Here is a 72,089-nt window from a genome sequence, read left to right as displayed (position 1 = left end):
TTACTTTCTGTTAACTTGCAGTTAAAGCCTAACGGAGCTACATGAAAATGGCCGTTAAAGAAATAATTTTTAAATAAACTGAAATATTGTATATTTGGATTAAAGACAAAAAAGCTTCAAAAAAGCTAATTGAGTATTTTACATCTTTGGTTTAGTTTTTTTATACCCACCACCATAGAATGGTGACGGGGGTATAATAAGTTTGTCATTCCGTTTATAAGACATCGTAATATCGATTTCCGACTATATAAATTATGTATATTCTTGATCAGGGAGAAATTCTAAGACGATATACACCCAAAGAAATTTGTTAGTAGAGACAGCAGAAAAGTCTGCTAAAACAGCAGAAAGTCTGATGAAAAAGGGACAGCAGTCACTGTTTGCTGAAATAGCAAACATTTCCTGCTATTTTTTAAGCTCGATTACACTAAAACATGTTTTATTTTGGCTAAAACAAATAAAAATGGAGCTACCCTAACATAATTAACACAATATTTTATGAATATCTATAGTATTTGACTGAAATCTGAATATTTATCGACTTGAGGCATAACAGCAAACAAAATGTTTGCTGATCGTATTTAGGAGCTTGTAAGTATATTACAGTACAAAAATATACCAAAAACTACTTTTGGTTCTTAAATATGCTTTGGGGAAAATTTTATAACCTAAAAATTTTATAAATTGTTGTTCATTAGGCCCTGAAGTACAAAAATATAACAGCAGACATCGACTGCTGTTTTTAGCAGACTTTTTTCTATGAGTGTATGAATGTCCGTCTGGCCGTCTGTTTTAATCACGCTACAGTCTTCAATAATGGAGCTTCTTTTGTCTGCACGCAGGTTAAGTTCGAAAATGGGCTATATCGGTCCAGGTTTTGATTTAGCTCCCATATAAACCGATCGCCCGATTTGGGGTCTTGGGCTTATAGAAACCGTAGTTTTTATCCAATTGTATAAATTGGATAATTGTATATCTAGAGGTATTTTAGGACTATAAAGAGGTGTGCCGAAAATGGTAAGTATCGGACCATGTTTTAATATAGCCCCCATATAGAACGTCCTCCCGATTTTACTTCTTGGGCTTCTAGAATCCGTAGTTTTTACCAAATTTGCCTGAAATTGGATATCAAGAGGTATTCTTGGACTATAAAGAGGTGTGCCGAAAATGGTGATTATCGGACCATGTTTTGGTATAGCCCCCATATAGGCCGTAGTTTTTATCTAATTTCAATTTCAATTTATTTCAATTTCTATTTATTGAGACAAGACATAATAATTTGCCTGAAGTTGCCTCCTTATAAACCGGCCCTCCGATTTGGGGTCTAGATTCTAGAACTACAATTGGATGTGCTGAATATTGTGTGTATCCCTCGATATTTTTGGTATAGACCCCATTAGACCGATCTTCAAATTTTTAGCTCCTAGGGTTTCTAGAAATTGTAGTTTTTATCCGATTTGTCACAAATTGAATATTTACTCGCAAAAAAGTGTATATGATTTAGTTTTTATGGGTCCATTTGGTAAGGCCTCCATATAGACCGATTTCAGATATTGAGGGTACAGATGTACGTACACTGATCATGAAAATTGCTTGAAACTGAATGTAAAATTTCCAGATTTTACTTCTCGTAATCATTTAAATTTTTTTTTGGGGGGGGATGTACAGATTTTAGATTTCAAATCAAGGCGTTAGTTCATCAATTTCTTGCACACTTACAAGAGATGGTAATTATTCCTCTAAAACTCAAACAAAAATGGTTCTTATAAATCCAGAATCTGATATAATCTTTCATGGGGACGGTGTATATGGAGAAGATTTAGAACACTCAAAAATTAGAAAAATATAGGACTTTTTTAAGCCTTTTTTTGCAAATATCTATTCTATTTTCTCAAAAATATATGGAAATAACAAAAAAAAAATAATAAATAAATGGGTATCGAAAAACTTATTGTATAGTTTGGCAATCTTGAGTGCACCCCTTATCACCTTCACCATCACTTGAGGAATTTTCTTTAATATAATTGACCATTTCTAAATTTTCTAATTTTTCATAATTGATTTCTGGATCTTCATCCTCTTCATCGTTATTTTCAACAATTAGTTCCCCACTTAAACAAATGTTTGGATATTTTTTCAACTTTCTTTTCAATATCCGTTGATGGTATATCGTAAATGGTTTTACCACATTACAAAGTTCTTCCATAGCTTCGATTATATCCCGTTGTGTTACTTGTGTTCCCATGTTGTATTTCTTGATATTTTTCACCATCCTCGATTTAGATCTGGTCCTCTGTATCGTCCTTCTTAATGTGGGCATCTTTCAGGAGATAATTTAAAATTTACATATAATGAAATACAAAATTTATAAAACAAAATGTTTTGAATTGAAATTAATTGAATTGAAATTTTTAAATAAAATTGACTGATAAACCCCAGAAAGTTTGCTAAACTTTGACTATATTACATTACAGTCATTGAAAAGTCTGCATTATTTGGCCTTGTGAACAATGTCAGAAAAACTCAGAAACTAAGGACAAATACAATAGCCAACACTCATAGAAAACAAGTAAGGAAAGTCTAAAGTCGGGCGGGCCGACTATATTATACCCTGCACCACTTTGTAGATCTAAATTTTCGATACCATATCACATCCGTGTTGGGGGCTATATATAAAGGTTTGTCCCAAATACATACATTTAAATATCACTCGATCTGGACAGAATTTGATAGACTTCTACAAAATCTATAGACTCAACATTTAAGTCGGCTAATGCACTAGGGTGGAACACAATGTTAGTAAAAAAATATGGGAATTTTTTAATTCTGAAGCAATTTTAAGGAAACTTCGCAAAAGTTTATTTGTGATTTATCGCTCCATTTTGTATATGTATTAGAAGTTTATGAAAATTAGTCATTTTTAAAACTTTTCGACAAAGCAGGGGCGATTTTACAAGGAAAATGTTGGCATTTTGTCGAAATCAGAAAAACATATATATGGGAGCTATATCTAAATCTGAACCGATTTCAACCAAATTTGCACGCATAGCTACAATGCTAATTCTACTCCCTGTGCAAAATTTCAACTAAATCGGAGCAAAAAATTCGCCTCTGTGGCAGAGAATGAAGCCGCCGAGTCGCGCTTCCGATTTCAGTCGCTGTCGGCCATTTTTTGCCAGTCGACGCCGTCGCCGAATATGTCGGCTCATCTCGACTCAAATTTAGCCACCAATTAATCAAAAATATTAGTTTAAATCAAAAAACTTTATTAATAATTGTAGTACTTTTAGTCAAAATTTTGAGCCTTTCACCCCCAATCAATCTATTTCAAAGTGTTATAATAATTTTGCAAAAATTTACCTCAGAAATTTTGAATGAAATGTAAATTTGATTGTAAGATTGGTTGCACAACTAATCTCATTACCATTCGAATAACTTCAAATTGATTTTATAATGGATAATTGTCCGCCGCCGAAGAGACTTATTTATATCGGCTTAGCCGTCAAGCCGCCGCCACCGGATGCAAAACTTTAATGTCAGCCGCCGCCGACCAAAATGGGTCGGCTTCATTCTCTGCTCTGTTGTCATATGAGTGTAAATCGGGCGAAAGCTATGTGTGGGAGCTACATCTAAATCTGAACCGATTTCAACCAAATTTGGCACGCATAGCTACAATGCTAATTCTACTCCCTGTGCAAAATTTCAATTAAATCGGAGTAAAAAATTGGCCACTGTGGTCATATGAGTGTAAATCGGGCGAACGATATATATGGGAGATATATCTAAATCTGAACCGATTTCAATAAAATTTGGCACACTTGACTACACTACTAATTGTACTCCTAATGCAAAATTTCAACCAAATTGGGGTAAAACTCTGGCTTCTGGGACCGTATTAGTCCATATCGGGCGAAAGATAAATCTAAATCTGAACCGATTTCTTCCAAAATCAATAGGGTTCTATTCTGAGCCAAAACACATACTTGTGCCAAATTTGTAGTCGATTGGGCTAAAACTGCGACCTAGACTTTGATTACAAAAATGTATTTACGGACAGACGGACGTAGCTATATTGACTCAGGAGCCCGCCCTGAGCATTTTTGCCAAAGACACCATGTGTCTATCTCGTCTCCTTCTGGGTGTTGCAAACATATGCCCTAACTTATAATACCCTGTTCCACAGTGTGGCGCAGGATATAAAAATCTGCTAAAACCAACAGTCGTTGTATGCTATAATATTTTCGTTCTTCATAGTCTAGCGTACAATAAATCGTAACATTTTTAGAATATAAAAAGTTACCCAAAGCATTTTTAGGAACTATTAAAGCTCGAATACCCACAAAAATTTCTAAAAGAGATCAACAAACATTTTCTTTGCTGTTATACCTTAATTTGAAAAACAAAAATTACGATCAGTCCTTTTTATTCGTTTCAGCCAAAGCACCTTCAAAATTGTCCTCCCAAAGATGTTCTTTATTTTAACTACACAGGATGTTATTTTAATTTTCATATTTTTAATGGGTAATTTTAACTTTTTTGTTTCAAATGGGTTAAAAATTTTGTCGGAAAAAAATGCAAAATCAATCGTTGCATTAAAAATCATAAAAAATTATAAAAATTATTTATTTGGCAAAATATCACAACATTTTTAATTCACATCCAAAACACTGAATTCGAATCACACCTTAAGAAGTGATGCAAATTAAGTGCAACGGCTATTGAAATAGTGGACATCCGACCTATGACAAGCCCATGTTAAATGCATCGCTTCTGCGCTAATTCTACACCACCTACACCACTTCCTGATCCAAAAAGTACATTTTCTCTACTTTTTGTGGCGACGCTTTTTTTGCTGGGAATACTATCACCCACAACCGAATTACTTGGGCGTTTTCTCATTAGCTCTTGATTGGTTTATGGAGAGGAGTCTATAAAATATTATGAACCAATATGCACCAATTTGTCGCATGATAATTAGAGGACCAAATTTCACAGCATTAGCATTACGTACCAAATTTTAAATTTATTCCTTCAAGAGGATGGGTTTATATGGGGGCTATATAATCATGGACCGATATAGACCAATTTTGCATGGTTGTTAGATGGCATATACTTACATCAAGCTGCAAATTTCAACCAAAACGAACGGAATCAACACCTCCAAATGGCTCCGGAAGACAAATGTGGGGATTGTTTTATGTGGGCAATATATCGATGTCTACATTCCAAAGTACGCTAAGTCTAAAAAGTGATTTTTAAGGAAACAAGTTCAAAGTTTTGTTTTTTGAAATTTCTCAAATCCCGTATAAGATAGAAATTCCTTTATTTGCGGTCTTAAAATCATATTTTTTATATTTTTTTTTTTTTTGTATGTACGAACTTAAAATAGTGATAATAGAACATTGCTAAAAATTACTTAGACCACTTTAGACCGAACAAAGCTTTTTACCCTTTTTGGATTGAACATTTGTTAAAACTTTAGTGACAGACTAAGTACAATATTAACCATAACTTTTGATAGAAATGTCCAATAAATTCGAACTTTTGACAGGATGCAATTCACATCAATCCGAATAAAAAACAGCGAACTCCATCAAAACATGCTAAGTCGACTTAGCGTACTCTGGAATGAGGGCATCGATATATATAATTATGAAACGATATATAGGTAAATGGCAACAGTGGATGATCAATTTTCGAAGAAAATCATCTTCAGTGATGAGGCACATATTCACCTCAGTGGATTCGCCAATAAACAGAATTACCGCATTTGGGCGAATGAGAATCCAAGAGTGATTGTCGAAAAACCAATGTACCCACAAAGAGTGACTGTTTGGTGCGGTTTATGGGCTGGCGGCATCATCGGACCGTATTTTTTCCAAAATGAGGCCGGTCAGGCAGTTACTGTGAATGGTGTTCGCTATCGTGAGATGATAACGAACATTTTATGGCCCGAATTGGAAGATATGGATGTGGAGATATGTGGTTTCAGCAGGACGGTGCCACTTGCCACACAGCTAACGAAACAGTGGCTCTTTTGCAACAACAACAACAACAACAAATTCAATGGCCGTGTTATCTCACGTAATGGCGATGTCAATTGGCCGCCAAGATCATGTGATTTGACACCGTTGGACTTTTTTCTTTGGGGTTATTTGAAAGAAAAGGTGTACGTCGATAAGCGAGCAACAATGCAAGAGCTAAAGGATGAGTTAATTCGGCACATTAACGGCATAGAACCTCCATTATGCCTCAGCGTCATCGAAAATTTGGACCATCGGATGAAGGTGTGCCACCGAGGTCGCGACGCCCATTTGGCCGATATTTTGTTCCATACATAATTGAGTAATACCAATATATCATAGTTTGAACGTTATTCTCCCGCTTCCTGTGAAACGAATGCTGGCGCATTCACTACTTATGCCACATATTTTATACGGTGTAGAGGTTTATATGGGGTCAAGTAGATCAAGTTTGTCTAAACTTACTTCATGTTTCCATTCCCTGCTTCGTTTTGTATTCGGTAAAAACTGTAGACACAACTATTCACGCTTTGCTAATGAATTTCTGTGATGCTCGTTTGAGCGTTATCTTGATATTCGATGTCTTTGTTTTCTTTATGGTGTTTTGAAATCAGGTAAACCAGCATATCTTATATCTTATTTCCGGTTCTTGAGTACAACAAGGACCACTCAAATACGCATTGAACATTTCAACCATAATATTCTGGAGCGCTCGTTTGCAATTCGAGTTACCAGACTGTGGAACTCCTTACCTCAAAACATAAAGCAATTATCGAATAGTGTTCATGTTTTCAAAAAAAAGTTAATATCCCATTTTTCTCACGAAGCTTAGCAGTTTAGTCATTGACAATCTCCGTCTCACACTTATTCATTATTTTTTTAGAAATGTGCATTGAGGATTTTGTTAGATTTTTAGATTTTTAAGTTTTTTTATAGTTTTAGAATTTTTCGTGTTAGTGCCTTAGCAATTTTTGATGTATGTAATCAATATTTTAAATCTCATTATTGTTCTACTTTATATATCTATCAACATATGGCCCATGGGGGCTCAGTTTGATTAAATAAATAAATAATAATAATAATAAAATAAAATTACAATAACTTCCTAAATAGTTTGTGTTTTATTCAAAATCAACATCGGCCCTTGAAATTTTAACCACCCTTTATATCAATTTTTGCAAACCTGGGGATCGGTTTATATGGAGGTTATGGACCGATATGAACCAATTTTTGCATGATTGTTAGATCCAGATTATATATACTTTGTGGGGTCTCAGACTATTATTTCGTTGTGCTACAAATGGACCATAGGGTTACTATGGTGGAGGGTATTAAAATTACAGCAAACTCTGGTATCCTGTCCCATTTTCAGCACACTCTTCAATCGAAACGGTACCCGTATTTCCATGAGTAGTGCTTTGAGAGCAAATATTTTATAGCCACTGATTTTCGTTATTCATAATTGCAATAAAGTTTGCAAAATAGCGGTCTTCCTTCTGAAAAGGGGATTACAATTTAATTCTGCAAAATTTTATTTTTTGCCCAAATGGCAAACAAATACTGCTAAATATAAACCAAATCGGACACAAGTCTTTGGATTGTAGCAAAATCAGATCAAAATTGCGATATTTAAAGACCAATAAATAAATTCGAGAGATCGGTCTATATAGGGTCTATATCTAATAGCCTATAGAGGACCTATAGAGCCCATCTAGAAAACTTTGTCAAAATTTTATTTCTATTGAAACTTTTGCAAAATTTTATTTCTATAGAAAATTTTGTCAAAATTTTATTTCTATCGAAAATTTTGTCAAAATTTTATTTCTATCGAAAATTTTACCAAAATGTTATTTCTATATAAAATTTTGTCAACATTTTATTTCTATAGAACATTTTGTTAACATTTTACTTCTATAGAAACATTTGTCAAAATTTTATTTCTATAGAAAATTTTGTCAACATTTTATTTCTATAGATTTTGTGAGAGCAATATTTTGCAATATTTACCAAAACATCATGAATTCTAGCAAACAGTAAAAAATCTACCATTTTTGGTAGAATTCTCCCAATTGAGGCAACAGTGATCCAGACACTATTTGCAGAATGCGGACATGCTAATCATTGCACTACGGTGGATCCCCCTAATATATCCAAAAACCAATACATTATCAATATTATTGTTTTTTAATATATATTCACATTTATTAAATTTATATCCGCCAAAAAATAAAAATAACTCAAATAATTAACCATAATATCCAACGGACAGGTTAGTAGTATATATTATATAATAATATAAATGTATATAACATATATGTATGTATCTACGTGAGTATGGGTGTGTGTTTGTGTGTTTGAGAGAAATATAGGAGAATGAATATAAATATTACATTAGAACAAATTTGGAAGATTAGATCTTACAATATTTAGTATGAATCTCACTGTTTTCTTCACAATTAGGCAACTGTTTATTATAAGAAAATATTGAATTTAAAGGAAGAAACCTTATAAATAGATGAAACGGGAGAAAATCAGAAAATAAGGGAAATTTTGAAAATAAAGAAAAAAATTTAATCATTTTTACTCTGTTTTCGAAATCTTCCAAAATCTGTGGAATAAATTACAAAGTTTTTATAATTCTTGTTTTAATATAAACAAGTTTGTGTGGAAATCATTAAACAAAAATAATATGTCCAAAACAACATAAAAAATGTTAAAAGTTCATAGGAAGAATTTTCAAACTTTTATTCTGATTCCAATTTCTAGCTCAAAACTATTGTTAAGATCTTTTATGTCCAATTATTGAATTATTCACAGGTGTATTGAAGGGTCATGATTGTAGAAGATTAAAAACAAAAAGAAAAATAACACAAATCAGTTATTCTAGAGTTTCGGTATACATACAAAAACGACAATTTAATTTTTTTTGTTGGGTATACATTTCCATGTGTGTGTGTGGGTTTGTGTGTTGGGGTGTATTTTGTTTTGTTGTTTTTTAGAGCCTATTCAGCTTCACTACTATCTAACAATGCGTTTAATGGAAATCGAACCTCCCAGGCAGCTTCCCATAAACGACTCCACATTCATCCTACATTCTCATATGACATTGCAGGACGATCGGTACTCATACCACCCGTAGCCGATGCTGCCGAATTGCCAAATATGGTAGAGGGAGGATGATGGCTCTGATGATGATTTTGCAAATTTTGCGTTTGTTGATGGGCATGATGTTGTGGCGCCTGTTCATTACGTATTTGGGGCAGGGGAAACATTATACCATGTGGCATTTGGGGATGATGCAAATGTTGTTGTTCAGGCGGTGGTGGTGGCGGCTGTTGATGGGCACTCTGATGTTGCTCCACATGTTGCTTGCGTTGTTCATTCTGTTGCTGATGTACCTTCTCGGCTGTACTTTCTTCGTATTTCTTTTGCAATTGAAATAGCGTATGGGGTATTTGCTGAGGAGCATGTAGAGCCACAGCCCCCGACGCAGCGGCCCGATCAACTTGCGATTGTGGTGAAGGTTCTTTTTCATTTTTATCATATTTCTTTTGCAATTGATACATACTATGCGACAACTGGGTATGTTGTGGAAGCTGGATTTTATCATTGGGTGTTGTATTACCCGAAGATTTTCCCGAACTTGAGGACGATTGGGCGGTATGAGAATGATGGGATTTCTCTTGTTTTATGGGAGACTTCTTTTGATATCTTTTCAATACCTGAATCAATTCACTTTTAACATCCAGGCGTATATCTTCCGGTACCCGTTTGATCTCTTCGTATAGGGAGAGTAGAAAAAGTTTATCTGGATCACGGCTTTTTCGTTTTTTACTCTTTTTGGGAAATGCATCCTGCATGAATTGCAAAAGTTTCTCCTCAAAGGCTGCCTCACGATGGAATGCAGCAGAAGCATGTTGTTGCCTACGCATTAGATGTGGATGTAGACCACTGGAAAAGGCCGGATGATTAGGCATAATATTGTGTTGTTGTTGTTGTTGTTGCAATGTGCCCGTTGAATTTGAATGATCGCCATTGTGACCAGACATTTGGGGGACATTGCCTTGGCCAAAACCACCGCCACCTTGGGTGTCTGTGTGATTAGATGATCCTGGGGCATCATTTGTTTCACCATCATTTGTGTTATGATGATCTTGTTGCTGGGCATGTTGTTGAGAGTGTTGCTGTTGTTGTTGTTGCTCTTTATTCATATGTTGGCCACTGGATGCTGCGGCTGCCGTTAGTATGGCATCACAAAAATGTTCAGGGACATAATCGAAGCCGGACATAAAATTTTCGGGTTTAAGTTCACCATTCATTTCCTCATAGAAATATTCTGTGCCCACAATATCAATGATATCATTATCTTCTTGACTAAGCTCTATACCAGGGGGAGGTGAACCGCCTGCCATTTGACATCGTTTCATTTCGGCCAGTTTTTTGCGTGTAGTCAAACGCATATCCCGCCAACACTAAATATAAATAAATAGACCATTAAAGAAAAGATGTGTGTTGTACATAATTCCAGTACCTACCTTCTTCCATTGTATGATGGTCTTTTTTGGTCCAATTTTATTCAAGGCCTCCTGTATTTTTTCCCAATACCATTCCTTTTCTTTTTTACCCTCCATGTATTTGGTCTCTCTCAACAGCGTTATAAGCATTTTCTTCTGTGGCTTTGTCACACGATCCTTGAATAAAATATTGAAAACCTTGAAATTAAGAAACGAAAGAAATTTGGCAACAATTCGAAAATTCACACAAAAATACAAGAATAATAATTATTATATAGAAAGGTTGAGGAAATGATTGGGATGGGGTTGTATTTTGGATTTTATGCAAATAAATAAATGAATTAAACAAATAAAGTCAGAACATGGGCAGGAACAACAGGGAGCCACCGTGGTGCAATGGTTAGCATGCCCGCCTTGCATACACAAGGTCGTGGATTCGATTCCTGCTTCGACCGAACACCAAAAAAGTTTTCCAGCGGTGGATTATCCCACCTCAGTAATGCTGGTGACATTTCTGAGGGTTTCAAAGCTTCTCTAAGTGATTTCACTGCAAGGTGGAACGCCGTTCGGACTCGGCTATGAAAAGGAGGTCCCTTGTCATTGAGCTTAACATGGAATCGGGCAGCACTCAGTGATAAGAGAGAAGTTCACCAATGTGGTATCACAATGGACTGAATAGTCTAAGTGAGCCTGATACATCGGGCTGCCACCTAACCTAACCTAACCTGGGCAGGAACAAGGCATTGCCTTTTTGGAATAATTTATTAGTTTTTCATTTCGATCAAAATCAAAAAACAGCCGAATACGGTGGGAGCATATGCAGGGTACACGAAGAAGATGTATTAGGCTTGTCCAGTGCATAAAAGTTTTTCGCAAAGTTTGAAAAGCTCACGACCTGCAGAATTCGACGAAGACCATTTGAAGGAACTATTGAAGGAAGATTGTGAAGATCGCGAATTGGGCGGAAAATTAACATCAATGAAGTGGAGGAAGTTTAATCAGTTACTTTTACACAAAAACTTGGAGACTTAGTGGCTCACGAACTCAACAAAAAATGGAACACGCCTTAAAATTGCTACTCATTATTCCGACCGCCACCGAGCGTCCAGAAAGAGCTCTTTGTTTCAAATCCTCACGGGAGATGGGAAATTCTGTCTGAAGGCGCTATGCCGCACGAAAATTACCCCCAAAACCAAAATGAAGCATAAGCCCAAAAACTTATATGGAAAACAAAAACGCAAAATTTTAATGTTTTTTTGGAGTGTAACTTTATCTTACTTTTGAAGCCCATTTGCATTGTGAAATAAAATCCCAATATTTCAACAACATTTTTTGTTCCGAATAGCATTGCATTGCTAAAACAAACACATTTGATATGTATGGCAAGGTTTAAGTTGTTTGAATCTATAGATAGATCCAAACGATAAGGATGGACGGACCTAGGTCATGGTTAAAATTTTTGGTTTTGGTTTTGGTTTTTGGACATAGTCCATAAAGGGCGGGCTAGCGCGATTCCAAATTAGTATAAGTGGCCGACCTTCAGTCGTGGTTTTAAAATTTCTCCTATGGGCAGAATCCATAGTAGGGTTGTTTAGGTTTATAGCGGGGTCTCTACATTGCCCATATGAACCCATATGAATAAGTGAAGACATCTTGCTACACGATAAAGCCAGGCCCATAAGTCGTGAAAACAGCACTCCAAAAGCTTGAATGGGAGATTCTACAGCCCTCGCCGTACTCTTCGGATTTTGCAACTAATCTTTTCCACTCTCAGTCAAACCAAATTAGAGGTATTACCTTCGATGGCGAATCTGGGGGCTAATCACGGCATTCGATATCGAATTCATAATCGTATCGAAAAAATTTTCGATACGATTAGGATCACGGCATTCGATAGAAATTTGATGCAATTTCTCTAGCATTGCCAACAGCAAAAAACGAAGCAGACAAAATGAAATGACAAAATTAAGTTAGCGGCACAAAATAGAATGAAGATTTCAATGTAAAAAGTAAATTGTATTGCATTATATCTTATGGACCCATATCTCTTATTACATTCCTCCGAATTCTTTCCTAATTGGAGGATGGGATAAGTACAAAATAATTCGGCGACAAATAAGAAATAAAAGTGCGCATTGTTATTGGTATAAGTACATGGGTTTGAAATGGTGTGCACTGTTAGAAAGTCACCTTTTGCAGGCTCAATGGACGATTTCGGCTGACGAAGGAGGCGTTCAAATTGAAAATATTTTTTGGTGGCACGTCAACGTCAATTATATCGATTTACAATTGTCTGCCGTCTTAAAACTTTTTGCCAGTGGAAGCCTTCATCATTCACTATTCTTACAAGGTGGTCCAGAAGCGTTATGTTGTCACGGAATGGTACGGTAATTGGTTGATCACAATATTGGATATCGATCCTAGCTTGGCAAAGAACCATACATATTCTTTGCCAAGCTAGGATGATCGCTCCCGAACTCAATTCGAACCAAAAACTAATATATTTTACTATTCCTATATGGCGAAAACAATGTAAAAAACATGTGAAAAATGTTGTACGATTGCAATTTACCAATCGAATGTCGATCAAAAAAAAACTCGATATCGACTCCCGTGATGCGAAAAATTTAGATTAAGATCAAAAGTTCTCGATATCGAATGCCGTGATTAACCCCCTGGCTCAACAATAACACCAGACCTGTCGATTTGGTGGGAAGATGTCTTAAACAGATACAGGGTATACGACATTTAATTTATTATTATAATTCCTTATTTTGTCCACATATTATTGAAAATAAATTACAAGTCAATAGGCTGTGTTGTTATATTAACGTCTTTTTTTCTACAAATGGTTTTATTTTGTTCTCTATGTTGCATGAAGAAGCTTCAAATTTGTCTTCCATTAAATTATCTTGCATGGAAACGAATGCGAAACTGAATTCCTACACTCAGTCCTCATTGCCTAATTTAAAGAAATCAACTTTTGGTTCAATTTCCACAAAACGAAATTTAACGGTTACAATTGCAAGCATTCACAATAATTCGCATGTCATTGACGTAGATAGCTAGCACCATCTATCAGCTTATATAAAAAACTATGTAAACACACACACACACACAAACTCACTCACTGTTGTGAATGAAATATATTACTACTGTCACATAAATATGCAATCAGATTTACATTGTTCTTAAATATAAATTTAATGCAGAGAAGAAATCACACAAATCTACAATCTACTATTGTCTTCGTGTTTCACAAAATTTATTCGTCCGATTTCTTTGATATGAATATTGCTGGCAACAACACTGCTGGAGCTTTTAGATGATGGTGGGAGGGAGTAGGAATTCAAAGGGGGGAAACATCATCGAAAAAAGAACGTCGGAACCTTCTTGGCAGGCATTCATTTTTCACTGAATTCAATCCAAATAGAAACAGTACTATTCTCCCCATATTTACTTACCATTTTGATAAATTATTAACAATATTCTAACGGGGAGCACACTTTTCGGCTGTAATTTTACTTCGTAGCCTTGCGTTTTCTTTAACCAAATTGCTGCTGCTGATTTTTTCTTCTTTTTGTCATTTTCCGACTGACTGTCGTTCTTCTTTGTCGTCGTCGTCGTTGTTGTTGTTGTAGGCCGCCATCTCACTCACAGTCAAACCCGCCGTCTCACTCACACACTAACGATGGCATTAAGCAAATGTCAAAATCAAGCATCGGAGCTGTTTCAAATTTCAACGGCGTACAGCTTTTAAATTTTTGCTAACCCCCCTCCCCAACACGTCAACTAATCAACAGCCCTTGATGCGCTTTACAGACTATCAGTTATTCCGGACGACAGTGCTCGTGTCGAACATATCCCATATGTTGTGCACATTATAAGTTAAGTCCGAAGGCATAATCTATACTTCTACATGTTTATGGGATCGATAACACATTTACCGATTATTTAGTCATCGCCGACAAGTCGCATCGATCCGACACACTGTAAGATTCCTTACAAACACCGACATTCCGTCCGGAATAACTGATAGTCTGTAAAGCGCATGAGTGACGATGATCTTCGTTTGGTCAGACGTATTCGAGATGCGAGGAGGGGGACGATGGAACGCTTTTGAATTAGGATAGAGAAAATAAAAAGCAGAGATGTTTCATGTTTCGGATGTGGACTCTGCAGAATGGAAATTACAACATGGCAGTTAATAATTTTTTAATTCAAGGCCGGTATTATAGTGAAGTTTTTCAAGGCTATATATTAAGTTATTGCAACTGGGTAGATTTACGCCCCGCCAAATAAATTGATGTTTATCAATGTCTGGGTTTGAACCTTTGATTTCACTGTATACAGTGCATGACTTTGGCTTAAATCTACTTTAGTACAAGTGGTCCGATTGGTCAAATTTTTGGCCAGCGTGTAGACTTTTCGATTCTAAACACAAAATGTAATATACCACTTTTTGGCGGAAAGATCTATTTTCGGAGTTACGGGCCCCTAAAGTTTTCATTGCCACGTATATTGGATTTAGTATCCAACACACATAATCATCCTAAAAGTAATATATTTAGAATAACATGGACCCGGAGAGGTCCTGGGTTCGCGTTAGCCAATTTTGGACCCTGTCCATAGGAGAAAGTCTCAAACCCCGGCCGAAGGCCGCCTACCTATCCTCTTTGGGCCCTGTCCATGGGAGGAAGAGTCAAATCCCGGCCGAAGGCCCGCCACCTATACCCAATTTTTAAGGGTCGGTATCTCGAAAACTACGCTCTTTCGAGAACATTTTTACTTAATATTTTCTGCGTACTATTTTTACCAAATACGCAAAAAACGGAATTTTATTCATTTCAGGAAAAACTGCTGTCAGAATTAAGAAAAATATAAAGGCAAATAACGATTTTCAGATGTCGATATCTCGGAAACTATGCTTTTCCGCAAAATCTTTTACAAAATTGCAATCAAGATCCTCTCGGGAGCCAGTGCAAATTTTATACATCGGTTTCAGCCAAAACGGCAATATTCGCAACTAAAGGTGGGTAGTACGGGGTACTATGTACGGGTTTCGAGTTAAAAATTTCTGAAATAATCAAAATTATAAATGAAAACAATCATATTCCTGTAAATCTTGCCGAAATCTAGAGGAACAAGAAAATGTGCATCAACTGAGTTCATATATCTGTTTTATACTGAACTCTTTTAATAAAGTAACCATTTCAACGCTAAAAGCGAACATTGTACCGCGGTGAAATGGTTGCCATGCCCGCCTTGACTATAAAAGATTATGGGTTCAGTCCCAGTTTCGATCAAACATAAAAATGCTGCTGACATTTCAGAATGTTTCAAAACTTCTCTAAGTTGACTCGAATAGAAAAAGAAGGTCCCTTGTCATTGAGCTAAACTTAACATCGAGCAGTACCCACGAACTGAATAGTCTAAGTGAGCCTAAAATACCGAGCTCTTACTACACCTAACCTAAAAGTCAATATTATTTGCATTAGGTTCAGTTAAAGTGTGACTACGGAAAGTGGTCCTTTCTAATGTTTAAAATTTCAGGATATGTCAGTTTGGGGTGTATGGATGTGATTTTCGTAACAACTTTGAATGTCGTCATCGATTTAGAAATTAGATTACAGTAACCCCTCGATTTTTGTCGTCTCGGTTTACGTTGTTTCGATTTTCGTGGTCAATTTTTTTGCCCACTTTATCAGAAACGCCTTCCGTATCAACGATGATGACATCGAAACATTTTTTTTCTGAAATTCTTACCGAAATTACTGAATTACCTTCATGTTTGAAGTTTTTTATTAAGTACACGCACATACATACATGGATTAGGAGTAAGTATGAGCAATTTTTAATTCGGTTTACGTCGTTTCGATTAACGTCGTCAAATCCCGAAACCAATCACGACGTAAATCGAGGGATTACTGTAGTCGACAATATATGTGATGAAAAACAATCTGTAAAATTTGCTCATCAATAAAAGTTGATTAGTCAATTTTGCAAATCACTACAAATGTGAAGGCAATGAATATCCGACATTTTTTTTGTCAAAAAACGGATTTCGACTTTAAAAAACAAACACCAGATAATATAACCCAAATCCATTCAACGGTTTACAAATTAAGTGTAAAATAATATTTGAGTTTTTTTATATTAACTTCATTGTCTTCAAATTTGCCATAGGGTAAATTTTCTGATACTTTGAGTCTGCTAAGCTAATAGGGTTCAAATTTAGAAACGTTCCCTCAATTTGACATTACGATAAAAACCCTGAAACTAGTTTTTTTTTTTTAAATTAGGTTTCCGTTAAGTACATATCCCAAAATGGCAAATATCTGTATATTTGCATAATCTGTCCTATTTACCTTTTTTTTTCTTTCTTCAAACTTGCATACAAAATAGTACACCCTTTATACAAAATCCGACTTATTCATTAAATGTAGAGGTATCAAAGAATCGACTCTTCTATCCTATTTTAACTTATCCCACAAATTTATGAGGAAAACTATATTAATTTTTCTGCAGAGAACCACAGAATATCTTCTCTGTATATATTGTTTTCAAATAATAAAATTCAACATTATTTTCAGTGTCATTTTCTTAAACAAAAATTTCCTTTATTACACCATTTTGCAATAAGCAAAAATAATATGGGAATTGTAGTAGTAAGCCATAATCTTAACGGTAAGATTTTTGGTAGCGGGCACGAGCACCTGGACCACCGAATTTCTTGGGTTCGCAACGACGTGGATCACCAACCAACAAGGTTCTGTCGTATTGAATCAAAATGTCTTTGATTTCCTTTTTGGAGGCTTCATCGACATCTGTAAAAAAAAGAAAATCAGGTAAAATAATATTAGAAACTGTAAACCGATACAATTAAAATTATTTTTAATCTTATAAGCAATGTTATTGTCATAATTAATAGAAAATTATTTTGTGGTTGGAAACATCACCCAAATTGGTTGAAAGAATTAACAAAATTTGGTTGGTAAATGTTTAACCCATCTTTTGGAAATTGATCTGTCTTTGTTTCTATCTTTCATTGGACACTAAATATTCTTTTTCAAATGACATCCAACAAAAATCTGGTATGAACAAGACCTAAACTTGTGTTTACACATTTCTAATTCTTCCGAAAATGTCCTTGGTGCATTTCAATGGAATCAACTAGTTTAAAGGTAATTCCAAACAAAAATACCCAGCACTATTAGTCTCGCCCCTTGGTATATGATACTCGTTTATAAGGAATGATTTTATATTTTCCAAACAAACATCTGGCTTGGGCTTAAATATTTTATCATATATGACTTAAAAACTGTGGTTCGAACATCACCCAAATTGGTTGGTATCGTATAACAAAATTTGGTTGGTAAATGTTCAACCTATATGAATTTAATCTATCTTTGTTTCTATCTTTCATTGGACACTAAATTCTTAAAAATGTTGACATCCAACAAAAATCTGGTATGAACAAGAAAAACAACACTTTAATGAACCTTATCTATAGCGTCATGTGGCTAAAGCAACACCCAAATAATGTTGGAATAAAAATAAACATTTTTGGTTGGTAAAATGTTTAGCCTACATTTTTATCTACCTGATAGTTATCTTTCAAGGGAAATTCTATTTATATTTCAATGAAAATCTGGAACAACAGGCTTGGAATTCTAAAGATATATTCCTTAACTTCTATATATACTTCCACTTACATTTTTGATAGAAGGCAATCAAAGCCTTGGAGATAGCCTGACGGATAGCATAGATTTGGGCAACATGACCACCGCCGTTAACGCGTACACGGATATCTACACCGGCGAACTTTTCCTAAAAACACACAAAAAAATATGGGTTAGCATCTCAAGGGCCATAAAATGATTATACACAACATGCTTTTGCAATATATATCAGTAAGATGTAAAATTATTTTCATTTTGAAATCAATTTCGGGATAAGTTATAATCATCATTGAGAAATAATAGAAATTACTAATAATTATCGGCTATAGCCATAAAAACTTACCTTACCGAGCAACAACAAAGGTTCTTGCAATTTGTATTGCAAAACTTTGGGTTCAATTTGTTCCAAAGGACGGCCATTGACACGGAGGAGACCACGACCACGCTTGCAGTATGCTACAGCGGTGGCAGTTTTCTATAAACAAACCCGAGAAACAGGAAACATATTAGTTACCAATTAAGAGCACAGAATTTTAGAAAAATAAAACAACCAAGCCATATATACACATGCGAGCCAATATACACACATTGCTCCATAAATTTTTCACTATCCTCCCTGTTTAGTCACAAAATTAGCACGTGTAGTTTTTGTCTGGCTTTATTGTTGTTTCTTCCTCATTTTTGGCACTTACCTTGCGTCCGAAGACTTGAACAGCATGAATAGGCTCCCGGCGCTGTAAAGAAATTTCCACAAATCAGTCATAATCGCACAAAATCTTGCTAAATTCAGTGAAACTCACTTTCTGTTGCATTTTGCTTGGCGACCTAAGTAAAAAAGACCGGAAATTCTCGATGCGCCATTGAACAGTAATTTAACGAAGAAAATCATATGAAGCCCGAAATTATCAACCCTGGTCTCGTTAAGTGCACTGTTGTATTCGTTAAGTCTAAAATTTTGCTATTAATTTATGGGACGTTTACATTATGCTTTGGATATAAAGAAAGATATTTCCAATACTACGTTCACACCATGCACGAATTCTTCTTGTTTGGTGAAATCAACATGTGAAATTAATATGGCTCTCTGTTTTTATGAATTTTATATCTGATATATTTGTTTTGTATAAATTTGTTATTTTAATATTCTTTATGTGTATCATTCACTCTTCCTCAAGTATTCGATAATTATAAGTTTTTCCATCACTAAGAGAGAAGGCTCTCAGTTAAGAATGAAATGTCAAATTTTTTTGTACCTTTAAGTTGTTAGAAAGTAGAAATGTAGGTCAGTACGTTTTATGCGATTAAAGAGCAATCACCACAAACCCTCATCGAGTTTTCTTTTTTTACCATACATAAATCTGGCGACCGTGACAGGACCAGGAGAGTTTGTTCTGGTCAAAAGAAATTAGCATTTATTATCGTCGAGACGAATTATTTCATCATTGAGAATTTTGTCATCGAAAGGTCATACATTAGTTGCTGAAAGTCACACACACAATCAATCTAAAGTCATCGAGAAATTTGCATTGATCACCCCCCCCACTCATCATATACCTTCGTCGGAGATTTGAGGTTCGAGTTATTTGTGCATTATTGCTAGCCTCCCCCACCATTTCGTCAATCATCACGACCAGTTTCAAAACATAATCATCGTCACCTACCATCTCTTCATGCCCTTCGTCATCGTTATCCATCAAGCAACAACGGAGTAAGAAAAGTGTAAAGCACAGTAAGTCTACAAAGAAAACAACAACAACGTGGACAGTCGCATTGGTATGTTGTAAGTACACTTTTTGATTTTATCAAATCTACCAATATACAAACATACACATCATCGTTTACCGTTGGATTGGAATAAATTTTTCGTTTTCTTTAACATCATTTCACCGAGAGTACAACTTTGCCTCTCTTTCGAAACCTAAACCAATTCTCTTAATCTCTTACCCCAACAATCGTCGTTCACTCATTGTATTGGGTTATTTATCTATTGTGAATGAGTGTTTTTGCTATCAAAGCTAGAGTTGGAGAAACATTTGTTGATCTATTTTGAACAAAAAACAAACTACTTTGATTAAAGTTTAAAAGCCACTGCCACGATGGGAAACGATGATACAACGAACGCAGAATTAACGGCGTTGAAGTCACAGCGCTCAACTATGAAAAGAAATATTACTAATGTCAAAACAAAAATTGAAAAGGACGGTGATGTTGTAGATGAAACGATTCTTGAATGTCGGTTACAGATTCTTGAGTCATATTTCAAGCAGATTTGTCATATCCAATCACAAATCGAAAAATTAAATTCTTCCGATTCGGCCAGATCTGAAATAGAGGAATTATTTATTTCAGCAAAAGCGGCCATTCTAAAGCGATTAAATACAAATCGTCGGTCAAGTAACTTAGACCAAAGCTTGCTTAATGTCACCCAGAACCATACAGCTCATCAGTCTCGTCTGCCTCAGCTTAAATTACCAAAGTTTGATGGCAAATATTCCGAATTTTCAAGATTTATAAGCACATTTGATAAACTTGTTCATGAAGATTCGTCGGTACCTGTGATTGATAAATTTAATTACCTACTCAATTGCTTAAGTGGACAAGCCTTGGCGGTCATAGAACCATTTCCCGTTACGGAAGGAAACTATGAACGCGCCATTAATCGATTTGTGATGTCCGTAATGAAGATCACATTATTTTATTTATTTACATTTTCCTTTTTTGTTTTGCCCATTCTTTGAGTTAAGTTTGCGACACGTTACGCACACTAATTGAATGAGTAACATTCACAATAACACACTCGAATTTCATACCCAGTACGAAAACGTACCGCACGGGAACAAGATTGGTCCTAACGGACTGGAATATGGTAAGGGTACCTTTAGTGAAATCTTGAACAAACCCATCTTTCACTTGGTTTCACGTTGCGGAAAAAGACACATCAGCCCCTGGAAAAAAAATTAGAAAAAAAAGTGAAGTATATATTTGAACTGATAGTGTGTTTTGTGGGTGATAATACTTAAGGAAATTAATAAAGGATTGGTGAAGTAAAAAAGGCAACTCATAATCATCTACAGTTTGGGAACTATTAGAGCGTAGACATAACCCGGTTCGACTCAGTGGTGGTGATGCTAGCTGTACTCACCACGTGTTTGAGACAGCACAGACACAGGGGGTATGAATTCTTATGGTTGGCGAATTCAATAGTGGAGAGAGTTAAATATCCGGAGAAGGGAAAACAAACAAAGAAAAGAAGAAAAAGAAAAACATTTGTCCGCAGAAATTGGAAAAATTCCAGGTAAAGATGTCGTTGTCCATTTTTGTAATTGTCCCAACGTGTTAATTAACAAAATATAAAATATTTGACCTGAGTACCTTTGATATAACAATTTCTGTTGGAATATCGAAGGTGCTCAACAAATTTCTCTGAAAATCCACAAAAATTCTGAAAATTAATATGTAAAACATGTAAAATACAGAAAAAAAAGAAATTCACATGATATACAAAAAGAATCAACTACACTCCGAAAAATATACTTACCTGTCTGAAAAATATACTTACCAATAAATACTACAAAAAATTTGAAAATTCAAATATAAAACAAAAATATGCGAATACATTAAAAAAAAATCATATCAAAAAAAAAAATGTGAGATGATTTAAAACAAAACTAGAAAACTACAAACCGTATAACTACATTGTAAAAAAAAATATACAAATTACCAAATTCAACCAAAAACCAATAAAGCTACTATATGAATAATTTCTAAAACTACTAGTATATAAATAAAACGATTTGTTATAAGTGTAACAATTTTTAAATTATTGGATTAAAAATATCTAAAAATTTGTTAAAAAAATAAGATATTTAACTTTATAAAATTTAACATAAAAAGTTTGCTTAAAATCTTTACTGAACCCGTATATAAAAAAAAAACTGCAGAAAATTTGTTAAAATATTTAACTATTAATCTTTAATATTTCAATTTTGTTAAAAAAAAAATATAAATTTTATTTTTTTGAAATTATTATTTAATCTGAATATCATAAATATAACATAAATGTAATTATAAAAATTTAAAACATTTTCTAACGTCATATTCTAATTTAAAATTTATTAAATTAATTCTAAAAAAAATTATATAGGAATTTAAACATATATATATATATATACAAAAATTATAAAACAATAAAAATAAACTATATCTTAGAATGTAAATGTTTAAGAAAAAGAATCAAAATGTGTTAGAAATCATTTAAAAAAGGCTGAAATGTAACGGTCGTTAGGATACGATAGATGTACATTTGGGATATTTCTAAATTTTAATTGGCACAAGAAATATCACGGATGACAGAAATGTCATATGGGGAGGGCTTGCCAAGGAGACACAACATCTTTGTCTCACTTTGGAAATCCAATACATTTGAATTTTTAAACTCTTCAAGAAAATAAAACCTGGCATGAAAAAGCATAACCGTCAATAGCCACATCCCATCCCTGAACTAACTGGTTGAGAGAATCACCCATACCATTTCACTCATTGAGAGAAAATACCGAAAAAAACATCAGAGCTGTATATGCTTAATTGCTATTTAACACCCTTTGCATACTCCCAGCTCTGGTTCAGAAAAACATACTGGTACATTAAATATTTTAAATGTAAAACCCTAAAAAGCGGAAAGAACCACCCCATCCGGCGAGCTAGGCCGCAGCATAACACCACTACGTACCAGGTTCGCTTTAATAAGGGGGTTGTTACATTTTGGCGCCCAGCAACGTGGAGCAGTTGAGATGTTTATAGGTCCAGAAGCTGAGCCTTATTAACAAATATAGAGCTCAAACGAAAAAGTGGAAAACGATACTTACAAAAAAAATCTCCATAGACATTTTAACTCTAGCATACATCCAATTCAGTTTTCTCTTTCATCCAATAGTCCAAGCCTAACATGCGAATTTATTACGAATGTTGGATGTCACGGAAGGAACTTTAGCTCCATGCCGATTCGCAACAATATTCTGATAAAATCAAGTGTTCAGCCCAACTTCCTAATTAATATCGATTGCTTAAGGGATAATGAAGGCATAGTTTATTAAGGCTATAGAGCCAGATATAACTATTTGTTTCATTTTCTAAAGGCAAACTGATTATGATTTGGAATTTAGATTCAATTAATTAGTTTATATTTTTTTTAATGCTTTTTCAAACCTGTGTTTATTAAACCAATGACCTTTAATTAAACCACCAAGATTTAAAATTCAATCGAATTTTTTTGTTCGTTTATTGAAAAAACAAATATTTAAAATTTACAAACAATCAAATTTTTTTTATATATTATAATTCTATCTTAAAATTAGAATTAAATTGAATATTTAAAAAAAAGTATATTTAATTGAAGATTGTTTTTGGATTTCCATAATTCTCGTCTCCGACCAGACCAGTTACCAAATTTCAGCCTTGCATGAAAATAATAGTATCTGAAAAGAAAAAAAGATATTTATGTGTATTACTATATGTTTAGTTATTGTCTTACTAACAAAGATAAATTATACAAAAAAATATAACAAAAATAGTAGCTATATATATTTAACAAAAATTTAGTTTGTATATATGAATTTTGAAAATTTACAGAATTACAGATAACTTAAAAAAAAAATATATATATACATACATATATTTTTTCTAATCATTTACAATAATTTTTTTTATCGACCTCTTTATTTTGGATTTTACCAATTTCTACCTTTTTTACAACTTGTTCTCATACTTGTTTAATAAAATTTAATTGGAACAAAGACAGAGAAACATAGGAATTGAATTCGTCATGCCAGGTAGACAAGGACCTAATATACCATCGAGATCCTCTAGCAGAATAGCTGCAAGAAATAATAACCTAAACCCAAACGCAGCAACTTTTCGACCCAATTCCAGTAATTTGAGTTCGAACGCGAACGAGAATACTAATATCAATAATTCGGGACATAGAAATTCATCTGGCGCAGGATCTATAGCGGATAGAACAGTTGTAGATAGAGGTAATATACCACCTCTAATGTCAGTACGCCCTCAAAACGGTTTAGGCCCACAAACAACTTCCTCACCTGAATCTTTACATTCAATAACAACTCCTGAGTATAGTAGCATCACGGCTAGATCAATCAGGAGAGAATTTTCAAGAATGTCGAATCAAGACACAAGACTTCCAACTGTAAACGAAAATGTAAATTCAGAAGCTGCTGTGAACGCAGATGGAATAAGTTTGAGGAATTATGTGAGTGCATCAGTGGAAGCTGCACAGGCTGACATGATGCGTATGTTAGAAGACAGACTCGCAGTTATGATACCACAGGCTATTAGGGATTCTATTGATTCTCAGGGAAATCTTTCATTCGATAACTATAATCATAGACAAAATATATCGGCATATGGCCGGATGAATAACCGCCAACCCCAAGAACAACAATTGCCCAATTTCCATTCATCATTGCATGATACACCAAACCAAACATTGCCTCAAATACATCCTTCTTTTCCTCGACAACAACAACCGCAATCAATTCATAATGTACAAAACATACCACCACAATATTCGCCTTTTGCACCTAAGCCAATTACTCCTTTGCAATTGCAAAAGTGGGGGTTAAAATTTGACGGCTCATCTAAATCAGTGAGCGTCGAAGATTTCGTCTTCCGAGCTGAGTCTTTACGACTCGATTACAATTGTCCTTGGGACACTTTTGTTAAAGGATTTCACCATCTCTTGACTGGGAGAGCCCATGATTGGATTTGGCAATTTCGCCAACAAAATCCTGTTTGTCAATGGGATCACCTTAAGTACCATTTTATTAAAAAGTTCAGGAATTTCGAAAGCGATTTCGAAATCCAAAGACGAATCATGGAGAGACGACAAATGCCCTCGGAGACAGCGGATATGTATATATCGGAAATTGTCAAATTAAGAAACCAACTTCGAATTCCTATTCATGAACATGAATTAGTTCGTATCATGAAGGATAATTTAAAAGAGGGACTTGTTCAATTAATATTCCCAAAAGATATAGAGACAATCGACGGCCTTCTTGAAGAATGTAAGAGAGCAGAAAAGAATATTTTGAAAAGAATCTCTTACAGAAGACAAGATCAAAATTATAGACGTGTGAATGAATTGGACATTGGTGAAAACGAAACTTTAGAAGTGACCCAAGATGTGGAGGCTTTATATCAAGATGCTGGACTAGCTAGACAACTTGTCTGCTGGAATTGCAAAAGAAATGGCCACACATTTATAGATTGCGCTGAAGAAAAACGGAATATTTTCTGTTACAGATGTGGGTTCGATGGGACCACATCGCCTAAATGCCCACGATGTATGGGAAACCCGAATCGGAACATGGCAAGAACTGGGCAGACATGTTCAAAATCCGAATAGACCCAGTAACTCACATGCGGAATCTAAATGGAAACTTTATTCATGAAAATAACTGTAATATTGACGAAAACGAGAATTTTGAATATTGTGATGGAAATGAAATTTCGTCAAATTCACAAAATATTCCCAATCATACCTACACGGAATCGACAGACATTTTTCAAAATGGATCTTTTTCGGACTCTAGTAAAGAAATTGAAAGTTCCTCCATTGGGAGAAATAATGACAACTCTTTGTTAGAAACAAATTCGAAATCTACACAAATTCTTCAACATGGAGTGAAACCGAATACAGGTAGTAAGATTTACCCTATAATTCCCTACGAAGTACGATTACAAAACTATATCGAGAAGAGAAACAAGATATTTCAGGATTTTATACCGAGAATGACTAAGAGGGTATCAAAGGCAAGAGAAAGGTACAAGAAACGGAAAAGTGAGAGGAAACAGATAGAATCGACTTGTTTATCTAACGAAAGGGATATTAGACCTTACATGGACATAAAACTAAATGGTGTTAAATTTCATGGCTTAATGGATAGCGGAGCGGCAGTAAGTTGCTTAGGCAGAAATTGTCTAGAGAATATAGAAGCCATGAATGTGCCAATAGTAGATTTTAAATCTACCATCAATACTGCTGGTGGCAATCCTTTACAAATCATTGGAAAAGTTAAATTATTAGTTCAATGTGGCGATAAGAATGAGGAAATGATTTTCTATTTGGTCCCACATTTAAAACAAAGCTTAATAATAGGCTATGATTTATGGCAAAAGTTAGGAATAAAGATAATAATGGATAACAGCTCCATTTGTGAGATTGAGTCTCCCGAACGGAACAACAACATGCATGAACTGACTCATGAACAAGAAAGGATTTTGGAGAAGGTTAAACTCTCATTCCGATGCTACTCGAAATTTGGTCTTGGCAAAACTAACTTGGAAAAACACTCCATAGACGTTGGAAACGCAACTCCAAAGAAAATGAGATATTTTCCAGTTAGTCCAGCCGTACAAAAACTCTTATATGAAGAATTGGATCGAATGATCGAATTAGATGTGATCGAGGTAGCAAAGAATGCGGAATGGAATAATAGAGTGACATTAGTGATTAAACCCAATAAAAATCGTTTATGTTTGGACGCGAGGGAGTTAAACAAAGTAACTCGAAAGGATGCATATCCTTTACCAAACATAGATGGTTTATTGGCTAGACTTGGTGACACATTTTACATTTCCGCCATAGATCTGAAGGACGCATTTTGGCAGATTCCTCTGGAGGAATCAAGTCGGCCGTTGACAGCGTTCACAGTCCAAGGCAGGCCACATTACCAATTTAAGGTAATGCCCTTTGGACTGTGCAACGCTGCGCAACGAATGTGTCGACTTATGGATAAAGTGATTCCTTCAGAGTTGAGAGACCGTGTGTTTGTGTACCTAGACGATCTATTGGTTGTGTCACCGAACTTCCAGGTACACATGGAAATGTTAAATGTTGTAGGGAATAAGTTGACAGCCGCAGGTTTGACCATTAACATGGAAAAATCGAAATTTTGTTATCGCGAATTGAAATACCTTGGCTATATTGTCGGAGCAGGTAAATTGAAACCTGATCCTTCAAAAGTAGAGGCCATAACAAACATAAAACCACCGAGGAACCAGAAAGACGTAAGAAAGTTTTTAGGGACTGTAGGATGGTATAGACGATTCATCCATGAATTCTCTACCCTCACAGCACCTCTCACGGACACTTTGAAAAAATCGCCTAAATTTATATTGACACCTGAGGCCTTGGATTCATTTGAAAAATTGAAAATTTGTTTAGTTTCGAGTCCTGTTCTAACGAGCCCAGATTTTGAGCGACCATTCTATATTCAGTGCGATGCTTCAAACGTTGGTGTTGGTGCAGTGCTTTTTCAAAAAGACGATAACGATGGTGAGCATCCCATCGAATTTTTTTCGAAGAAATTAAACACTGCCCAACGTAACTACTCAACAACTGAAAAGGAATGTTTAGCCGTTATTTTGGCAATTGAACGTTTTAGACAGTATGTAGAACTTATGGACTTTACTGTCATCACCGACCATTCAAGTCTCCAATGGCTGATGAGACAAAGCGATCTCAATGGTCGACTTGCCAGATGGAGCTTGAAATTGCAAGGTTACAAATTTTCGATTGAACACAGGAAAGGAACCAAGAATATAGTCCCGGATATGTTGTCTCGCTTGAGCATAGATGAACTTTTAGTGGATAATAATGGCATAATCGATTTCGAATCGGAGGCTTTTAAAAGTGAGGATTATCTATCTCTTATGGATACTATTGAACAAAACCAAAACCGGCTACCAGACTTAAAAGTCTGTGACGGAGTTGTGTATAAAAGAGTTCGATTTAATCGAGATGATGTTGAATCAGAAGGCAGTTGTTGGCGTATTTGGCCTCCACAGGGATTGACCGAGGGGATAATTGTGAAATCACACGATGAGAATACTATTCACAGTGGTATGGTGAAAACATTGGAAAATGTTAGGCAATATTTTTATTGGCCATCAATGGTCACCCAAATAAGGGACTTTATAAATAAATGTGATGTTTGCAAGGAAGTGAAACATCCAAAACAGACGCTAAGACCTCCTATGGGTAATGAATTTGTCACACAAAGACCATTTCAAAAAATCTATATTGATTTTTTAGGACCTTACCCACGGACGAAATCTGGTAAAGCCTTTCTTTTTATAGTGTTGGATCACAAGACCAAATTTGTTTTATTAAAGGCTATGAACAAAGCGATAACAAAATCTGTAAATAAATTCCTGGTAGAAGAAGTTTTCCATAAATTCGGAGTACCTGAATTCATACACTCCGACAATGGAAAACAATTCTTATCGGATTCATTTCAAGATCTGTTGAGAATGTTTGGCATACGACATATTCGTTCACCAATTCACTCCCCCCAGGCAAATGCAAGCGAGCGAGTGAATCAAACGATTTTAAGCAGCATTAGGTGTTACCTGAAAACAGATCATTCCAAATGGGATGAAAATATTTCGAAAATAGAGTGTTCCTTACGATCTACCATACACTCGTCCACAGGTACATCACCCTATTTTGCCTTTACAGGATATCAGATGATAACACATGCTGATGCCTATAAGATCTTAAGGAAATTGAATGCTCTGGAGGATGGTGAAACAATGGTTTTACCTAAAGCAGACCAAATGCAAATCTTGCATAAAAAGATTAAAGGAAAATTACACGAGGCATATGAGCGAAATGTCAGGTCTTACAACAAGAGAAGCCGCTTTACGACATTTCATGAAGGGCAAGAAGTTTTTAGAAAAAATTTCGTGCAAAGCAATTTCTCAAAGGGGATAAATGCAAAATTATGTAGACCTTGGCTGAAGTGCCGAATTCGAAAAGCAATTGGAAATTGCCAATACGAAGTGGAAACACTAAAAGGTCAATATATCGGGGTCATGCACGCACAGCATTTAAGAGTATAAAACAAAGGATACATATGACTTGCTAATAATAATTCTTACCGACAAAATCTATATGATCGGCATTCAAGGCTTCGGTGTAAAATTTATATTTTGGCATTCAATGTTCAAGGAAATATATCCATTAAAATCGTTTTTGTTTTGTTGACGCAGCACCTATGGAAAAGAGAAAACGACTTTAGTACAATTTAGATATTTTTTCGTAAACCTGAAAAAAAGAAAAAGAATGAATTAGTATTTACCAAAATTAATATGAAATTCATAAAGAGGAAAACTTATCTTAGCTGAATTGTAGGAGGAAAGCATTGTCTCTTATTTCCGACATTAAGCATACATTGTTGTAATCGAGTCATCGGATAATGTCCAACATCGCTTCAGAAAGTTCGTAACATATGCCATAGACATTCCAACAATCATTCTCGCATGTCTTTATACATTTACAATTTTGCAAAATCCACCAATTCACACAAGCCACACGAAAATAGTACCTAAATTAGGAGAAACACATATCATTAAAGGAAACGAACGTGATATACCTGGATATAGGAAAATAATTAGAAATTGCTATATCTAAATGATTTCTCAAAAAAATACTTATCTTTTTTTGCAGTGTAAATAGTTTCCAATTTTAAATCAGGTACATAAATAAAACCTATAGCCATAGTCCACATACACATTTGCCAATCCAAACCAAATTCTTTGTAATATTAGTTGGGCCACAATAATTAGGTATATATTGTCTATAGCCACACACAAGAACGCAACAGGTAGAACAATTCACACTTGGAACAAACAAAACAACCCGTTTTATCCATGATAATTACCCATGGACACTGGAAAGACATCAATTGCTGAATGTTCACCAACAAGAAAATTCCTTGTACCTGTATAAAAATAAAGTGACATTTATGAGAATTGGTCAAGGCAATAACATTCACTACATTGAACAGTCTAATACCGTATAAACAAAAACCACAAAATTTCTCTACATAACGTACCTTTGTAACCACTCCAATATTTAAAAGGCATAATTACATCACAGACGACAACACAAACTATTATTTTTCATCTATCTTTCCTCTCTGGCACTTAAACAAAATCATGTCTATTTTGTCCACACGCACATTCACCCCAGTGGTTCAAATATAATGGGGCAATTTGCTTATATATTCTTACATTCTTTGGAATGTATTATGGCCGGCTATTCACAAGAGCACAACGTCTATGGAACAATTGGGATAACAAGATTGGTTTCATTGACCGCAGACATCATAAAATTGTTTTTATAGAAACACTTCTATCATAGGAAATTCCATTCCATATACCTGTGTAGAAAGAGAAATACAAAATTTATGAAAATTGTCAAGACGAGTTATTGATATTTCTTACCTGTATAACAATGTAAACAGACACGGAACGCTTACAGAAATACACATATGATAAGACACATGGGTAATCTTTATGATTTCACTTTATTTTATTTTATATTCCCAACACTTTTAGCTACACTGATTTCGCAAAAAGTGATGGCTTTGTGATGTCCGTAATGAAGATCACATTATTTTATTTATTTACATTTTCCTTTTTTGTTTTGCCCATTCTTTGAGTTAAGTTTGCGACACGTTACGCACACTAATTGAATGAGTAACATTCACAATAACACACTCGAATTTCATACCCAGTACGAAAACGTACCGCACGGGAACAAGATTGGTCCTAACGGACTGGAATATGGTAAGGGTACCTTTAGTGAAATCTTGAACAAACCCATCTTTCACTTGGTTTCACGTTGCGGAAAAAGACACATCAGCCCCTGGAAAAAAAATTAGAAAAAAAAGTGAAGTATATATTTGAACTGATAGTGTGTTTTGTGGGTGATAATACTTAAGGAAATTAATAAAGGATTGGTGAAGTAAAAAAGGCAACTCATAATCATCTACAGTTTGGGAACTATTAGAGCGTAGACATAACCCGGTTCGACTCAGTGGTGGTGATGCTAGCTGTACTCACCACGTGTTTGAGACAGCACAGACACAGGGGGTATGAATTCTTATGGTTGGCGAATTCAATAGTGGAGAGAGTTAAATATCCGGAGAAGGGAAAACAAACAAAGAAAAGAAGAAAAAGAAAAACATTTGTCCGCAGAAATTGGAAAAATTCCAGGTAAAGATGTCGTTGTCCATTTTTGTAATTGTCCCAACGTGTTAATTAACAAAATATAAAATATTTGACCTGAGTACCTTTGATATAACAATTTCTGTTGGAATATCGAAGGTGCTCAACAAATTTCTCTGAAAATCCACAAAAATTCTGAAAATTAATATGTAAAACATGTAAAATACAGAAAAAAAAGAAATTCACATGATATACAAAAAGAATCAACTACACTCCGAAAAATATACTTACCTGTCTGAAAAATATACTTACCAATAAATACTACAAAAAATTTGAAAATTCAAATATAAAACAAAAATATGCGAATACATTAAAAAAAAATCATATCAAAAAAAAAAATGTGAGATGATTTAAAACAAAACTAGAAAACTACAAACCGTATAACTACATTGTAAAAAAAAATATACAAATTACCAAATTCAACCAAAAACCAATAAAGCTACTATATGAATAATTTCTAAAACTACTAGTATATAAATAAAACGATTTGTTATAAGTGTAACAATTTTTAAATTATTGGATTAAAAATATCTAAAAATTTGTTAAAAAAATAAGATATTTAACTTTATAAAATTTAACATAAAAAGTTTGCTTAAAATCTTTACTGAACCCGTATATAAAAAAAAAACTGCAGAAAATTTGTTAAAATATTTAACTATTAATCTTTAATATTTCAATTTTGTTAAAAAAAAAATATAAATTTTATTTTTTTGAAATTATTATTTAATCTGAATATCATAAATATAACATAAATGTAATTATAAAAATTTAAAACATTTTCTAACGTCATATTCTAATTTAAAATTTATTAAATTAATTCTAAAAAAAATTATATAGGAATTTAAACATATATATATATATATACAAAAATTATAAAACAATAAAAATAAACTATATCTTAGAATGTAAATGTTTAAGAAAAAGAATCAAAATGTGTTAGAAATCATTTAAAAAAGGCTGAAATGTAACGGTCGTTAGGATACGATAGATGTACATTTGGGATATTTCTAAATTTTAATTGGCACAAGAAATATCACGGATGACAGAAATGTCATATGGGGAGGGCTTGCCAAGGAGACACAACATCTTTGTCTCACTTTGGAAATCCAATACATTTGAATTTTTAAACTCTTCAAGAAAATAAAACCTGGCATGAAAAAGCATAACCGTCAATAGCCACATCCCATCCCTGAACTAACTGGTTGAGAGAATCACCCATACCATTTCACTCATTGAGAGAAAATACCGAAAAAAACATCAGAGCTGTATATGCTTAATTGCTATTTAACACCCTTTGCATACTCCCAGCTCTGGTTCAGAAAAACATACTGGTACATTAAATATTTTAAATGTAAAACCCTAAAAAGCGGAAAGAACCACCCCATCCGGCGAGCTAGGCCGCAGCATAACACCACTACGTACCAGGTTCGCTTTAATAAGGGGGTTGTTACAGATTAAAAGAAAGATATGATAATAAGTCACTCATTTTCATTGACACCATTAATTCTTTGTTCGCCATAAGTTCGATTTCTAAGCCTAGTGCAACTGGATTGCGATCAATTTTAGACAACGTTGCTGCTATTAGATCCTCTTTATTATCAATAGGTTCCGAACAAGATGTACTGAACGCTATAATCATACATATCGTTTTGTCGAAAATTGATCCCGAGTCGAAAACGGTTTACAATGAAAAACAAAATTTGCAAAAACTGCCATCATGGGATGAATGTTATGCGATTCTTAGCAGGCGATGTCAATTTCTGGAAACGGCACAGCCCCGTTACAGTGATTCAAACCATTCAGAGTACAAGCATAAACCAAAAGACCGACGTCCAGCAACAGCTTACGTGACGTCACATGCATTGTGTGAGTATTGTCAGTCTCAAGAGCATTTCATAAGCAATTGTTCGTCGTATTTAGCTCTTCCTATACCTCATCGATTTGATTTCGTTAAAACAGCCTCTCTTTGTATCAATTGTTTACGCAAAGGCCATAGAGTAGCCGCTTGTATGTCAAAATCTCGCTGTCGTGAATGTCGTGTCTCACACCATTCTACATTGCACAATAATTTCTCTCAAGCTACTGCAGCACCCAACACCTCATCGAAATTATCGTCGCATCCTCTTTCATCAACGGCTTCTTCGTTCACACCATCTTCGTTGCAACCATCTACAAGCCAACAGGCTCAACAATCTTCGTCCTCGTATAACACTTCATCGGTTAATGTAACTACATCACTCTCTTTACCAACTCGTAGTTTTCGTCATAGCTTATTACCCACAGCTATCGTCTTAATGAAAGATAAATTAGGAAGTTGGCAACCTGTTAGAGCACTTCTAGATTCATGCTCTGAAATAAATCTTATAACCCAGGACACTGTCAATCGTTTAAACCTTCCACTAATGAAGGCTATACAAGAAATCGCAGGGGTGTCAAATAATAGAACCCGTATTAAATATACAACAGAAGCGTTCATAAAATCCCGTGTAACCGAATTTAAGTGGTCTTCATGTTTTCTAGTTATAAATGCTATTTCGTACCAACATCCAGTCGAAAAACTAAATATCGGAAGTTGGCCCATTCCAGAAGGGATTTTGCTAGCAGATCCGCATTTTTATATTCCGCAACGAATTGATATTCTCATTGGGTCGGAAATTTTCTTTGACCTTCTTGTGGAAGGAAAAATAATTTTAGGCAGTGGACTCCCCTCATTAAAAAATACTGTGTTTGGATGGGTAGTGGGCGGCGTAGTCGACTCGAATGCTGTTGAACAAGTATCATCGTGTAATGTGGTTACCAAAATCGGCGATCTCGATTCATTGTTGAAACGTTTTTGGGAAATAGAAGAGTTTACGGAGAGCAAATCAGCCATGACAGAAGAAGAAGAACAGTGTGAAAGACACTATTTAGAAAATACGATTTTCGATGAAAATGGAAGAATACAAGTTCGATTACCATTTAAACAACCGTCTGACAAATTAGGGTCATCGTATGAAATTGCTCATCGCCGTTTTTGTTATCTAGAAAAACGATTAGAAAAAAATCCAGAACACAAAAAAATGTACAGAGAGTTTATGAACGAATATATAAGCCTTGGTCATATGTCTATAGTAAGCTTTGATGAACTGAGAGACAAGCACTATGTAATACCACACCACTCAGTTTTTCGATTACAGAGTACATCTACAAAATTAAGAGTTGTCTTTGATGCCTCAGCAAAAACGTCATCAAATTTCTCTTTAAATGAGATTTTAATGGTTGGACCGACGATTCAACAAGAAATTATTATCACAATGCTTGCCTTTCGGTTAAACAAATTTGCTATGTGTGCCGATATTTGTAAAATGTACAGGCAATTTATGGTCGATCAAAGAGATAGGAAATTTCAACTCGTACTTTGGAGAGATGATGATTCAAATGCTCTCAATCTATACCAATTAAATACGGTTACTTATGGGACATCGGCTGCTCCGTTTTTGGCCATAAGAAGTCTGATATTCATTGCTGATACATTTCGAGACTTATTTCCAATTGGTACTGAGGTTCTTCGGCATGATGTTTATGTAGACGATATACTCACAGGGGCGGAGAATATTCCCGATTTATTGAGACAAAAGGAAGAAATTATAGAAGTTTTGGGAAGGGCATGTCTTTCTTTGTCAAAGTGGAATTCGAATTGCAATCAGATCTCAGCTCAAATGGACGACATATTCTTAAAAACAGACAATGAATACATATCAAAAACACTAGGCTTGATCTGGAAATCTAAATCCGATGTTTTTTCTTTTCAATTCGATCTAGAAAATCCTAAAATAATTACAAAACGATCAATATTGAGCGCTGTCTCAAAGATTTACGATGTTCTAGGCCTTATAAGCCCAATTACAGTCTCTTATAAAATACTCATTCAGGAACTATGGAAACAAAATTTTGATTGGGATTGTCCAGTAAACGAACACATGGCTAATCGCTGGAACCAACTTCGAGAAAGCTTGTCGTATTTGAACCAATTAGAAATTCCTAGATTTGTGCTGACCTCAACAGAGCAAGAGTTCCAGATTCATGGATTTGCGGATGCGTCCCTCGTGGCTTACGGGTGTTGCATTTACGTACGGGCTTTCGAAGATAACCGCTACAAGTCAAATTTGCTTATCAGTAAATCAAAGGTTGCCCCAGTTGTACAACAGTCACTCCCACGGCTTGAGTTATGTGCGGCCTTACTACTCAGTAAAACTTGGGAAAAAATACGGCACAAATTCGATAAATATAATTACAAGATATTTTTCTGGTCCGATTCCAAAATAGTCTTGAGTTGGCTTAAAAAACATTCGTCATCGTTCGTTTGCTTTGTTGCGAACCGAGTATCCGAAATTCAAAATATTACTCATAAAATAACATGGAGACATGTGCCGTCGAAGCAGAATCCCGCGGATATAGTATCAAGGGGTTGTCTAGCCAATGAATTAGCTGACACTATTTGGTTTGAAGGTCCTAATTTTTTGAGACAGTGTGAAAATGAATGGCCAAACAATAACGCACAAAATATCGAATTGCCATTAAATGAAATGCGAAAAACAGTACTCAATATAGCGTGTGTCCCACCTTCTGCAATATTGGAAATCATCAATAGACAGTCATCATATCTTCGTATTCTTTACACAATAGTGTACATATATCGTGTCTTTAACAAAGAAAATAGAGGCAAGGTTATTTCGAGTGCCGAACTCGATCAAGCCTTTTGGAGAATAGTAAATGAAATACAACAATCGACATATAGCGAAGAAATCCAACGTATCAAGAAAAATGAAGTACTAAAGCCGTGCTTTCAAAAGCTAACGCCATTTATTGAGGAGAAAAACATTTTTAATAATTCTCGGGAGATTATTCGGGTAGGGGGACGGCTAGCGAATGCACCCTTGTCGTACGATACGAAATTCCCTGCACTTTTGCCGAAAGATCACCGGTTTTCGCAACTTTTCATTGAATATCTTCATCGGAAACATTATCATGCTGGACCTAAATGTCTCATCGGAATTCTTCGAGAAAGAGTGTGGGTGATAAATGCTCGAGAAATTGCACGGAAGGTAGTCCGAAATTGCGTTCATTGTTTCAAATATAAACCTCGCTTACAACAGCAAATAATGGGCGACTTACCAGCAGATAGATTCATTGCGCATCGGCCTTTTTTGATTTGTGGGGTCGATTTTTGCGGCCCATTTTATACATCGTATCGCATCAGAGGCAAGGCTCCCTACAAAACATATGTTGCACTTTTCGTTTGCTTTGCTTCTAAAGCTCTACATATAGAAGTTGTGTCAGACTTATCGACAAATGCATTTCTCCTGTGCCTTAAGCGATTTGTAGGCAGACGGGGAATACCGTTGAAAATCTATTGTGATAATGCAACCAATTTTGTTGGAGCGAACAATCAGCTGAAAGAATTTAAAGAGAAATATTTTGATAAAGAAAACACAAATTCATTGATGCAGTACTGCGCCATAACTGGTTTTCAGTTTTCATTCATACCTCCCAGATCACCACACTTTGGTGGTCTCTGGGAGGCAGCTGTTAAGTCGACAAAGATTCTCCTTGTTAAAAATATATCGCAAGCTCACTTGACATTGGAAGAGTTGCAAACAGTTTTGGTTGAAGTCGAGTCTATTTTAAATTCTCGGCCGATTGCAGCAAAATCAGATGACCCGAATGATGGAGAGGCATTGACTCCAGCTCATATGATTATTGGTTCGTCGTTTCTCTCATTGCCCGAAGAGAGTTTTGAGCATCACTTGAATTGTAACTACTTGAAGAGATATCAAATGGTTGCTTTCCTTAAACAACAATTTTGGAGACTTTGGTCTAGAGACTATGTACTCAGCCTGCAAGAGAAATCCAAGTGGTACAAGTCGGAATCGAATTTGAAGATTGGTTCATTGGTTATTGTCCATGAAGACAATACCCCTCCACAACGATGGATTCTTGCCAGGGTTATACAACTATTCCCAGGTCGCGATGGAAAGGTACGAGTAGTTGAAGTTAAAACGAAAAATGGAATTCTGAAACGAGCTGTGCACAAGATAGCAGTGTTACCATCCGGTGAATATGATTGAAACTAGCGTTTCAATGGGGGCAGGATGTTTGGTGAAATCAACATGTGAAATTAATATGGCTCTCTGTTTTTATGAATTTTATATCTGATATATTTGTTTTGTATAAATTTGTTATTTTAATATTCTTTATGTGTATCATTCACTCTTCCTCAAGTATTCGATAATTATAAGTTTTTCCATCACTAAGAGAGAAGGCTCTCAGTTAAGAATGAAATGTCAAATTTTTTTGTACCTTTAAGTTGTTAGAAAGTAGAAATGTAGGTCAGTACGTTTTATGCGATTAAAGAGCAATCACCACAAACCCTCATCGAGTTTTCTTTTTTTACCATACACTTCTTATGCGCCGTCCAGATTATAAGTTTATAAGTTATTACAAAAAAGTATCGAGTGCAATTATTGGGTGCCTTTTTAGTTAAATTTAGAACGACGAGAGCCCCTTCAAAATATTAGAAAAAGTGTATTTTACAACTATCTTAAAATTCACTTTTTCTAAGATTTTGAAAGAATCATTGTGGTCAAGTAAAATACGATTGTTTAGATGTTTATTAATTTGAATAAAAATTTATAAATTATTCCATTTATAAATTATAACATTTATAAATTATAACATTTATACGAATAAAAACACATTGAACATATTCCATTTGCAAAGTCGAAAATTGTTCAACAATATATACCTTTCACAATTTTAAGCGTACCGTTGACAGCATTTCAAAGTTCCCATTCATCCTCATCGCTACCACAGACTCTTAAGTGACACTATAACAATCGCCCACTGTGATGGGGAAAACATATCAAAAAGTACGAAATGACATGCCATCACTATTATTACAAGAGCCATTTTATATTTTGTGATACACCAAGCGCAACTAGTTTCTTATAATTTATTTAAATAAAATCGATAATGATGTGATGAAAATATAGTTTTTTTTTCGCTTAAAATTGTAAAAGGTATATTGGTGAACAATTTGTGACTTTCCAAATGGAATAAAGTGATTGTTTTTCAGATATTTTACAGACACGCTGTCTCCATCGAGAATAAAAACACTGTCAGGTAGACGCTGCAACGTGTAATGCCCTTTACTGACTATCAGTTATTCCGGACGACAGTACTCGTGTCGAACATATCCCATATCCCTGCCAGCATTTCAAAGTTCCATTTCAACTTCATCGTTACCACAGACTCGTAAATGTCACTTCAACCATCATGAAAAGGTACATCAAAAAGTACATGCAAGTAATTTGCCATCCCTACTGTTAAAAAAGCCATTTTTTTGTGAAACGCCAAGCGCAACCAGCTTGTTATATTTTAATTAAATAAAAACGAAAATAATGTTCTGAAAACATAGATTATACGCTTAAAATTGTGAAAGGTATATTGGTGAACAATTTGGTGATTTTCCAAATGGAATAAAGTGATTGTTTTTCAGATATTTTACAGACACGCTGCCTCCATGGAATAAAAACACTGGTTGATAGACGCAGCAACATGTAACTTGCTACTTGTAACTCAACATCATCATTAATGCCAAAAATTATGTTATATGTAATGTGATAGTGGTATAAATGTTATATTTTTAAGAATTTGTAAATGTTTAATCAAATTAATAAATATCTAAACAAACGTGTTTTACTCGACCACAATGATTCTTTTACAACTATCTTAAAATGCACTTTTTCTGATTGTTTGGAGGGTCCCTTATTGGCGTCGTTCTAAATTGATCTATAAAGGCACCTAATAATTGCACTCATGCGAAACATTTTTGTAGTAACTTGGCGTGGTACAACTTCTCAATAGTGACGGCGCTTTTCCGACGAGTTTTTGATGTCGTATATGATTGTTTTCGACGTAGTGGGGATTCTCAAAAGAGTCCCCAAATTCAAAAAATGTTGGCAGGGAATATACCTTTCACAATTTTAAGCGAAATAACTATGTTTTCAGCACTTCATTATCATTTTTATTTAAATAAATTATAAGAAGATAGTTGTGTTTGTTGTTTCACACAATATAAAATGGCTCTTGTAACAATAGTGATGGCGAAATACTTTAATGCGAATAGTGATGGCAAAATACTATCACAGTTGGCGATTGTTGCAGTGTCACTTACGAGTCTGTGGTAGCGATGAGGATGAAATGGAACTTTGAAATGCTGGCAGGGAAAATTCACTTTTTCTGATTATTTGAAGGGGCTCTTATTGGCGTCGTTCTAAATTTATCTAGAAAGCCACCTAATAATTCCGTTAATGCAATACTTTTTTGTAGTAACTTGGCGTGGTATAACTTCTTGGGGATTCACAGTAGTGCCTTCAAATTCAAAAAAGTGTTGGCAGGGTAGTGGGTAGAGATCTGGAAAGCCCATACACATGTTGCATCGAGTACTTTAAGAAAACAGGCCTAATGTTCCCTTTTAACAAAGCAAATAATAACTGAACGCCGATGACAATTTTGCTTCAGCTCCGTTTTTTAAACGGGACGGCGATGGAACGCTTTTAAATTCGAATATACAGACGAGTAAGAAGAAGAAGAATAAAAGAAATATATGTAATGAATATACATTCTGACGTTCTGATGAAAACTTGAAAGAGCCAGAAGTTAAAGTTAATAGTTTGTTGGAATTGTTTCTACTTATCTTATAGTCGATATGGACTCGCTAAACGAACCAGAAGAAGGCGAAATTATAGATGACTATGAACTTATATCCTCCGATGAAGAAGCAGGAATGCGACAACGAATAAAGGAACTGGAGGAAAAAAATTTCGAGATAGAATGTATAGCTCGAATATCTCGAAGTTATGGTAATGTATTTTGCACTTGTTAAAATATCGTATCAGATATGTAGATTAATCCATTATCTGGATTGGTGACATTAACTTCGACCCCTCGTGTTTTTCTTTGTGTATTACGTCTTCGCAGAAATTGAACGTGCTGCCCGTGTTCCCACTGACGTCTCTTCCATATCATCGACGGAATTTAAAACTCCACGAAAAAATAAACGTCACAAAAATAAGGAACATAAAAAGAAATCCTGCCATCATCATCATAGTCACCGCCATGAGAAGAAAGGATCTCGTTCTCGAAAAACCAGGTGCAAAAGAAGGGAAAAATTACTTAAGAAAAAACATGATAAATATGCATATAAAGAATTTGGAGAGAAAATAGCCTTTGAATCTGCAGATTCTTTGGATGAATCGAGTTACTCATCATCATCTCAATCAGAAAACGAATTTACATCCCGCGATCCATACATGTCTAATGATATTAGGGAAGACAATGGCTATTCTCACCATATTAGAGATACACTGCGATTAGCCATTTCCAGACATAGAAAAAATTCATTGCGCCAACAAAAGCAAAGTAATGGGCTAAAAGAAAAACTATTCACAGGGAGTCAGTTCAATGGAAAATCTAGTATTAAAACGAATGATGTGGAAGACCTTACATGCGTGGATGATGAAGATGATGACGATGCTGTGGAAATATGTGAACCTGTACATGACATACATATTGTGCCTGATGAATCTTCAGATTCTTTGGAAGAGAAAGAGCTACGCCTTATAGCACTAAAATCGGCTGTTTTGAAAAAACATATGGAACGTAAGCGTCGCAATGCCGAGGCTGCTTATTCCCCGACCGATTTCGATGGAATGATGATACATGATGATAAATTGGCGGACATAGATGTGGTAGATTTGGAAGAAGATGATTCGCAAATTGCCTGTGGAACAGCAAGTCCCATAGCTTCGCCTCAGCTAATGCTATTGGATGGCCAAGATGATAGTACAGAGATGGACTGTAAACCTGTGGATATGGACATAGCCAATAGCGACAGTGAAGAGGCTCCAGAAAATGTTTGGAAATCTATGAATATGCCACCTCAGTCAATACCTTTACCAAATTTTGCTGCTAATGATTTTAATATGCCTTTTTCGTACAACTGCATGGGAGAATTTTATGCAAGCGAAATGTCCTTGAGGGCATCGAATCCACCACCACCTGGTGTAGAAGAGTATGAGGAGGAGAAGCCAATGCTAAGCTATGAAAAATTCCAAGATATAGAAACGCAAGATATGGAGTTGGAAAATGAAGATTTTGTGCCAATAGTATCATATCCATGCAGTGGGTCCGAGAAAACCATGCCTGGAACATTGCAAGAATTAAATTGTAATTCAAATGGCGGTCTATCTTTACATTCCAATCCCCGCGATGTTGATTTACAAGAAGAAGAAGAAGAGTTAGCTTTGAGAGCACTGCTACTATCCAAATTTCAATCGCCCAAGAATCAAAAGAGAAACGCGTCAAGGGAGTCCAAAGAAAACACCTCAAATGATAAAAAATCCAATACAGAAAAGGCAACAAAGGCATTGAAACCAACTGAGGCCATACTAAAAGAAGCCGTTAAACGTCTTAAAATTCATACGCAAAATGAAAGCCAACAAGAACCAAAAGAATGGCACCAAAAACATGGTCATGGCATTGAAATTCAAAACGAAGACAATGGTCCATATGAAATTCCAATGTCATGGAATCATGATAAATTGGAGAATGATTGTTTTGAGCAGAGAGTTGTACTAGGTTCAACGGGACTGCCCAAACCCGACAGCCATAACTTTGAAAGTAGCCCCTTGCCTTGGGAGGATAACCGCAGCAACGAAATTAAAACATATAATGGGGATTCTGATGAATTTTCTACTATGGCTTTGATAAATTTACAAAAAAAAGCAAAACAACTTCAAAGCCATAGTGAATTAGTTGATAGAGAAATAGCAATCATTCCAAGAACAAATGATATCGAGCATAATAATGACACGGGTCATAATCAGTCCAATTATAATCCTCCAACATTAGACGAGGACAGTAGAAGACGATTGCAAAAACTGAAAGAAGAAATTTTATCGGCCACCGGATTGAGTGACCCATCAAAATCTAAAACCAGCGATACCAATGTTACAATGCATCACCCTCATTCAAATTCTATTGCCCATGCGGATATGCCAAAGGAAGAAGTTGTTTGTGAAAATCTATGTACTCACATGGAAAGCCAAAAATATCCAGAGGATGAAAAACAAGTCAATGAAACTGCCGGCAGCAAGGAGGATATTCCTAATGAGCAAACTGTCATAGAACAGCAAGAAACAATTGCTAATCAAATGCATTTCGATAAGACTGAAAGCAGTACTAAGTCAAAAACTAAGCATATTACAAACGTCAGCGATGTAGATCAAGAAGTTTCCAAAAACAAAATTACTCTCAAGGAAAATAATGTAAACAGTGTAAATAAAAAGACAACGAAGATGAGTACCGAAGTGTCCGCCAATAAAACCAAACCTACTACCCAGCCTATTATAAAAAAGGTAGCAAAAATTCAAGCATCTAAAGGCCCAACAATAACTAAACCTAAAGAGACAAAACCTAATCAAAGCAAACCTACGTCAATAGGCTTGACCACATCCATGCCTCAAGTAACGGCCACTACGACCGCAACAACAAACCAAGCTAAAGCACCCATTTTACCAACATATTCAGTTCTAAGAACTACAAAAATTGTCAAACCCAATAAAGTTATCAATCGAAATGTCGAGAAAAGAAAAGTAGTTCTTATACAGCCAGATAAGGTTTCACCGGCGCCTCCAGCAAAAGTACTTAAAGTAGACCCTCCTTCTTCCAATGTAGCGAAGCAAAAAACTAAGTCTTTGGATACTTCTCGACTTATTACATCAATGGATCAAGTGAAGCATATGTGTAATGTAGCACAATTGGTTATAAGTGTACAAAATTCATCAAATGAATCCAGCGATGAGGAATGGGCCAATTGCGATGCTATGTATAGAACTTTGTCGGAATACAATGACATGGCAAGTCCCTTAAGTTTGAATATGGGGGAAAGTCCTTGTCTTACACCCAGATCTAATTCTCCCATTGAAATGGACAATGGAACAAATAAAGAAAAGCCATTGACTGAAGACAAAAGTAAGAATAAACATTCTCCTGTGATGGCTCCCGAAAAGATTGTTGTCCCGCCAAAGACACCAGTAGCATCAGATGGTCATAAGGAAAAGATAGCTGAAAATCATAATCTTACCACACCAATTGTAAGTTGCCAAAGAAATAGTTAGAATTAAGAAAAACATGTAGTTTCTTTGTTTCTTCTTAGGCTGTCCGTCATTTACCTCCCTCTGTCCAAGATGAATATCGAAAGTTGGTACATCGTATGAAAATGCTAGAAAATCAAAGAATTAAAAAAGAATCAGGATCTCAGGAAATCAAATCATCCACAAAACCCGCCATCAAGGAAGCAAAACCAGAAAATGAAGGTTCTTCTTCGACTCCCACCAAGCAAAGCCTTGTAAAACAAGTACTTCTCAGAAATGCTAATAAACCTACAACAAATGTGGTAGAAGAGAATGCAACTAAATCTTCTTCGAATGGGACGGCAACTACTGGAAATAAAACCAATGTTTTGAGAAACTATGAGAGCTTATATGCAAAAATTGGGTAAGCTTTTGTCTTAATACTACAAAATATAAATTTCCATCTGCATCATATATCTAAATTCGTTTGTCTGTTATAACCACGGAACAATCTTCAAGAATAGTGGTGCGAAATAAAATTTGACATATACTTTTGGTCACCTGTTCAATTCTAATTAATATTTGGGGTTGCGGTCGATCCATTTTTATACCCTCCACCATAGGATGAGGGGTATATTAACTTTGTCATTCCGTTTGTAACACATCGAAATATTGCTCTAAGACCCCATAAAGTATATATTCTTGGTCGTGGTGAATTTCTGAGTCGATCTGAGGATGTCCGTCCATTCGTCTGTTGAAATCACGCTAACTTCCGAACGAAACAAGCTATCGACTTGAAACTTGGCCCAAGTAGTTGTTATTGATGTAGGTCGGATGGTATTGCCATATCGGTCCACTTTTACGTATAGCCCCCATATAAACGGACCCCAAAATTTGGCTTGCGGAGCCTCTAAGAGAAGCAAATTTCATCCAATCCGTCTGAGTGAATAAATAAATAAATAAATTTGGTACATGGTGTTAGTATATGGTCTCTAACAACCATGCAAAAATTGGTCCACATCGGTCCATAATTATATATAGCCCATATAAACCGATCCCACGATTTGGCTTGCGGAGCCTCTAAGAGAAGCAAATATCATCCGATCCGGCTGAAATTTGGTACATGGCGTAAGTATATGATCTCTAATGACCATGCGAAAATTGATCCACATCAGTCGAGTAATTCGATTGTGGATGACAGTCTTTCGTAGAAGTTTCTACGCAATCCATGGTGGAGGGTACATAGGATTCGGCCTGGCCGAATTTACGGCCGTATAGACTTGTTGGTTTTTGAATACCTGCCACAAAGACCAATTAACGGATAAGTGTCTTCATTGTCAGAAACAGATTCCCGAAGATTATCGATGTTGGTACACGTTTATATTATCCTTTTTATAAGATTTTTGAAATATACACTCATTGAAGAAAGTCTGCTGAAAACAATAATCGGTGTTTGCAGTTATATTTTTTATATTCATGGTCCAGCAAACAATAATTCGCAATATTTTAGTTTATAAAAAGTAGAGACCTTCAAGAACGACTTCAATTTTTATAGAAAGATACAATTTTGACAATATTTTCTAAAGGAAAAAATATTGAGAAAATTTTGTATAGAAAAAACATTTGACAGATGGCGATAAGTCAAAGTCAGAAGACTTTTATTTATGCAACAATTTTTTTTCTATAGAAACAAGATTTTGGCAAACTTTTCTAGAGAAATAAAATTTTGACAACATTTTCTAGAGTGATAAGATTTTGACAAAATTTTCTAGGGAATAGAATTTCCCTATGATCAAAAACTTCAAGTAAAATTTTGAAATTTTTTGTAAATTTTTCAAAATTTGTTGGCTTATTTTTGGCACGTGGTTGCAGGTCGTTTTTTCTGTCAAATTTAGACTATTAAGCTATTAAATAAATTCTGCCTGATTCTATGTTTAGCTCAATGACAAGGGTCGTGTCTAGAGCCATGAAATGATATGAAAAGATGTCTTAGCATATGGGTTACATTTTTGATAATAAAGTCCCATATATATAACGATACCTTACGAGCTATTCTTCGAGCATCTAGATACACGATTTTCATTAAATTTAATTGAAATATGATGTTCGGTGTTTTTAAAGCTACCAAACTTGTCAGTGGTTTTTATAGGTCCATTAGATACCTTTCATATAGACCAATCCCTGTTATGTCATTTTTCTTCATGTCCAGAATCAGATGCCTCAAGATTATCGATGCCGGCATATATACAAAATTTTTATTCCCATTTTTATAAGACTTTACTAAAATTTGGCAAATACCCTAATGGAAAATTTCTGCTGAAAACAGCAATCGGTGTTTGCTGTGATATTTTTGTGATTCATGGTCCAGCTAACAACAATTCACAAAATGTTTGGTTATAAAATGTTAACGTTTTTTAGCAACAGAAACGGGGTTTTGTATATTCCAGACCTCTAACATTCTGTTAAAAGCTGTTGCTATGTCAGCTTTCACATTTTCAGCATATTTTTGTTTTGCTGTTTTAGCAAATTTTTCAGCTGTATCTACTAAAAAATTTTTTGGGTAATTTTTCGAGATATACTGGAGACGATCCATTTTTGTGGTATAGCTTTAACCGTTTTCACGATATTGCGATATTTCAAGATACACACATCGATGGTCTAATATAAAAAAGGTGTAACTATATTCTTCGTTTCTATAGAAGAAGAATCCTTAAAATTATAATGCAACGACAAATTTTAATACAATTTTTAATAATTGAAATTTCTTCAATCACAAAGATGACCAACGTCAGTAAAAAAAAAATAATTGGCCAAATTAAAAAAATAAATATATATAATTAATTTTTCTGGCCTTTTAATGTCGAAGAGACATTGCCATAATTAATCAAAACCCCAAATTAATTTTTGGAATTAAGTTTTGTTTTAATTACATTTTTGATTTAAAATTAAACCCATTTAAAAATTAAATTGGAAAAATGTTGGCGATATTTTTTTATTTAAAATTTTACATCTGTAAAGTAACAAAAAATACCTAAAAAATAAAATAAATTAAATTTCCGTTCTATTTTTGCTTCCTAGATCGGGTATTGTTAATAACTTGGATAAATCTTTACGTCTGGTCGAGGAAGCCAAAAAGGCGAAAGTAAAAAAGCTAAAACTAGAAGAACGACTAAAAGAACTCAAAGCTGAAATGGATATGCTACAGACCCAACACAAAGAAGAAGAGCAAAAAATTGCCCGTATTTATCCAAGTATATGTACAACAAATGAAGTAATAACCTCACTGAAACAGAAACGTTCCAAAATCTTCAAAGCGGCCATAGGATTGGGCAAAACAATAAAGGGCGATGACTATAGGTATGGAAGATTTGAAGATACATAATAATTGAACAACCATGTCGAAAGATAACTATTGTTGGCTGGGTACATTTAGACGTAGCGGCATATTAATCTAGGCTGTTACAAAACGATAAAAGAATTTTAAGGAGTTTCTATATATTTGGGGTAATAATGATTTTTTCTTTATTGATTTCTTTAATTTTCTTCTAGATTAAATAATGACCTAAAGCAGAATATAATGAGTAAAACTAAGCTTTTGGCCGCAGAAATTAAATTGGTGAACTCTTTGAAAATAACAAACATAAATAAATTAAAAGCTGTGGAAGAAATTAGCAAAGAAAACAAGGAACCCCCTGTAACCGAGAATGCAAACAATGGCTTGGAAGAAAATAAAGAAGATCACAAATTAATGTCAAAAGAAGAACAAACATTAGATTGCCAAACAGAAAATGATGACGAAAGCAGAAAAGATATTTCCAATACGGAAAATATGAAGAGTTCCATTGGCGGTACTACAGAAGTGCGTTTACATAGAAAGACAACCACACAACAGTAACATTTATACATTGCCATACAATTAAATATTAGCTAAAACTAGGAGTAATTTCGTAATACCATAGTATAATGGTTCACTGATTATTTTATATTAACACAATTTCGTTGAGTTAGTTTCAGGAATCGGCGACCACATCTAATATTGCTACACCAGCCACAAACTGTGATATAAAAGACATGGAAAAGGATGAGGATGAGAAAAATAAAAGGCTAACAGATTCAAAACCTGCCATAGAGTTGGACCCTAAAGAGGAAGAAACTAGCAATGACAGTGATATTAATGAGAATGAAAAATCAACCGGAAAACTATTGCCCTCTTACATTTCACCGCTGGAGCATTTGCGTTGCAATAATGAAGGGTACAAAATATCATTCCTTTTCCCAACAATCGTTTGGCCATATTTTTCTTGATATTTCTCATAATCTATTTTCAGAAATATGGATCCCAATGGAGTTATTTGTCCCTTTGATCTCATGGGCAATTGTGAAGACGTCAATTGTAAATATGTACATATATCAGGCAATCAAATTGAAAAGAAAAATAATATAAATGAAAGTAAGCCATCCTGAGGGAATGATCTACCTAAAGAGGTCTACCTAAAGAGATGAAAAAAAAATTGGGTAAGTTGTCACTATAACCTTGAACTTAACCTCTATACCTTGTAAGCATTTTATCGGAGAAAAAGCAAAAAATTAGAAAAACTAAAGGCTTATTATTGCCCTACCAAATATTTCCTCTCAAGAACTGAATACAAATACAAATGCATAATAATGAAATCAGTGTCTTTTCTGTTAATTCATGCTAGTTTAATTTTTTTACATATATTTTGTATATTTATTGATAATTGAAATTATTTTCCTTTACGTATTATTGTTTGTTATTTGTTACCCCCCTATTTCTTCCTTGCAAATGCCCTTTATTATATTTGTCAAAAATAAATGAATACCTAAGGTGCCATTCAAATAAGAGAATTATCTACTATGTTATCCTCATTATCATCATTGTTATGCATATTGCCATTATCCTTCTGCTCGCTCCCTTTTAACAGAAAGACACTTGATTTTTTTCTAAAAAAATTGCTATACATATATAAAAACATTTTTACTACATATTTTGTAATGTTATATAAGAAAAAATATATCAAAATAAACAAAAAATATTCTAAAAAAATTGTTGAGATATACATATATATATATACCTTCGTAAAAAATGAAATAAATGAAATAAAATTTAGAAAATATAAATTTCAATGTGTTTGTTTTGATTTGTTTGGGGAATCTCAGATGGTAATCCTTTAAGTCACATTTAAGCTTTGTGTTAGTGTTCTTTGTATAAAACTATTGTTTTTACACAACAAAATGCATCAGCAATGCAAGCAACACGACACAGAAACAGTTATTTCACTTCTAGAAGTATGAGGATATCTGCCACCAAATCCTCGGCCACACTTTTCACTACATTGACGGTGGAAGTAGGCAGGCAGTGGAATATAAGAGCCGATGGCGAAATAATTTCGACTGTAAATTACCCCAAAATACTCGGGGTCACATTCGACAGCATTTTTAAGTCTTTTTTTTCCCATGTCACTGCAATTTGTAATAAGCATCGCGGTAGAAAAAAAGGTCCTCAAGTCGCATGTCAGCAGCACTTGGTGTGCGGGCGAAGAACCTTGGTTGTCTACATATTGTAACGACTGGTTTTCCCTCGTGTGCTAGGGTATAGGTTAGGTTAGGTTATGTGGCAGCCCGATGTATCAGGCTCACTTAGACTATTCAGTCCATTGTGATACCACAGTGGTGAACTTCTCTCTTATCACTGAGTGCTGCCCGATTCCATGTTAAGCTCAATGACAAAGGACCTCCTTTTTATAGCCGAGTCCGAACGGCGTTCCACATTCCAGTGAAACCACTTAGAGAAGCTTTCAAACCCTCAGAAATGTCACCAGCATTACTGAGGTGGGATAATCCACCGCTGAAAAATTTCTTGGTGTTCGGTCGTAGCAGGAATCGAACCCACGACCTTGTGTATGCAAGGCGGGCACGCTAACCATTGCACCACGGTGGCTTCCGTGCTAGGGTATAACTCGCGGGGAAAGGGTTCGTCAATTTATATTTGTAGAGACCCGAGTAGAGAAAAGACTTTATTTCGAATTAAAGGTTAAAAATCGGTTTTATTATTGGAATATCTACACTACAATACAATCAAATGTAAATGTTCTTGATCTACTGGTCCTCCCCAGTCCTCGACGTGAACTTGACCAGCACTTCGTCGTTGGCAACACGGCTTCGTGGAAACAGCCCGACCCCTCAATATTGAATTCCGGTGATGTATTGATGTGGCCTAGGTCGACACTACGGTGGTTATCTTACTTAGTCCTCGGGAATAACAATTTTCCCCGAGCCGTGGGCTGGTACGACACTTCGTCTCTTGGGTGGCGTTCGTCGTAGGCGTAGCACAGCGTGTAGATAGGCTAGGAAAAGGCGTTTTATTACTCGTGGCTTACGACAACACAAGTTCGAAGTGGCTTACTACAACATATTTACTCTCGACGCGTGGCTTACGACAACACACGTTTCGTGACGAAGTGGCTTACGACAACACACTCTGCAGATGGTTTCATGGGTTTTCGTAACTTACGGCTTTCGACAACACGTAAGTTTGTGTTCCGCTCACGCGAGTAGCTTATGGCATAGACATTATAATACATAGATGAGCCATGGGTGTCAAACTATGTTTGACAGTTCCGAAGATTAAGAATAAACGAGAAAATAAGAGCACGCTTACAGTCTCTTTCGTTTTCCTTTTTGTAGTTTGTCAATTTTACACAAAATTAGAACGTTTATGATGCAACAGAGGATTTATAAATAAATTAATATATTAAAAGTTCATATTTGAATAAAAAATTGTGACCAAAACCGCGAAAATACGAAATTTAATTTTGAGCAGCATTGCTCTTTACGAACAACAAATGCGCGAAAATTAATGTCTTTAAAATCAAAAGGAAATGTCAGAAAATTAATTTTTGGAACTGACACATTTTTTTTAAAGAGAATAGTGGTGGATCATCTATGTATTATAATGTCTATGGCTTATGGCAACACACTTTCGAGAATGAGGCAACGGTTTAAGACTCTCGACACCTGGTCGTACGATTTGTCAATGCTCACGTAACGGAATCACGGAAAGTGGCATACGACGGCACCCTTTGAAGAATGGGATCACGGTAAGTGGCTTGAGAAAACGGTTTGGCAACGTTCACGAAAGGGAAGTACATCAAGTGGCTTGCGACAACACACTTGGCTAATAGTGTTTTGCGGCAGGAACACGGCATGCGACAAGACACTTTGTAGAATGGTTTCACGGCAAGTGGCTTGCGACAACTAGGGCTGCCATTCGGGGTCGATTTTTGAAAATCCAGGGATTCGGGATTTAAAAATTTAGATCCCGGGATTTTCGGATTCTTTAAATATTATAACAATCTACAACGGCAAAAAATTATTATACCTTAAATAAATTTAGTTTAATTCAATTTTATTAACAAAAGAACATAAGAGTAAATTAAAAATCAATTTCAAATTGCTATCATACTTAACGAAAACTTAGTCCAACTCAACAATATGAAGAAAAGAAAAACAAAAAATTGTGACAAAAATAAATTAAAAAGTAATTTCTTATCACTATATTACTCAGCAAAGCATTTTAAGGATTTTAGTGTGTAAATATAACCATAGCGATAGGCGGTAGGCGAAACATTTTTGCCGCAACGGCAAATACAATAAGCTTGACGGCGAATAATTCCCTTTTTCACGTTTCCTAGCGTTTTTTGTTGTCAATATAGCATGCTTTGACAATATTATACAATGAAGTTGAATAAAAACATACAATGGCTTGTTATTTGTTGAGTTATTTCAAGAAAAAATAATCTACACGTGTCCAGGCAACAGCAATTCCTAGTGGTGAGTTAAAAAAATTGATAAGCGATGGCAACACTATACCAGTTTTCGCCAAGGAGTTAGAATAACGGCCTGTTTCTGTATGTCGAACGAGCTCTATCGATCGACTGAAATGCATAAAAACAGCTGATTTTTGGTTATAAATTCAGCTGTTTGTTTCCATTTCAGTCGATCTATAGAGCTCGATCGACATACAGAAACAGGCTGTAAGTTTTAATTTAGCGACACGCCGCTAGCCGTCACGGTATTCCGTCGCGGGTTTTGGGCTTCCCATAAGAAATACATGTAAATAAGTGTTCGCCTACCGCCTATCGCTATGGTTATATTTACACACTTAGTTAGATTAGGTATATTTCGTACTTTTGTGTTAATCATTTTGTACTTCATCGTTTTAAGCAAATTCTTAAAAATATCAAGACATCCAAAATTTTTATCAGATAAACGCGATTTTGTCATTTTGTCCACGGGCCTTTTATCATTGCTTTTTATTTTATGTGGCACGAACTCCATTTCACATGAACTCATTGTTCAAAGGAGGACATTATCTTTTACTTCGATTTTTGATTAAATTATGCTTTTTATAGTATATCTCATGTATAATAAATTCTTACTCAAGGTGTACCATAAATGTTTAACTCAATTTGTCGGGTATGAAATCCAAGAGCCGTTTGCATTGAATGAAATCTCCAATTTAATAAAGAATGCTAAAAAGCCACAAATTTAACAAAATGGAATTATTTTTCGAGAGTCCGAAAAATCCCGGGATTCAAAATAAAAAATCTCGGGATTCATCCCGTCCCGAAAATCCCGGGATTTCGGGACGGGATTCACCCCTGGTGACAGCCCTAGTGACAACACACTTGGATAACGGGTTTACGTAACGGGGAAAGGGAAAGTGGCATACGACAACACATTTGGCAGATTGGTAACACGGCAAGTGGCGTGCGATAACCCACTTGGAAGAATATTTAGTCACGGGTTATGGAATTTGAACGTGGCAAGTGGCTTGCGACAACACACCTGCTGTAATAAAATTTATATAGCTCGATTACGGCAAGTGGCATACGACAACACACTTGATTTTGCTAAAAATTACATAACGCGATCAAGGCAAGCGTATTCGCTTTACGAATCGATTCTACCCAGCAAAAACTAGGTAACCATATCTCATTACAATTTGCATTACCAGGAGTAAAGCTGTCATTACACATTGCATTACATTGCGGTGAGTTATAATGACTAACTAAATGATGGTACCATTAGGTTTAATTATTCACATAATTGTGCATTTACTAAAAAAAATATTCTTCACAAATATTTCATAATAATTGTGTTTTAAATTAATGACATTATCATTATGTTTTAAATAAGTTCTTTATTATACATCATTCACATTACACTTTCAAAATCGACTTTAACTAGATTTCAACTGTCATTTGCTTATAGAAAAGGGATTTAAAATCCACCTATAGTACGAACCTAATGTGGTCTATTAGGTTTATTTATTATAACGTAAAACACGAATCAAACTCCCTTCCTTTATATCTATTTTAAGTGTGAAATTAATTTGCGTGTAATCTTGTTTAGATGATTTGTTAATTTTTGTTTATTTCTACAATATTCATTTCTATTCAAGTAGTGGTTATTAATTTTTAAACAGGCTTACCTACAAGATTATCATCACCACAGCCTGTGCTGTATAACGGCGAGTTATTTTGCAAAGTTGAAAACATTTTATTTGGCGAAGTTTAACTCATGTTGGAAAATGGACATTGTTAGTGCTAAATAACGGTGAGTTGTTTCGAATATTTTTGCAAATGTTGTAAACGAGTGTGAGGGCCGCAAAATAAATTAGGGAAATAACCAGACTACTCAAAATTTATGGGAAAAATTATATATATATATATATATATATATATATATATATATATATATATATATATATATATATATATATATATATATATATATATATATATATATATATATATATATATATATATATATATATATATATATATATATATATATATATATATATATATATATATATATATATATATATTATACCAACTTTATATTATTTATATTGTATTATTTCATGTTCTATTATATACTTATGACTATCAAATTAAACCTAAGAAATTCATTTACATAAAAAAAGAAAAATTAAAAGGAATTCTTTTTTTTACAATAAAAAAATAAAAAGAAAAAACTAAAACTAAGATATAACAACAAAACAAAAGAATTCAAATTGTGTGGCCAAAAACGAGGGTTCGATTTTCGGTCGTCACACTGCTCCCCCTCCTTCACTTTACGGATCATATTTCGGCTGGACAATGATTTGCCCCCGGCGATTTATTAATATGCGGAATCTTTGTCCGCATACGGTAACCACCTGCTTCCGGCGGCGGTGCTCATGGCGAAAGGCCAGTGCAATACGGAAGTGTTGTAGTCCTCGGCGAACCTCCGCTGGTAGGTCCTGTTGACACTGGAATACATATTCCGGTTTTGGTTCTTGACGTTCCGGAACCACGATCGCACTGGACATAGGGCGGGTGGTCATCAGCCGGGCATTCTCTCGCCGATATGTGTCCTCGGACTCCGAGGAGGTAGTGACTCGAGCTTGAGAATCCTCAGACTCTGACATTAACCAAACACCGCTGGGGCGGTGGTTCATCAGAATCTGATGAGAATTCGACCATCGCAATGATGACATGTGAGACGGGACGAGGTATGGGTCGCACGGGGTCGACATGACGGGCTTGTATCGCAGGGTAATGGTCGAATGCGGGCGGGTCAACCGGTGTGCCCGGGGAATAGCCTCTGCTCGAGGGCGATAGGAAGCACCAAGTCTTGGTACCTGCACGACGCAGGGCCGTATCACTCTTCGCTTCGTCATTAGCTGTCGTTGTAGGATTGGGTACATCCTGGCGGCGGTTAAGATGTCATTCTTGCCACTGAGCCTTGAAGTACGCTTTTGTTTTTGGTGGAGTTTTCTCCGGGTCCATATCAGTCGTTTTCGCTAGAAGAGCAGAAATAGGGTGATGTTTAGAAGAGTTATCAACTGCCATTTAGTATCGTTATTGGTTAGTAGCAGTACGTCGTTTGTAGTAAACGATTTCAGTTCGCTGAGATGTGCGGTACAAATGTCCCCTTTACCACGTCCCCGAAGCTTGGCTATCACTGGTGACGAGAAGCTTACAACTTCGTATGTTCCATTATATTTTGGTGCAAGTTTTGCAGCGAATTGATTGATTGCTCTCGATAGAGGATGTTGACGCATGAGTACCAATTCTCCAATAGCGGGTTTCCACTTCCTTCGCCTCAGATTGTAGTATCTTCTGTGGTCTTCTCCAACTCTTGCCAAGCGTGTCCTGACCATCGTAAACATATCATGTAGTTCCGCCGCTTTGTAAGTAAAAATTTTATTAATTATTAAAATAGATCTTTAATATACATATGGAATCGAAGTTGAATGAAAAGGGTTTAAGAGTAAAAAAATTTTTAAATTTATTAACAGCATACATAAGAGAAATATATATATATATATATATATATATATATATATATATATATATATATATATATATATATATATATATATATATATATATATATATATATATATATATATATATATATATATATATATATATATATATATATATATATATATATATATATATATATATATATATATATATATATATATATATATATATATATATATATATAATAAATTTAAAAATGTAAATAAACTGCATTTCAATCACGCGTCGGCAACAGTTGCTCAGCTAACGCATGCTGTAGAACAGCTGATGCTGACATAAATCATTGCGCGTAGATGCAGTGCAGTAATGCATTACCGAACAGGGCCACATATTTATGCGATAAGGAAGAAGAAGAATATGTCTAATGTGATTGTAGGATGGATGTAAGTACTGTAAATGAACCATACCAAAAATAGGTCCATTTCGGTTCCCATGTAGTTTCTGGGTATTCCTGTAGGAGCAAATTTCACCCGATTCCACGATCAGAAGAAGGCGCTAACATAAAGAAATCAATCCCCCTGGTTCGTTGTACCAATTGACCCGATGGGACCCACTCATCGGTCAGCGGCTGCCACATCAGTGTACGTATTGTTTCGTTCGTCTGTTGTGCTGGAGGAGGTACATCCCGGGGAGCCTTCTCCGCTTGCTTTTGGTCCGTGCCGGAATAGAGAGAAAACCCGGACTGTGCAGTCTGCCAAAACCAAATTCACCACGTTCGGTTTCTGTGAGGTGTAATCGCTGCTTGGAATGGTTGCAGTTAACTGCTGCGGCTTAACATCGCTGCGGAGTATAGTCATACTGACTACGTTGCAGGATGATGTGCCAACGACAGCAGCAATGGATCATCAGACTATGCGAACCCCCAACATCTCCCGAACAAGAATATTCTCCACCGCAGCATCTGACACGCAATATTGTTTTACCAGTTCTGGAAAGTGCATTATTTTTGCAATTTAATAGCAACGGGCTCCTATTCCACACCCTCCTGACGTCGTCGAGATTGTCGGATCTTATGCTGATGATCTTTCTAATCTTACAAATTATTTCACTGCTAGAATTTGAGTATATCTGCCACCAAATCCTCAGCCACACTTTTCACTACATGGACGGCGGAAGTACGCAGGCAATTGAATGTAAGAGTCGATGGCGAAATACTTCCGATTGGCGAAATAATTAACCAAGATCAGGCAATAGCAGTCGCCTGCTACAACAACAACACAGAGAGATATCGTGACTCACGAAAACTCTGGAAACTGACATACATTCTCGTGGCTTCAGAAAATTATCCTGAAAATACGGCCCAATCAAGAAAATTGTCGTGACTCACCATTGAGTCGTATGTTACGTTTGAGAGTGGACAGGGGAATACGGGAGAAAATAGTTAGGATATAGTCACACTGGGCAAATATTTGACAGAAATCAAAAAACGATTCGTCGCCACAGTGAAACCAGCAACCATTTTTACCTCATATTGAATATATTGCGTCACAATAGGAGTATTTTCCAAAAACGGCATTTATATACTTAAAAAGTGCTTCACACGAAAAAAGTTTAACACTCATTTTGGGGAAATATTTGCCTAGTGTGGTCATACCTTTAGAAAAAACGCCGACGAGAATATTGAGGTTAACATGGACTAAATATATGATCAATCTTAAAATTGTCCGAGTAATTTACGTGGAGAAGTGAGCGAGATTAAAATCGAGAGCGTTATTAAAATCTTAACACTATAGGGGCCAGTTTCTCAATGTCTTGTTATTATTTATCGTGTCGATAAAACAGCTGATTCCATACAAAAATTTTACTAACCGGAGGTCTATCCACCGGTTAAAATTAATCGGAGGATGAGAAACTGGCCATAGGTGTGACAAAAATTGTAAATGCATCTAACTCATGTTCTTGGGCGAGAGTATTTTTCAAAAATTTGTTACGAATGGATTATTTTCGTGACACACGCACAACATTTGTTGCGTTACGTATACTACCACGTAGTAGATACACTTGTTGTTTATTCCTCGGAAACTATATTGTTTTCTCATATTTCGTCCGTTATCTTAGAACGCAAAAAACACGCAAAAAAAAAACGTTTGGAAAACGTGTACCGAAAACGTTTTTCTTTTGTTAGAGTTTTTTGAATTGCTTCGAAAATTTTAAACTTTTATCACCAAAAAAATTCGTTTGTTACAAAATTTTAATTTTTTCAATAAAAAAAGTTATTTTTGAAACAACAACACAGTCCATTTCGTTTATATCAAACACAGTTCTTTTCTGACTTTAGGTCTTTAATAAGACACATTTTACAGTTCAAAATTTAATATAGTACAATGTAATGTTTAACATTTTTTCGGAATCTTCCGAATATATCTGGAATATATGTAAAAAAAAAAAAACAAAAGCAAAAAAAGCAGGGATCGAACCCACGACCCTTGTCATGAGAGTCGGACATAGCTACCACTGCTCCACGGCGCCAAACTAAATGTTTGTTTCTGTTAAATAAACTTTGTTTATTCGGTTCGTGGGCGCCGCAAGCTATGCTATATTGATATAACTTATATGGATAATTATCTATTGATGACCATAACAGGTACATAGCTCAGTGGTTAGTGTGTTGGCTTACAAAGTGAATGGTCCGCGGTTCGATTCTCCGTCCAGGCGAAAGGTAAAAAAATTTTAAAAATTTATAAAATCGTATAATTTCTTCAACATTGTTGGTATTACAGGGAAAGGTGTTAAGAACTAAAAATCCTCGTGGATGTGAGAAAGATGTGAGGGACAATGCAATTAGCAAGAAAATAATGTTTTTTTTTTGAGCTAGTCTTTATGAAATTGTTTTTACATCCTGGAAAAGAATAAACGTTTATCACAAAAAGTATATACTTTTCTTCCAAATACACTTCCTTACAGCGAAAAGCAAATGAGAAACGAACTTTGTTTGTCTAAAATTTCGTTTGGGAGGAAAGAATTATTTTTTGCGTTTAGGAGATACGTTTGTTTTTAGTATTGTCCTTTTTTAATAACTAAACAAAACACATACATACATAATTTGCTTTATTTATTTCTTATTCATTGTCATTGTAGTTTTTTTACAAATTTTTTTTGATAATTTTTTCACTTATATCGTATATTTCTAGGAGGGAATGATCTAATACATACTTGCCCTAAGTTGACAAAACATAAATTGGAATTTCTATCACAGCCAATTCGAATAACTTAAAAAAATAAATTAGTTTCTTTCCGTCAGCATCTATATGTCACCTTTTTTTCTATAATGTTTTTAATTAATTTTTATCACATACACAATTTTTTTTTAATTTAACTATTGGTGAAGTGTCCCGATTTCGAAAGTTTTAGCTAGGTTTTCTTGTACTAGGTTCTTGTCTGTAATAGACATAATCATAACACCATTTCCTCACTTCATCATAGTCGCCACAGCACTGGGGATATACTGTTGTGTGTTTAGTAATTTTTGCACAACGCATGCACAATTCCATTAATTCCTCATCTCTCTCACAAACTTGTATTTGAGCTATTGTTGTTGCATTCAATCGGCCATGATATTCACCACTGTGCTCCTCTTCTTCGAACAAGGAATCTTCTGAAGGTCTAGCTTGTAAGAGCATTGGTGCCAATGAAGTCAATCCTATGAGGATAACGATGAGCTGTAATATAAGAGAATGTTTAATGAGATGAGATAGCAATTAAAAATCGATTCAAGTAGTCAACACTATTTTAAAAAGTACCAAAAATGCATGTGCGTATGTACTTGTTGTTTTAACATGGTAATTATTACAGGAAGACTATTTTACTGCTTTTTCATGTGATTAAATACGACAAAATATGTCCAAAACCAAAAGTGATATAATAGACAGTACGCGTAAAAGTTAATTTGTACCAATCAAGCCCACATCCGAAGTTTATTTCTGGTAAAATTAATCATTTTCTAATTCTCTGTATATCAAGATTGATTCTACCCACTAAAGTAATGAAGCGTTTGGCAACACCGAAAATACTCTCTGTGCAAAATAAACCCATCACCTGAGATGCGTTGCCATACTGGGAATATACATTTCATTTGAAATCTTGCGAATCTGCGAACACACCAATCTAATACGCACGATTTCAAATCGTTTCAATTACGCGACAATATGTGAAAACCAGAACAGGCCTGATAAAAAAAATAAAAAATTTCCAATTGTTCTCTAGACCATGAAGCGCAACAATAGTTTCTAGCTGACCGTGGTGCAATGGTTAGCATGCCCGCCTTGCATACACAAGGTCGTGGGTTCGATTCCTGCTACGACCGAACACCAAAAAGTTTTTCTGCGGTGGATTATCCCACCTCAGTAATGCTGGTGATATTTCTGAGGGTTTCAAAGCTTCTCTAAGTGGTTTCACTGGAATGTGGAACGCCGTTCGGACTCGGCTATAATCGGGAATCGGGCAGCACTCAGTGATAAGAGAGAAGTTCACCACTGTGGTATCACAGTCTAAGTGCTGCCATATACATCGGGCTGCCACATAACCTAACCTAACCTAGCTGACTTTTTCAATACCATTTTCGACCGAAAATGAGTTCAATACCATTTTCGACCGAACCCAGTTGATTATCTCCTCTCAGTAATGCTATTGACATTTCTTCAAAACTTCTCTATGTGGCTAAAATTATTATTCTTCACCAATTCCGGTTGGATTTTTGGCAGTTATTATAATCTATTTATTATTTCATGCTGAACTTTGTATAGGAGAAAGGACCAATGATTTTGCAAAAATATATTTATCATCAAGACAAAAAAAACAAAACAATGGATTTTTGTTGATAATGAAAATTTACAATTGTTCTTCTGAAATGTGTCACCCCCTCGCTAGACTGCTGGGCTAGACAACATTTTTGGAAAATGTTGTCTTCAGACGTTATTATTATCTCTCTAGTTCATGTGGGTCATGGATTCAATTTTAATGCTCTTAGCACCCAAAAAATATTTTACTAATTTGAAAACAAACAATTGCAATATGTACTGATTAGTTATAAAAAAACAACTGTTATCATATGTTTTTGAAATATTTATATTAAGAAAAATTGTTCCGCGTTTAGGTGGTAAGTAGAATTTAGCAAAAGCACTTGTCGTCGAATACCTTAGAAGATTAGGGTAAATTTTAGACGACATTGAAATCATCGGCTGCAGTGATAGCATGTGGGAAAAAGAGGAGCCCGAAGAAAAGTATAATTAAAACTGCCTGAATCATAAATACTCACCACGATGAATCAAATATAAAATTCTTCGTCGTAGCGGGTTACTTGAAAATATATAGAATTTCAGGTGGATTTCATGACAGATACTCTCCCAAGCAAACATGAACCGATCGACCTATTCCAGGCATATCGGATAAAAATTGGTTGTCTATACGCCCAAGAAGAAAACCAAAGATGCTAAATCCTTAATATAAGTTTGAACCCATATTTGAAGCTATTTTATATTTTATCAAAAGATTCAATATTATTTCATTAAACCAAAAATATTTTTCTTTACTCTAAGGAAAATTCACCTTACTTCAAAGACATGCGACTTTAAAAAAAGGATGCGAATGTCAATGATTTGTGTCCTATATTTAAGGAAGGTAAATTTTAAAGCAATGATTTAAATTTTTTAAAATTAAAATTTCTTTATTTTAAAGAAATGTTGTATAAAATGGGTGACCTAAAATTTAGGTTTCATAATCTTACTAGGTCACAATTTAGGTTGCATAATCTTACTAGGTCAATATTTTTTTCATATTTTTAGGCCAACAAAATTTTCCTTCATGTAAAGATACTCATTTTAAAGTCGAATCACCCAACTCTACGGACAAAATGCCTTCAAAGAAATGTTTATCAACTTCCCAGCAAAAATAAAATTGGAAGTTGTTCCACAAAAATTTCTTTTAAAGCACATCTTGGTATCTCCTATCGATTTTTAGTTTCACTTCCCGGAATACCCCCCTCCATCAACTTTTTTCCAATTTCGATGCAGTCCTTTTGGACAAGTCCACAAACATTTCCTTTAAAGCGCATCCCGGCATATCCTATCGATTTTTTCACTTCCGATGCAGTCCTTTTGGACAAGTCTTAGATAGCAAGGAATTACACCATTTTAAGTAAAAATTTAAGTTTTGGACAATTATATTATCCAAACAAGAATAGAAAAATCAATAAAAAAGTAAAAAAATATTAAAAAATATAAAAACAAAATCATGCCCGCTGGGATTTCAACCTGTGCCGTTTGACTTTTTCACTTCTATGAAAGTTCTTTTGTGAAGATTTTGGAAAATACGATAACTTGTAATTTTTTATTGATTTTTAATGGGAAAAAATATTTTTATACAAAAATATATGCCGGAAAAAAAATAAAAACGATGTATAATATAAAACAAAAAAATTTTTGAAAAATATTTAGTAAAAAATTGCTGCTGGTGAGATTTGAACCATCGTTATTTACTTTTTTCATTCATAATAATAAAGAACATCTCAGGAAGTAGTTAGAATGTCATGCCGTAGTATCATATTCAGGTTCATATCACAAACATTTGAATAGACGTTTTGATGCATCGTATTCGTTTGTGGCTGAGTGTGCTAATGCGTTCTGTTATGGTGCGAACAGCCCCAGGTGTTCAACCCCCGCTGGAAGCGAAGAAGTTTTTCAATTTGTAAAAATTAGATAATAAGAAAATAAAAGTGTACCAAAAAATCCTGATAAAAATAAAAAGTGAAATTGGAGAAAATGTTTGTTTTTTAAATTTTTTCATCCAAATGAACTTCGAACGCACGACTTCTAAAGCAATGCAAAGGATCCAAAAATGGAGTCCTATGATAAACCCATTTAAAATTCATTGGAAATGATCCAAGTTTGCACTACTTCCGAATCACAAATTGGGGATCCATACTACTTCTTTGGAAGTTCTTTCTTGCTGGGTTTTGCTCATTAGAGAAATTAGTCTTCCATGCTACGCAAAAATGGCTTTCGTATTTTAAACACATGAAATCTTTGTGCTTACGGCAATAGTTTTTTCAGTGTTAAGGCCATAATTCGTGCCAAAGGTAGCCAAACCGAACACGTCTAAGCTGATTTATTGCTTAAAAAGGAATGAAAAATACAGCGCTTTAGATGGTTGCATTACATCTCAGTTATCCTGAAAATTTTGTCATATCTGAGAAAAATTTCCTTAGTTTAGGATTTCGTTTACTTACTTTAATGCCATGAACTCAAAATGAGAAAATCTTTAGCGCCATACGATGTTCATGATGGATGCATTTACAACAACATGAGTAGTTCGGCTTAAATAAATATTCTCAATCAATTGTAATTTAATTTTTTAACCGCGTCCTTCCTACTCGACTATAAGAATGAGGTCATTTATCACGCAGATGCAAGTAGTGAAGTACAAACATTTAAATATCCTTCATCGATTTTATTATTATTACAAACATTTCTTTTTTGAGTTTTCAAGTTTAAATTTTTTTGCATAATTATTTCCATGAACTAAAACAAAGTTAAATTGGTTCACATGTGCAAGATAAGCCAAACTCGTATTCGTATTTGAAGGACAAGAAACCTCTGTACCAGTTGGGATTTTCCCCAAATCGGGGATATTTTTTCATGGATGGGGACGAAATTTTTGAGTTGGGTACTTGGGGGTTTAGTGGGGATATTCCACAAATCTTGGGATATTTGTGGGGAATTTTCCAAATCGGTTCAGTATGATAAATCAGATTTTGAATTATGATTTATGTGAAATTCTTTACTTCTACATGCTTTGAAAAGTGCTTAAGGAGTAGAGATAATCTCCAAAATATAAAAACAATCATCCTCTTTATTCCACGGCATTTATTTGGGGCCCAAGAGATACTTTACAATTAGGGATTTTTTTCCCGGAAATGGGATCCCAGGAATCTGCTATTTTTTTCGCTCCCGCTCGGGAATGAAGTGCGGGAATTCCCGGGAAATTTTCTTTACAATATTTTATATATAATAGAGGGTTTTATATGGCACATGACAGTTGAAAACTAGTTAAAGTGGATTTTGGTAGTGTAATGTGAATGACTACGGTACCAAGCAGTAGTAGTTGCCTTGTGAGACATACACATAGTCTGGGTTCTAGCCCAGATTGAAAAAGAAGATTGAGCTTCCCAATTTTTGATTGTCATATTTCTGAAAACCGACATTCTGATAGACTGAGTAAACCTTTATAAACAAAGGACATTTTAACTTATGTGACATACGTTTGCAATTGCATAATTTCATAATTATTACACAGAAAAAAATTCCACGAAATTTTTTCCAATCAAAATTTTAATTGAGTTTTAAAAAATATTCAATTAAAAATTTAATTGTTTCAACAAATTTTTTAATTGAAACAAAAATCAATCACAAAAATTAATAGTATCAATTAACTTTTTAATTGGATCAATTAATTTTTTAATTGACCTTCAATTAATTTTTAATTGATACTATCATTTCTGTGATTGAAGACATTTCAATTAAAAAATTAATTGGATCAATTAATTTCGTGATTGAATCAGAATTTTTTTTTTTGTGTACAAGGATGTTTTTATGAAATATGAAAATTCTAACCTTTATTAAGATAGTTTCTTTAACTTTAAATTTATACCTCATTCACATTAGGCGCAAAATATATTAAAAGTGGATTTTAAATCCCTTGTTTATAAAGCAAATGACAGTTCATATCTAGTTAAAGTGGATTTTGGAAGTGTAATGTGAATGAGGTATTACATGATAGTGAAATCGAAATAAGTTTCTTTCATTTCCACACAGTTTTTTAATGTTACAAAAAATCCCACTATATTAATAGTGATCTTCCTAAAACTATACCGAAAGAAACTATTGTAAAATTTTTTTGTATTACAAAATATTTTGTATTTCAGTATGATTTATGGCCCATGTAACAGATCAACATTATATATATTGTCAGTTGTCCAGACACCGCCTTATAACCGTAGCTTTAGGCGATTTCTAATTTATTCAATTGTCTAAATGTATGTTTCCCTTTGACCGGGATCCCGGGAAATTCGAAAAAATTCTCGCTTTCCCGGGAATGAAAAAAGTCCGGGTAAAAGAAACCCCTATTTACAATTTATCCTGTTTCCTAAGAATTTTTTTACTATTGTGAAATTATTTCGTTACGATTCACTCGGGTCGATCTGTTGCCCCCTCATCTGCGTACATCACTGATTTGGAAAATATATCCCATACATATAGGTTAGGTTAGGTTAGGTGGCAGCCCGATGTATCAGGCTCACTTAGACTATTCGTCCATTGTGATACCACATTGGTGAACTTCTCTCTTATCACTGAGTGCTGTCCGATTCCATGTTAAGCTCAATGACAAGGACCTCCTTTTTATAGCCGAGTCCGAACGGCTTTCCACATTGCAGTGAAACCACTTAGAGAAGCTTTGAAACCCTCAGAAATGTCACCAGCATTACTGAGGTGGGATAATCCACCGCTGAAAAGCTTTTTTGGTGTTCGGTCGTAGCAGGAATCGAACCCACGACCTTATGTATGCAAGGCGGGCATGCTAACCATTGCACCACGGTGGCTCCCATACATACAACAACGCCTTTTAATCGATCACCCAATTTTATTTCTTGACTATTTAGAACTCAGTTTCGATTCAAAAATACACATATTGACCGAACTCCCATTTTTATATCTCGAGCATTTAGAAGACAGTTAGCATAAGGCAAAAATTCGATGACACTTTATACACATAATTATGATGGCTTGTATCGAATGATATAAAAAATTGCATATTTTTCCAATTTTAAATTTATTACGGATATTTTACAGTAGAGTCTATTCCTTTACCTTTTTTATCAAAAAACTTGTCAAGAATTTATTGGGGATTTTTGAGGGGAATTTTAAATGAAATTTGTGATTTTTGGGGATGAAAGCGTTCCATTTTGGGGAAAAGAACCTGGAAAATACTGGCAACACTGCCCTGTATTCAAGATAATTTTTTTTTCAGTGTAAGTAGCAATTTATTTTAAACTTAATAAAACCATACAAATGTGGACGTATTTTAACGCAGTAGGGTTAGTACGGAGAAAAAAAGTATATAAACTAAGGGCGATTTCGTTTCGCAAAAAATATGTTGCCCTGGTGTTACACTACTTTTTTCCTCATGGTATTTTCCCTCAAATTAAAGTGTCATTCCAAAGTTATTGTTAATTCATAATGTTGTGAGGGATACAGGGTCCAAAATCTATGACAATGTCCTTCATATTTGGCAATCAATTTCGAGAATGTTGCACATTTTTCTCCAATCGAAATCGCCATAAGGCTATGGTCACAGTAGGCAAATATTTGACCAAAATGAGTGTCAAACATTTTTCTAGAACCATTTTCCAAATATCTGGATACGGTTTTTGGAAAATAATCCTACCATGATGTTCCAATATGAGCTAAATATGTTTTCTGGTTCGGCTGTGGCGAGGGATTCTTGTTTGATTTCTGTCAAATATTTGCTCAGTGTGACCATAGCATAAGTGGTACGAAAATTTAGATAAATTATACTCCACATTTTGAGATTTCTACAAAGCGCTGAAAACCCCAAGACAATATAATGCCCTGGTGTACTTTATTTTAACTACAACTCACGAAATTACATCCTCTTATAGAAGAAAAAAAATGAACTAAAGATAAAGAAAAAAGTCATTGGAATCATGATCATTTTAACCATACTGTAGTTCATTCTTACTATTTTTGGGAATCGTACGAAAATTTTCTTTTGCTTTAGTACATATTGAACTTATATGTACGGTCATTGAACTTTATATCCCCGTTTAGTTCATAAAATTATTGAGACATACTTAAAAAGGGGGAAATTTCATTGGGCTGTGGAAAATTCCAAAAAAAAAAAAAATAAACTTGAACTACAAACAAATATTTTTTTTGCAATAAAATAAGTTAAATTTGGCATTAGTTTAGCTAAGGACTTTTTTCGGTGTATCAATTTATTGTTACATTGTACGCTAACCAAATGGTAACTCATTTATTTGAAGTCAAATTTTGAATTTTACGATGCTCATTAAAAACTGTATTTTAGTTTTTAGTACATACCACCTTAATTTAATCCTCTAAAATATCTATAGTATAAAGAAATCCTGATTTTACCGCGACTCACAATACCAAAAATCTCTTAGTGAAAATCACAGTCTTTGGTTCTAAGTTATTTTTTTATTTAATCGAACGAAAGCTAAACCTTTTCCGTCACCCATAAACACGAAACTTTTTTTTTACTTAATTCCAATAATCTACCGACATGCTCAATATTTTCAATGATTACTTTTTAAGAAATTTAAAAATCATATGGCACTGTTACTTTGTTTTTTTTTTTTTTTTTTATATCAATTTCACTTACATTGCTATTCATGATTATTTATATTTAGATTCTTATATATTTTCTTTTAAATAAACTATTTTATATTTCCGTATTACAGTTTCAATTTTCAAATTGAAATTTCAAAAGAAAAACAGCGAATGATTAACACATCTTTATGCGATGAGATGAAACGTTCGTGTTGAACTAGCGGCCGAGTAATTGTTATCTGAAGCTAAATACTCATATGGACCATTGATATAATGTAAACACAATAATAGCGACTGTCGGTAGAATAACACTCGTTAATGTGACTCGATACACTCAAAAAAAAAATTGAACTATCTAATTCACTAAAACTTTATTTTAGTTCATGGAATTATTATGTTTGGTGAAAGTTTCCTTTACTCTAAAAATTTTTTGCGGACTTTAGTTAAATTAACTAAAAAACGGCAAAATATTATTATTCTCTTCCTTGTGGGTTCACTGTTTTTTCAGTGTCATAATACAACTAGTAAATTTTTTCTTAATATTGTGTAAAGTGCGTGTGGATGGTCTGATGATAGTGCCATGTTACAGACATTAACGTATTTAAACAATTTTGAATTATGCACTTAAAAAAGTTTACTTGGAATCAAAGATATTGACTTTCCCTTAAGCTTCAAAGAAGTTCCAGTTTTTTTCATTTAAAAGACAATGGTCAGGATCTACAATGTTATGGTATTCGTCAAAAAAGTTTTTCTTCCAGTTAAAAGAACATGGTAACAACCTAAAATGTTTTGATCTTTATGAAAAAAACTTTTTTCATCGTCGAGAAAAGGACGCCACTTGAGAAAAGAAAACACAAAATTAACTTTATTTATTTATAAACTAATTCATTATTTATTTGTATTTATAATGTCATGCAAGCAAACATCACATATTTTTAAACACTCTATTTTTGTTCAATTTCAACAATAAGTAATCATTCCATATTTACTTCGTGCCCATCAAATGTACCAACGCAGACATCATGTAACTGAAAATAAAAATTAATTATATCATATATCAAAAAGCAGAACAAAAAACAGGTACATTTTTTTCAATTACACTTCCCTTTTTTGTGTTCATATAAAACAACGTGCCACTTCTGAATAAACACAAAACACAGTAATTCCGTATTCTCCGTCCATTCCAAGAAACAATCAACACACGACTGACGCGCAAAATGAAAATCGTGTGTTCCTGCTCAATGCTTTTATAAAATTCTTTTCGCTGCAAAAAAGTTAAAAAATTAAATGGTCACGAAAAAATGTACATTGTCTTTATGGTCATAATGGCTCTAGGCATATCTATACGTAACCCATAAAAATACTTTTTTCCCTGCAAAAAAGTAAAAAAATGGATGGTCAGGTACATGATTTTCCCGACTATGTAATGGTCTCAAATTCTATCATTTATATAATAGAGCATGTTTGCGGCATTTGAGAACCATTTAAATGCTTATTGCCAACATATATTTTTCTCTGCTCGAAAATTATTTTTACAAAGACAAAATACATGGTTTTCGCGACAATTACACACTCTAGATAAGCATTAAATGGATGCGGCAACCATGTCCAAACATGTTTTTTAAATTTAAAAAAAATACCTAAAACGTATTACAAACGCAGATATCACGTCGATTTCACAAAAATATGTAAATATTTTTCAACAAATTCAAGAAAATTTATTAGACATAATTATGTTTTTTTTCTTGATAAAGAAATTTTCGAATTTTGAAGGAAAAAAATTATGTTTAAAATTGCAAAACTGTTCATGATGGGCGCATACGAAGTTGGACGCATTATTGGTAAAATTTGAAAATTTTTAGAAATTCTGAACTATTTTTTGGGAGACACGAATTTAGTAAATCTTTATAGTTAGTTTGTGTATATTGTCTCCTTTATTTAATTTATATACCTTACGTAAACAAAAAAAATATTAAAGTCAAGAAAACTTTCTCAAAACATACCAATTCCATAAACTAAAATAGAATTAAATAGGCTTTAGTGGCATATAGGGTTCACTTTTTTGAGTGAAGAACACTGTTATGGTACTTAAAAAGGACTGTATGAGAAACAACGGAACAAATATATAACCACACCGAAAAAAAGCATGCCCGGTTCCAAAGATTTTGTATTTGCTTTAACAATTTTGGTATTGATTCCGAGCCAAAGAAGCGGAGAATACAAGTAAGGATACTTTTAAGACACAATTCTCCTTTAAATTTGGGTTTTGTGTACTTGCTTCTGGGAAGCAAATTTTAATTTTTCTTTTTTTTTCACCTCTTTTTCTTCATATGCTATCAAAGTCCTTTAAAACGAGTTAACGTCAACTTTATTTTCCAAATTAAGGCTCGATTTCCAGTAGAAATTATGCTATGTTCCAAGTAAACAACGTCTTTAAAATAAAGTGTTGAAAAGCATGTCCTTTTTATACCCTTCACCACTACTGTGGTACAGGGTATAATAAGTTTGTGCATTTGTATGTAACGCCAAGAAGGAAAAGTCTGAGACCCATCGTTTAGTATACCGATCGGCTTAGAATTAAATTCTGAGTCGATTTAGCGATGTCTGAAATTTGGGACAGAGTTTTACATTGGCTCAAAGACAATCGCTATTGATTTTGAAAAAATCGGTTCAGATTTAGATATAGCTGTCATATATATCACCGATCTGATCAAAATTCACGTATTTATCAACGTATTTTCTCAAAATTTCGGGCAGTTAAATATTTTGGGCTTTTGTAAGATATGCAAAATATCAGCAAAATCGGTTCAGATTTAGATATAGCTCCCATATATATCTTTCGTCCGATTTGAACTTATATGGCCTCAAAAGCCAGAGTTTTGCCCTGATTTGCTTCAAATTTTGCACAAGGAGTACGTTTAATAGTATAATTAAGTATACCAAATTTCGTTGAAATCGGTTCATATTTAGATATAGCTCCCGTATATATTTTTTATCTGATTTTCACTTATATGGCCAAAAAAGACAGAGTTTTGTCCTGATTTGCTTCAAATTTTGACCAAAGAGTACGTTTAATAGTATTGTGAATTGTGCTCAATTTAGTTGAAATCGGTTCATATTTAGATATAGCTCCCATATATATCTTTCGTCCGATTTCGACTAATATGGCCTCAAAAGCCAGGGTTTTGCCCTGATTTGCTTCAAATTTTGCACAAGGACTACGTTTAACAGTATCGTTAATCGTGGTTGGTTCAAATCTGTTCAGATTTTGATGTATCTCCCATATATATCTTTCGTCCGATTTGCACTTATACGAGTACGTTTAATAGTATCGTTAAGTGTGCCAAATTTGGTTGAGATCGGTTCAGATTTAAATATAGCTCCCATATATATCTTTCGCCCGATTTACAGCCATATGACCACGAAGGCCAAAATTATTCTCCCATTTACGATTGTGACTGAAATAGCAGGATTATTATTCTAAATATGCATGTCAAATTTGGTCAAAATCGGTTCATATTTAGATATAGCTCCCATATATATGTAAGCCAGAGTAGTGGAAATGTGGTAGAATGTTTCAAAAATTGTTACTATTACTCAAATTTTCCTATATCTCGAATACATATGTATCGCCCGATAAATCATAAATGCTCTTTTGCATCTAAATTGCTCTAGCTTTATATTTCCCATATGTTTTTTACTAACATCGTGTTTCATCCCAGAGTGTTAGCCGATTTAATTTTTAATTCTAACGATTTTGTAGAAGTACAAAAATTGTCTCCAAATCGTTTCAGATATAAATATTTGTATATTTGTATATATAAACCTTGATAATAACTCCCAACAAATTTGAAGGAGTTGAGATGGTAACACAAATTTTGGTCTACATAATGGTGAAGGGTATAATATAGTCGGCCCCGCACGACTTTAGACTTTACTTACTTGTTTTGAACGATTTTTTGCTTTGTAGTCAAGGTGCAAAAAGACAACAAATTTAAATACAATTTCATTAATTTTAAAGAATTTTTCTGAATTATTAAAGAATTTTTCTGAATTATTTGTACGATGTTTTGCTTTGTAGTCAAGGTGCAAAAAGACAACAAATTTAAAGACAATTTCATTAATTTTAAGGAATTTTTCTGAAGTATTAAAGTCAAGTTGACCTTAGCCTAAAAATTTTTTCTTGCATGTTATGATACCCATTTTCAAGTCAAATCACTTAATTATAAAGACAATACGACTTTATTGAAAAGTCTATCGACTTTTGGACAAGGAAAAAATCTTTAGGGAAATGGGTCTTCTATGCTAAGCAAAATTTGCATTCGTATTTTAAGGACATGATATCTTTGACCTCACGACAATATTTTTTTCAGTGCACAAATAGTAATGGAAGTGATTCAGTTTTTATATATCTTACATACCATAAATATGAAGCTGGAAAACAGGAACGCGGTTTAGCCCAACCTAAATGAATTCGCAAAGTTTGACGTATGAGTCTAATTGGTTTTACACGTTTGGGAACCACCGTGGTGCAATGGTTAGCATGTTCGCCTTGCATACACAAGGTCGTGGGTTCGATTCCTGCTTCGACCGACCACCAAAAAGTTTTTCAGCGGTGTATTATCCCACCTCAGTAATGTTGGTGACATTTCTGAGGGTTTCAAAGCTTCTCTAAGTGGTTTCACTGCAATGTGGAACGCCGTTCGGACTCGGTTATAAAAAGGAGGTCCCTTGTCATTGAGCTTAATATGGAATCGGGCAAGAGAGAAGTTCACCAATGTGGTATCACAATGGACTGAATAGTCTAAGTGAGCCTGATACGTCGGGCTGCCACCTAACCTAACCTTTACACGTTCCAAAATAACTGTAATACTATCTGATTGATGGTGGAAATATCCCCAGAGCAAGGCTTTATCGCCAGCAAAATCTCCAGATCTCCAAAGTAAAAAAAAATATCCTCTACCACGAAAAAATAACACTCGTTCCCAGCGAATACTAGGTAACCACATCTCATTACAATTTGCATTACCAGGAGTAAAGCTGTCATTACACATAGCATTACATTACGGTGATTTATAATGAATAACTTGTAATGACAATAATAAATACTTCTTGATAATTTTCGAATTGTTATTCTCAATAAAATAAATGATGGGGTATCATTCGGTATAATTATTCAAATAATTGAGCATTTACTTAAAAAACTCAAAAAGTTAAGGAATATTCTTCACGAATATTTCATAATAATTGTGTTTTTAATTAATGACATTACCATAGTATGTTTTAAATAAATGCTTTATTATACCTCATTCCCATTACACTTTCCAAATCGACTATAACTAGATTTCAACTGCCATTTGCCTTATAAAAAAGGGAGTTAAAATCCATCTTTACTAGTTTTCGAACCTAATGTGGTCTATTAGGTTTATTATAACGTATAACACGAATCAAACTCCCTTAAACAACCCACTTTTATTTCTATTTTAAGTGTGAAATTAATTTGCGTGTAATCTTATTTAGATGATTTGTTAAATTTTTTGTCTATTTCTGCAATATTCGTTTCTATTCAAGTAGTGCTCATATTACAGCATTACTCGCTATATTTTGATCCATTGTAATCGGCTAGAGAAGTCAATATTTTCGAGATTTGGATTCTTTGGTATATCTACGAATAAGTGATTACATATTAGGTGATTATATGCTTTAAAAGCACTACTTATTTCATGGCCGAAGGTATGCCTGGGAGAAGTACTTTCCTCCTAGGACTTGCGTGTGTAAATGTAATCCGGAGCGATGTCAATTAATAACTGGTTATTGATTTTTAAATAGGC

At 34.6% G+C, this 72,089-nt stretch overlaps 5 protein-coding genes and 2 long non-coding RNA genes across 8 annotated transcripts; 2 read left to right on the top strand and 5 right to left on the bottom strand.

The window, feature by feature from the left end:
- Positions 1-8,743: 8,743 nt before the first annotated feature.
- LOC142238496 (uncharacterized) lies at positions 8,744-14,336 on the bottom strand. Of its 2 annotated transcripts, none has more exons than XM_075310166.1 (3): positions 14,002-14,336; positions 10,559-10,735; positions 8,744-10,495 (listed from the first exon to the last, which is right to left on the bottom strand). In XM_075310166.1, the coding sequence occupies exons 1-3, from the start codon at positions 14,002-14,004 to the stop codon at positions 9,107-9,109; spliced, it is 1,569 nt and encodes a 522-aa protein (XP_075166281.1). In that variant the 5' UTR covers positions 14,005-14,336; the 3' UTR covers positions 8,744-9,106. The 2 variants fall into 2 exon arrangements, with proteins under 2 accessions (XP_075166281.1, XP_075166282.1); XM_075310167.1 differs by having other exon boundaries at positions 10,559-10,714.
- A 2,784-nt stretch (positions 14,337-17,120) lies between these two features.
- On the bottom strand, positions 17,121-19,123 carry RpS16 (ribosomal protein S16). Its single transcript, XM_075310834.1, has 5 exons — positions 19,020-19,123; positions 18,912-18,953; positions 18,563-18,694; positions 18,253-18,367; positions 17,121-17,364 (listed from the first exon to the last, which is right to left on the bottom strand). The coding sequence occupies exons 1-5, from the start codon at positions 19,029-19,031 to the stop codon at positions 17,219-17,221; spliced, it is 447 nt and encodes a 148-aa protein (XP_075166949.1). The 5' UTR covers positions 19,032-19,123; the 3' UTR covers positions 17,121-17,218.
- Positions 19,124-23,466: 4,343 nt separating this feature from the next.
- LOC142238614 (uncharacterized) lies at positions 23,467-30,759 on the bottom strand. Its single transcript, XR_012722773.1, has 4 exons — positions 30,532-30,759; positions 30,141-30,467; positions 29,185-30,026; positions 23,467-23,693 (listed from the first exon to the last, which is right to left on the bottom strand). It is a non-coding gene; the product is annotated as an uncharacterized LOC142238614 (long non-coding RNA).
- Positions 30,760-30,873: 114 nt separating this feature from the next.
- LOC142239686 (uncharacterized) lies at positions 30,874-37,424 on the top strand. Its single transcript, XM_075311471.1, has 2 exons — positions 30,874-30,882; positions 32,853-37,424. Exons 1-2 carry the CDS (start codon positions 30,874-30,876, stop codon positions 37,422-37,424), a joined length of 4,581 nt encoding a protein of 1,526 aa, XP_075167586.1.
- A 2,537-nt stretch (positions 37,425-39,961) lies between these two features.
- Positions 39,962-48,632, top strand: LOC142237500 (uncharacterized). The gene is made up of 7 exons (XM_075308835.1): positions 39,962-40,220; positions 40,339-43,514; positions 43,577-43,917; positions 46,572-46,850; positions 47,043-47,352; positions 47,502-47,746; positions 47,822-48,632. The coding sequence occupies exons 1-7, from the start codon at positions 40,067-40,069 to the stop codon at positions 47,955-47,957; spliced, it is 4,641 nt and encodes a 1,546-aa protein (XP_075164950.1). The 5' UTR covers positions 39,962-40,066; the 3' UTR covers positions 47,958-48,632.
- A 906-nt stretch (positions 48,633-49,538) lies between these two features.
- LOC142237499 (uncharacterized) lies at positions 49,539-50,242 on the bottom strand. Its single transcript, XR_012722499.1, has 2 exons — positions 49,918-50,242; positions 49,539-49,858 (listed from the first exon to the last, which is right to left on the bottom strand). It is a non-coding gene; the product is annotated as an uncharacterized LOC142237499 (long non-coding RNA).
- A 7,684-nt stretch (positions 50,243-57,926) lies between these two features.
- On the bottom strand, positions 57,927-66,495 carry LOC142237498 (uncharacterized). Its single transcript, XM_075308834.1, has 2 exons — positions 66,311-66,495; positions 57,927-58,554 (listed from the first exon to the last, which is right to left on the bottom strand). Exons 1-2 carry the CDS (start codon positions 66,320-66,322, stop codon positions 58,243-58,245), a joined length of 324 nt encoding a protein of 107 aa, XP_075164949.1. The 5' UTR covers positions 66,323-66,495; the 3' UTR covers positions 57,927-58,242.
- Between the last annotated feature and the right edge of the window lie 5,594 nt (positions 66,496-72,089).

This window comes from Haematobia irritans, chromosome 5 (assembly GCF_050003625.1).
Source record: "Haematobia irritans isolate KBUSLIRL chromosome 5, ASM5000362v1, whole genome shotgun sequence".
NCBI lineage: Eukaryota > Metazoa > Arthropoda > Insecta > Diptera > Muscidae > Haematobia > Haematobia irritans.
Note: the sequence above shows the minus strand (reverse complement) of the source record. Positions and strands in the feature narration are given on the sequence as shown.

Excerpts from the sequence above, each read along its gene's own strand:
- LOC142238496 (XM_075310166.1), bottom strand. Across the intron at positions 10,496-10,558 it reads CCATCATACAATGGAAGAAG|TGTTGGCGGGATATGCGTTT; the intron begins GTAGGTACTGGA and ends ATTTATATTTAG.
- RpS16 (XM_075310834.1), bottom strand. Across the intron at positions 18,695-18,911 it reads TTCAAGTCTTCGGACGCAAG|AAAACTGCCACCGCTGTAGC; the intron begins GTAAGTGCCAAA and ends GTTTGTTTATAG. Across the intron at positions 18,368-18,562 it reads CTTTGTTGTTGCTCGGTAAG|GAAAAGTTCGCCGGTGTAGA; the intron begins GTAAGTTTTTAT and ends GTGTGTTTTTAG.
- LOC142237500 (XM_075308835.1), top strand. The coding sequence starts at position 40,067 with ATGGACTCGCTAAACGAACCAGAAGAAGGCGAAATTATAGATGACTAT. Across the intron at positions 46,851-47,042 it reads ATAAAGGGCGATGACTATAG|ATTAAATAATGACCTAAAGC; the intron begins GTATGGAAGATT and ends ATTTTCTTCTAG. Across the intron at positions 47,353-47,501 it reads CCATTGGCGGTACTACAGAA|TTTCAGGAATCGGCGACCAC; the intron begins GTGCGTTTACAT and ends TCGTTGAGTTAG.